Genomic DNA, 72,089 nt, shown 5'->3' with positions numbered 1-72,089 from the left:
TCGGCCCCAACAGATAACCTCTTTATCATCAGCTAGCCAACGGCCATTACCGCCCATTGCCATTTAGCGCTTACACGTTTATATACGTATGCTTGGACATATATTTTAAGTGGACGCTCTGGTGTGTATATGCAGTGTCAGTTGGTTTCATACACAACGCATGTGATGACTGTCATGGCCCTGCCATAATTGTTCCTCTGCTGCATTAACACAATTTCACAACACACTACATGCATCCAATCCACACCACAGAATTCCACATACTGCCACACAATTCAACAGCATACATCATACTTAAACGCAACAGCATACCACTACACGACATAAAATGCCATTCACATAATTGCACTCTGACACACAATCCCACTATACATAATTCCAATACGCTCAATGCCACATACTTACTATCAACATATTTTAATTACACACCATGCCACATAATTCCACTACACAAATCCACCACACAGAATTCCACAACTAACAATTCCAAACCAAATAATTCCACTCCACATCACATACATACACTCCATTTCAAAACAAAAGAGTAAAACACATTCTCATTTAAGCCCCTACACCTCTAACTCTCACAAATGCGAGACCAATTTGCATGGCAAATGCTTGTTTAATTTGCTTCCATTATTCCATGGAAAACTCAAGAGCACAAACTTGATAAACTTACCACAACTAATCCACAAGGAAATAAATTAAGCACATAATTACTAATCTACTAACTATTTAACTGTAGTCTTGGGTTCCCAATAGCCTGCTACTCTCCGCAAAGCACTGAAACATCTTGTCAGTGCCTCTAAATTCTCTATAAATACAATTAAGTCTACAAAACATTTTGTGCACAAAACCTGCAATGTCTCAATGCAGGGATGACATGTTCCACAGCTATTATGTTCTATGCTAGTTAATTTCAAACCATTTGTTCATGGTTGTTTAAGCACGCAGTTTGCCCAAGCGAGGTCTATAAGGTGCAACGTGAAAGCAATATAGGACTAGAATATCATATTCCTAGCATGTATTTGCCAGTACCCTTCCATAACTGTTTATTAAACTAAGAACCACAGAAACAAGGGCAATGTATTTTACTGGGCATTTTGGTAAGTAAAGTTCTTGTGGTATCCTTCCTTATATATTTCCCAGGTGCACTATCTTGCCTTCTCTGTTCTCTCTTGACATCATAGAATGTGATGTGCTGGAGGTTCTGGGTTGGTGTACCCAAAGCAGTTAGACCAGGGCTGAGCTATGTGTAACACCTGCTCCTGGTGCGGTCTCTGTCTTCTTTACTTGTACTACTACTTGTACCAGCTTGACAAATAAAGCCACCATGTAACCTATAAGCTTCTATGTGTCCCTGCATTTTCCTGACCAGCCTCCATGCATCGTTACAGTTCTATTATAGGAGGCACTTTAAATTTGTTGAGATCATAGGTGTTTTGCATTTGACTTTGTAGAAAATAAATAAAACAAAAATAAAAAGACATTGAGTTTCAATTCCTCAGATAAATTGTCTATGTGTAAGAAAGTCTTCACCAAGCCATGGTGGAGCAAACACAATGTTGTCATGTGGGATGTCGCCAATGTTTCCATTAATTGCGTCATCTACAAAGTCACAGTGAGGTCAGGAGTAGTGAAGTGTTGTTTTTGCATACCTTTCCATGATAAGTGTACTACTGTTTTTCGGTTTAGAATCGTAACCGTAATGTAACTTCCGCTGAAGACTTCCCACTTAATATGTATGGCTTTTAATTAACATACATTTGTGTATGCTTAGGACTCATACCCAAAGTACTCAACAAACACATCCTGCAACCATGGCAAAGAGGTGCCTGGCGCCGTGCTAGGCCTTAGGACACATCTCGTTTCTAAGCCCCTTTCCTGTTGTATCTGTTGGCCACAGCCGGTGGTTTAAAGGTCCGAAATACTCCAGTCCAAATTACCCACTAGGCAAGACTGGTCCCTTGCTCTGCGAACCTCCAAGACAGAGCATGTCCTTTGCACATGCCTGTGCCCTGTACCTCTGAACATAGCACCTCTCCAGTAACATCTATGCACTTTGTCCACAGGAAGGACCAGTGACCTTTCTACATGACTCCAATTGCTTCTCCTAAAACAAATTTAAATTCAGCTCAGAATAGCTAACAGTGGGCAACAACCGGTACATGAACCTCAGCTAAAGTCCACCCTGGAGTGTTAATCCGTCATTTTTCCAAATTTTTAAAAATGCAAAAAGTCACTAGACGAAAGCAGGGTGACAAAACTTAATTTAGTGACGACTAGGGATAATACTGAATCCTCGCAGCAAAGAACCTATTCTGATTCTTGAAGACAGTACTGATGTCAAACTCATTGAAGATGAGTTTCCTGAAGTTTTCTCTGGAAAATGAGGAAGATTTAAAGGTTTTACTCATTTGATTAAACTCAAACATGGTGTGTCGCCAGTCAAGCAAAAGCTTAGAAATGTTTCTATAAATGTAAAGGAAGAGTTGACAGATACTTTGACAGAAATGTTGGAAGGGGGTGTGATTGAGGAAGTGGAATTGTCAGAATGGGTTTCTCCGATTGTCTTAGCACGCAAACCCGACAAGTCAGTGAGGTTCTGCATTGACCTCAGAGCTTTGAATGCTAACATTCTTGTTGACTCCTTTGCCGAATATCAACGAAGTTGTAAGTATGCTTGGAGGTGCCACTATCTTCTAGACTCTCAAACCTTGGTCTGCGTATCACCAAATAGAACTTGCTGAGGAATCACTCCATATGACTGCTTTTATTACACCCCAGAGCCTGTTCCAGTTCAAAAGGATGCCCTTTGGACTGGCTTCCGCAGCCTCCGTCTTCCAAAGATCGATGTGTCATCTGTTCAAAGGCATGGAGTCATTTGTAAAATGCTTCCAAGATGACATTCTTATATAATTTCATGTGATAAAAAAGTACATACTGATCATCTTAGAAAGGTGTGTGGAGTCCTAAAAGAGAATGGTTTGACTCTTAAAAAGAATAAGTGTAAATTGTACCATGATTCTGTAGAATATTTAGGACACACCTTGTCTAAAGAGGGTGTTGTACTTAGAACATCTCTTATTGATCCCATCTTGAAGGCACCAGCTCCTGATAAACTCCTTTCCTTTTCAGGTCTCTGTGAGTACTATAGCAAATTCATTAAAAACGTTGCCTCTAAAATTGAGCCCTTAAAAGAACTCACTAGGAAAAATGTTGAATTTGTTTTGGGGGAAAAGCAACAAAAGGCTTTCGAAAGAATCAAAGCTGAGGTGGTAGCGGCGCCCACTTTAAAACCGTACTGTATGAATAAGATGTGCATACTCACTGTGGATGAGAGTCTATATGGCTTAGGAGGAATTTTATCTCAGTGTGCTGGTAAAGAAGAATGGAATGTAGCATTTGCCTCCCGTACTCTTAATCTCACAGAGTGGCGTTATGCTGTTATCGAAAGAGAATTGTTAGCCTGCGTGTGGGCAGTAGAACATTTTCGTTACTATATTTGGGGTGCATGTTTCGTTTTAGAACAGATCATATGCGGGCGTGGCTAGCAGACAACTGTGATGGCCGCGGCTTAGAGGGGCTCCTGTCTCCCCAGAGTCAATCCTGCCCTATCAGCCGCCATCCACCGGGGAAAATAATTGAGAATTGTGGCGATCCACACCCAGACCCCCTCTGGGACTCCTTCGAGGAGGAAACGGGGCGCGATTGGCGCAGCTCCGACCTCGGACCACCCACCTGCGGTGAAGATGGCGTCTCCCCTCCGGTGAAATCTACACCCGGGAGCTTTGCGTGAACCGAGTACTCGGCAGCGACAGTGTGGAGGTGCCGCGGCTCAACCGCGTTGGTACTTTTGGCAGCCGAGGGAGGAGAAGTGGTTCAAGGAGGCAGCCTGTGTGACCTCCGGCAGGCCCGAGTAACACGGGCCTACGCAAGGCCCTGGCCTCTGGGCCTAAGCGGGGATCGGTGTGGCAGCGGGCCCGGAGGTCTGAACCCGTCCGAGGTGGCTCCGATGAGTGTTTGTGGCCACCAGGCTTCCCTGCTGGCGCCGCGACGTGGAAGCGGTTGTGGGGGCCGAAGTGTATAAAGTATGCAGCGGTGGCCCCGAGCGGTTGATCAGACCCGGATGTCCCGGTGCGCGCCCCGGCCGTTGATGGGCCGACATTGAGATCTGCCTTGCGGGACATTTGGAGGGAGTGTTGAGCCCCCCCCCCCCATTCCCGGATCTGTGAGGACTCCCTCCCCTGGAGTCTGTGATTAAGGACGGTGGCAGCGTTGATGCGGCGCCTAGCTGGACATTAAGGGGATTGGACTTTGAGCAAGGTCCCGGCTTAGGGTATAATTGAAAAGCTACTCAGGGGCAGTGAAGAAAGCTCGGTATCTGGACGTACCGCCCTACCATTGCCCTTTAGGGTCACCAGAGAGAGTTGCAGGCTGGATGGTGCCTGTGTCTGTGGCTATCGGCTCAGACAGACTGCGAAGAGTGGGACACCTGCCGGACTACAGGGTCCCCGGAGTCACACGCATCAAGTTAGAGACCTTGATCAGAGGCCGGTTATAGGGGCGACAATCCTGAGGTGACACCAATTGCCAGGAGGCGATTGACGGCTGTGGCGCCGGGTGGCATCCGGCGCTCTTCACTCCGTGACCTGAGGATTACACCTGTGGAATACTTCAGAGGTCAGAGAGGTGCACGGTGCGACCCACAGGTGTTGGACGGCAGGTGCTGAAAAGAGGGCGGTTGGTGTATTTCCCTGGCTATCGGCGGGAACGGCATTTGATTGCAATACACCCCAACGGCACAGCAATCACGGCCTGGAAAGGAGTCCGGGGCTAGGGCGACAGGCTGCGACAGAAACGTGCGGATTTACTTCATTTCCTTGGGCCAGACACATGGGGTTACACCCATTCGGCGACCGAGGTGCCATTGGCAAGGTTTGTAGTGGCTGATATCAACTCCCTCTGCCCCACCTCCCTCACGGGGTACGACTGACGAAAGCCAACATGGCAATTGCAGGTAAGGGCCTCAGGAACAATCCCCAAAAGCAACTGCCACAATTTGCGTGGTCAAAAACTGGCGACAAGGGCGACTCTCTGAGATCTGACAAAGAATCTGACCTGGTGCCCCAGGTGCGACCCCCTGAACCTACTCTCCATGATGTAATGGCAGCCATAAGCAGAGTGCGCACGTCCATGGACTCAGTAATAGTAGGGGTCTCTCTCCTTCGGGACGACTTTCGCAACATGGATGAGAAAGTGAAAGAACTTAAAATAGTCACTAATGCCCTGCAGACAGACACCTCGGAGCTGCAAATGCAAATCCTTGAACTACTACGGAGACAAGACAGAATGTCGCAACAACTTGACGATTACGAAGGAAGAGCCCGCCACAACAATGTCCGCATTTTGGGGGGAAAAAACAGAGGGGCCGAATGCAGATCTATTCGTGGAGGACCTCATCACAAAACACCTCAAGCCCAAGACTCTGTCCTCCTACTGCTCGATCGAAAGAGCCCATAGAGTGCCGGGAGGTAGACCGAAACCTGGAGCACCCCCGAGACCCATTATTGCGTGATAGAGACATCATTTTACAGACGGCACTTTTGAGTCACCCTCTGAAGATAGAGAACTATGAGGTTGCCTTCTATCCTGATTTTACAGCTAAAGTTCAGGCACAAAGACGCAGCTTCCAAGCCGTGAAGAAGGAACTGAGGGACAGAGAGGTCAAATACGCAATGTTAATAAGGGTCGAATCGGATAGCAAATCCTGTTTTTTTGATTCCCCGGAGGCCGTGTGGGAGTGGATGGAGGGTTGGTCCACGGTAGGGAAGCAGAGGAGAGACTGGCGGAACAGACCAAGTCACCGCAGAGAGGTTCAAGAGGGGCAGACAATAATCCCCGGACGATAACTCTAGCTAACTGGAGGTGCAGGAATGATATGCACGAGACTTTGGCATGGACTGCCAACGTTGGGACACTCGAGAGAGCACAAGTAGCGGGGATGGGGGGTTTGGGGATGGGGATATTGCTTAATATTGTATGATTTGTTATTGAGAAGTTTCTCCCAAGTACAGCTACGCCCTATTTGACTGTCCGAATATGGTGTGGGGGAACTCCGACGTTTACAAAGTGGATGGCTATACTTTCAATCTTTATGATCTGACTCGCGGTGGAGGGGGGCTACTTTCCCCGTGCACTAGTACGGTTCTGGGGAGAGAGAAAAGCACTCTGCCATGTTTGGGGGTGGGTAGTTTTGAATCCACTGGCAGGGGGCCAGGGAGGGGGGAGGATGTGAGGATGGGGGGTTGGGGTTTCTATCAATGTTGCCGGGTTTATTGGTGATCAGACTGAATTGCTGCAATGTTTGACTGCATTAGTGAACGTAGAATTGCTTAGGGAAATGTTGGGTCTTTCATCTCCACACTGCGATATGGTTATATTGAATGTTGAACGACAGTTGCCATATATACAGATTTATGTACTCTCCTACGCAGACGGGATCCGCAGACAGGAACGCGAGGTGAAACACAGACATGGGGAAGAATAATAGGCGTACTCTTACAGTGATGTCCTGGAACGTAAATGGGTGGGAGATAAAATCAAGAAGGGCATAGTGCAACAATACCTAAAGAGACATTCGCCGGACAATGGCCCTGCTACAAGAAACTCACCTGGTGGGTCAGAAAGCCAAGGCCCTCACGAGATGGGGATATAAACTCTTGACACACTCAGACTACACAACGGGCTCTAGGGGCACGGCTGTCCTAGTGAAGAGATCCACGCCCCTAATTGTACACAAGACGTGGATGGACAGAATAGGTAGATTTGCGGGGTGGAGGCACAGTGGGGTGGGAAAAATGTTAATCTTGTATTGGTCTACCTTCCACCTGCTGCTTCCAAAACAGCGTTGGAAGACCTAGGCAATGATGTAGCTAGACTTCAGGACGGGGTGCTAATTATGGGTGGGGGGGCTACAACATGACGCTAGATGATATGAAATACGGACACCCACCTAGGCCCCGAGACAGAGCTAACAACCAGTTACCGGATTTCATACAAGCACTAGGTCTTGCTGATGTGGGTCAGGCGCTCCACCCCACTGACAAACAATATACCTTCTTCTCCAACGCCCACCGCAGCCTTTCCCGTATTGACTGCTTTCTTACACATCTGTCATCAGTGGGTTCCTTTGCACAATATAACGTCTTACCCAGAGGGATTTCAGATCACTCCCCGATCTGGACAGAATATACGCAATGGGAACGCCAGGCCCCCGCCACTCTAGTGATCCAACCATGGTTACTACGTAACGCAGACATTAGGGACGAACTCCGCACGCAAACAGGGAATTATTTCACTGAAAACGTGGATTCAGTGGATTCTGCACAAATAGTATGGGAAGCCTTTAAGGTGGTTGTCAAGGGGTTAGCCCTGTCGTTAAAGACGGGACACCTTATTAAGCAACGTGAGCTCTTGGCCAATGTGGAATCTGAACTCTTGGAAAGGGAGCGGGAACACTCGCAGAATCCTTCGCCCGACACTAGCCATCGGCTTCTCCTGAAACAAAAAGAGTTCAGGATAAAGACTAGGGAGCAAGCAGTGGCCAAGCAAAATGCGATACAACACAGACTATATGAACTCGGGGATAGGACTGGCAGGACGCTGGCGTGGCTGGAGAGGCGGGAACAGGGATCTAGATGGGTCCAGTCGCTGACGACTGTGGATGGGGACACAGTAACACACCCAAATGATATAGCGAACCTATTTGCCGATCACTTCGAAAAGGTATATTCCCCCTCGACAGACTATACAGCTGACGACTCTCGTCGACTACTTCAGGACAGCAACGCTCCCTGTCTCTCAGACCTGGAGAGGGACGGTATGGATGCTGACTTCTCTACGGAAGAGATTTGCAAGGCCTCGGGACAACTTAAATCGGGAAAAGCCATGGGGCCCAACGGTGTACCAGTGGAATTTTTAAACGCTACAGCCTCCTTGACCATACCGCATTTGAAAGCCATGTATGATGAGAGCTTGGAGGTGGGGCAGCTGCCTCTAGATCAGCACCTGGCCACGATTGTAGTCATCTATAAACAGGGTAAACCAAAGGACGCTTGCAGCTCTTACAGGCCAATCCCACTAATAAATGTCGAGACAAGCGAAGTTACCTCTTAAATAATTGTGATTTTTTGAGATATTTGTTACTCTGAAAATATTAGACTCCGACATTTCTATATGTACCTGAGACAAAGATATTAGCAAAAGTATTGGTCAACAGAGTAACATCCGTTATTACATCATTGGTTCACTCGGATCCATCCGGCTTTATGCCAGGGCGTAACACAGCTCTCAATTTGCGTCGGGTACATAATGTGATGGCGAGAAGGCCGTACATTGAAGAAGACGTAGCGATCCTCTCCCTTGATGCCTCCATGGCATTTGACTCCATAGAGTGGCCGTATCTGTTCGAGGTGCTACGGAGAGCAGGGCTAGGCCCCAAATATGTGGCATGGGTAAGACTCCTATACACGGGAGTGTTAGGGCAGGTGAAGGTTAATGGTTTCACTTCCCGACCGTTCAGACTCCATGGGGCACAAGGCAGGGATGCCCATTGTCCCCACTGATTTTTGCCCTTGTGTTGGAGCCACCTGCAGCCTGGATATGTAGAGACGTGATGGTGCGTGGCCTGCGCTTGGCGGATGAGGTGGAAGATCGTATATCGCTGTATGCAGACGATATCCTATTATATCTGTCATCCCCGTACAAATCTTTTAGAGTGGTCTTAGATATATTTACAAACTTTGGTAAATATTCGGGTTATGCCATCAACTGGCATAAATCAGTCCTGTTCATGCTGACAGGGGATGCACCTCACCTCCCACCACAATGTGCATTATCGGTGGCAACGGATGGTTTCCGCTACCTGGGGATCTTTGTTACTCCAGACCCAATCGGTTTCTTTGATTCAAATTTGGCCCCGCCTTTGGCCAGACTGCGTGAAGATGTGAAACACTGGAGGACTCTGCCTCTAACGTTGGTGAGAGAGCGTCATTGTTTAAAATGCTAGCACTTCCTCAATTTCTTTATGTCCTCCAGAATTGTCCCCACAAAGTCCCAGACTAAAGCGGTACAGAGTGATATTACCACATTGCTGTGGGATGGGAGAGCCCCGAGAATTGCTAGGCAGAAACTGACGAAAGGATGGTACAATGGGGGCATAGCCCTTCCTGACTCACAATGGTACTATTGGGTGTCACAGGTGGTTGCAGTTAACCATTGGCTGTACTTCCCTCCGGATGACCCGGCATATGCCCTGGATAGATACCAGACTGACCACTCGGGATATCTAGGTGCTCTCTAGACTTCAGATAAGAAGAACTCAGGGAAATTCTTTGGACCAATCAAACACACGTTGGACATCTGGTGAATAGTTACAGCTCAACTGGGCTGGGCTGGCACTCTCTTGCTAGCCACACCATTGTGGTTTACTCAGAAGCTGGGAAGATTGGGATACCACCCGGGATTTGATAAGTGGGACCTCATAGGGATATCCACAGTGGGAGATCTGGTGAAGAAAGGGGCTATTTTGACCTTCAGAGAGCTCCAGGAAAAATATCAGCTAGCCCAGGGAGAATCGTATAGATATCTACAAATCAGACACGCATTACACTCCGCCTTTCCATCCACCGCAGATATACCGGAGTCGTCGCCGCTGGAAGGCCAACTACTCGATGGACCCATAAGAAATAAGGCAATATCCCTAATTTACAAGAAAAAAAGCAATAACCTCCCAGATACTTTTCCGAAACTCAGGGATTGCTGGCAAGAGGATATAGGCCCCCTCGAGGACGAAGACTGGCAGAAGGCGCTAATGTCCCCACGTGAGGAGGCCATACCTCAGAGATTTTGTTTGATCCAACTTAAAATACTCCACTGGTCATATATCACTGAGCTAATATTGGCCAAAATAGGAACCAGGCCGGATGACAGGTGTGTAAAAGGCTGTAGTCAACCGGCCACATACTACCATTCTCTGTGGACATGCCCCAAGGTACGCCCACTATGGGAGGGAGCCACGACTCACATGTTTAAGGCCCTGTGTAAAGACATAACATTAACCCCACAACTCGGACTACTAAACATCTGGGAGGCCCTTGACTTAACGGAGTTCGAACAACAGTTCACAACACTGGAATACACACTGGTGAAGAGGGAAATAGTCAAGGGTTGGGGAGATCAGAACCCACCCGTGTCACTCTATGGGTCAGGGAAGTGGATAGATGCATGTTGGCAGAGACAGAGGTCTATAAGGCGAGGGGCTGCCCTAAGAAAAGGGACTGGAAATGGTCACACTGGAACAAATACAGGGGGGATCTGTGTATCTCACCCACGGTTGAAATGGAACTGCGTAGGCAGGAGAGGATGATAGGAGATGTATCCTAAGTAACCTTGAATGATGTTGAACAGGAAAATTTAATGGTAATGTGCAATATGTTGTTCAATCATGTAATGTACTTCTGATTTTCATTCAATAAACAAAGTAAAAAAAAAAAAGAACACATCATAAACTCCTAGAGTCTATTTTGTCTTCGGGGAGGGGGTGTCGGTGCTACTGCCCGCATAGCTAGATTAAAGTTTTGCGTACAAGAATACAGTTTTGTAGTAGAATATGTACCTGGGAGAATCAACATTACAGCTGATTGTCTGTCTAGACTCTCTTTGGTTCGAATGAAATGAGTGACGATAAGGAGCTGGTTGCCAATATTTGTGTAGTAATGTCTGGAAAATTTAGTACTATTTCGGAAACCATGTGGAGAAGTGCAATGGAGGGAGATGATGTACTTCTTAAAGTAATTGATTATACCAGCACAGGTTGGCCTCCCAAGACTGAAATTTCAGCGGATTTATTTCCCTTTTGGAAAATATCAAGTGAACTTGTTATTGAGGGAGATCTCCTGTTCAGGCAAAGGAAATGCATTCCGCCCTTGTCTCTTCGCGATCACATATTATCTGTGGCTCACGAAAGTTACCTTGGAATGTCTTCCATGAAGAGATTAATCAGGTCTGTGTTTTGGTGGCCTGGTTTAGACAGGTTTGTAGACAGAGTTGTGAGAGAATGCTCGGAATGTGTAAACAGTGAAAGAATGTTGAAATGTGATCCTGCTCTCCTTATTCCTGTGAAATGGCTTGAATTTCCGTGGCAAAAGGTTGGTTTTGACATTGCCGGCCTTTTTAATTTCCTACCTCAGGATTGTAGATTCGCCCTAGTGATGGTTGACTATCACCTTAAATGGCCTGAAATTAAGCTGGTACCACATGCTAACTCTGGCAATGGTATTATATTTTACAAAGAAGTTTTTGCCCGCGAAGGTTACCCAGAAGTTCTTATCACAGACATTGGTGTACAGATGAAATCTCGCGAAATGGCTGATTTCCTTAAGTTTTTCAATATTCGTCTTGTCACAACAGCCTTGTACGAAGCTCAGGGAAATGGCCAAGTGGAGATATATAATACGGTTTTGAAACAAGACATTCTGTGGGCACGCAATTTTGGGTCTGAGTGGAAGGACAAACTAAGAGAGAAGTTATGGTTGTACCGCATAACACCTCATTCCACCAACTAAGTTTCTCCGTCCCAATTGGTAAAAGGGACGAAGCTTGTCTCCAAATTGTGTCCCTGGTGTTTTAAGAAAAAGAATTTTGGAAATGTCAGTAATTCTGTGGTCAACAGAGAGAATGTGGCCCTTAGAGTGAAAGAAAAGCAAGAGAGATGTAAACATTATTATGATGTTTGGATGAAAGTGAAACAACCCCAATTTGTTGTTGGAGATTGGGTCAGGATACTTAGACCAGGTGTACCACTTAAAAGTGAAACGAAATTTGGAAGATCCATCAAAGTTGTTAAGATCAATCGCAGCAGCATTGTAACTCAAAATGGCAAAGTATGGAATATCAGGAGTGTAGCCAAATGTGTAAATGCTTCTTCTTAATTTTCTATAAGGGGGTAAATGTATTACATCGCTTGTTCATGCCTTGAATTATTTCCTTGTCCCTTTCCCTTTAAACCTCTTTTATATATTCAATTCAGAACCTGCCATGTAGTTGGCAATGATTCCACTGAGAACTGGAATCCTACCATTGTTGTTCCTGCCTCTGCCCACCACAGTACTGTGCCTTTGGATTAAACCTTCTTCATACCTTATCTTGAATTTGTCTTCATTTTTGGGGATTTTACAAGGGGTTCTAAAAAATAAAAGCAGGATGGGGATATGTGCATTATAACAAATTTTAAAAAGGCAGGAAGGGGAGTAAGAGGTTTGAATACATGTAGTACAGTGGGAGTAAAGCTGGAGGGGACTAAAGGGCTTCAAAAAGGGAGTAAAGGAGGAGTAGTGTGAAAGGTTTATTAAACAAGGAAGTTAAACAAAGGGTTTGTGAAAATGGCTTAAAGTTGGAGTGGTATAAAGTTTTTTTTAAAAGAATAAATCTGGAGGGGGAGTAAGAAATTTGGAAAAGGAATACAGCGCCATGAAACCTTACGGTGTATGTGCGCTTTACAAGATACTATTAACATAACATAACATAACATAAAAGTGTGAGTAAGGCGTTTGTAAAATATGGGAGTGAGGTAAGAAGAGGAGTAAGGAGTTTGATAAAGGGGAGTAAAGTGAGAAGATGACTAAGGGGTATATAAAAAGGGGGTACAAAAATGGGAGTAAGGTGGGAAGGGGAATAAGGGGTTTCAACAAATGTAGTAAAGTGGGAGTACGCGGGTTGTAAAAAACAAGAGTGAAGCTGGAAGGGAACAAAGAGCTAGAAAAAAGGGAGTTAAGAAGGAGTGGCGTAAGGGTTTTTTAAAAACAAGGAAGTAAAGAGGTAAAGGGAATAATGGGTTTGTAAAAAGGGAGTAAACTGGGAGGAGGACTAAGGTGTTTGCAAAAAATTAAGAGTAAAGTAGAAAATGAGCAAGGGGTTTGTAACAAAAGCTGAAGCAGAATCATTCTCACACTGAATTTGACATGTTTTAATATTTATGTGTCCTCACTGGCACCCTTAATTGAATCTTTTCATTTTGCTTTGACTTCCTATGCGATGACACCCAAATTGTGGTGACTATTCAACAGGGAAGTGATCCAGGAAACGGCGTGGAGACTGCAGGATTGTATGAACACCGTAGGTAGATGATTGGCGCATAACTGCTTGAAAATCCACTCCCGCAAAACGGAGGTTGTGTTGTTTGGCAACATCCCTAACTTCAGATTACTAGGGGAACAAGACAGGGGTGTCCCCTGTCCCCTTCACGTTTCAACATATATATCGAGCCACTTGCACAATCCTTTAGGGATGACCCAAAAATTTCCTCATTTGAATTCGGTGGATGGGAAAGGAAGGTAGGGCTTTACGCTGATGATATTGTAATTTTCACTAGCGATCCAGTAAACGCTTTTCCTATTGTGGTTGAAAAGGCTAAGGAATTCTGAAACTTATCGGGCTATGATATCAATGCCGAGAAGACCGAGCTAATGACATGGAACCTTGTTAATCCGGGCGTTGGGGTGGCATTCTCAATCCGCTACCTTGGACTTAAAATTACGCAAGACATTGACACCTTAGCAAAAGTTAACTTAGATCTGGTCTCCAGAGAATGTAGGGCCCTACTGAGATCTTGGGCGGGCCTTCAACTATCAATTTTTGAGAAAGTCAATATTGTAAAAATGTCCATTCTTCCGAAACTGACTTTTATTTTCAACACTATTCCCTTTGCTTTTGACTCCAAGCAACTTCTTAAATGCCAGCAAGAAATAAACTCTTTCATTTGGGGCAATAAAGCTACGAGATTGGCCTGGAAAAAATTAAGAAGGAGGAGGGGAAAAGGTGGATTGGCCCTCCCAGATTTGCAGTATTATTCTTGGGCATTCCAGCTTTCCCACTCAAGAATGCTCCTGAAAACACCAGATCTCTCTTCAAATGGGAGATTATTCAAGGCAATGCTGGTAGGGGCAAACCTCCCGCTAGATGGGTTCCTATTTAAGTTTGGAGACCGAAAATTCTTCAAAAAGGTGAGGTTGAAGACTTTAGTAACACAATTGAATTCATGGGTACAAATTAAACGTAGGGTGGGGCTGGCATACTATTCTAACTATGCTCAGATATGGGACTCTCCCGGGCTTCCACCGTGCCTGCAAGATTCTCTTGCAACTCCCCTAATTACAGCAGGGTTCCTAAGATGGGGCGAACTGATATCTGGAGGTACTTTGATAGAGTGGGAGGAGCTCAGGGAGAAAGTAGGGCCGACCCTGTCAAGATTTAAATATGTACAAATTAGGAGCTGGGCTAGAGAATTAATTAGGAAAGATCCTAACACCGGGAGACTTAGCCCCCTAGAACAACATTTAATCGAAAAACAGACAGGAGGCAAGGAGGTGGTCCTTTGGTATTGGTCCATAGTGGAAGAGATAGATGGGGATTTCAATCTCCCAATGGAGCTATGGGGTAGAGAAATAGTGGCATTAGATGAGGATTTGTGGATAAAATCTTTTTCCCTCTTGTATAAATTAGTTAAACCTGCCTGGCTTAGACGAAAGCATTTGTTTACCTTACACCGGGCATACCTTTCCCCTTTACGTTTATCTAAATACCAAGAGGGGAAATGCTGTAATAAATGCCAACTGTTAGCAGCCTCTGATATACACATGTTCTGGGAATGTCCCCATATATCCGCTTTCTGGAAAGAGATTAAAGCCACTTTAGACTTAATTATTAACATTAACATCCCTTTAACTTTACCACTTGTCATTTTCGGGTATGACCAGACTATTACAGGGGTAGCGCGGTCCTTTTTATTTTATGCTATCTTATTGGCAAGACGGCAGATATGTATGCACTGGGTGGATACCATCCCCCCCACTCACTCTGCGTGGCTAACCTCACTCTATGTAACATCCAAGGTAGACTTGACGAGATCTTGTAGAGCCCAGAACCTCACATTTTGGAAGCTTTTGACGGATTGGAAGTGAAGCCTCCTCCGCCTTCTTGGTTTTTTTTTTTTCCCCATAGATCCGATGATTAAGCCCACTTACTCCATGGCTCAGTTTTGTGGTCTGCCCCGATTCCGATATATACATACTGGCCTGTCAGGCAAGAAGTTGCTTGGAGAAACGTTAACAAGGTGCATGGAATTTCCTACCAACTCATAATAACTTCTGCCTAGCTGTGTTGCGGCTCAATTCCTAGGGCCTGCTCCCAATGGCAGTGAGGTGGTTGGGTTGTTCGCTTTGCATCTAAAGAACGTGTGTCGGGCAGATGAGGATTAAAAAAAAAAAAAAAACATCCCTAACTTCTGGATTGTTGGCCGGAGGTTTTAGGTCCGCTACCCACTCCTATTAGGAAGGTGAAGAATCTGGGAGTTTGGATAGATGATAAACTGAGTTTCAGGGACCAGGTGAACACAGTGGCTTCATCGACTTCGTACATCCCCAGATCGTGCAAAAAATGTATGTCACTACTACCCAAAGATGCGCAACAAACAGTTGTTATTGCATTAATAATGTCCAGATTAGACTATTGCAACAGTCTATATCTTAAGATCCAGGAAGGGTCAATGAATAAACTTCAGATTCTGCAGAATGCAGCGGCCAGACTCCTTACAGGTACACCAAAGTTCGAATCAATCTTAGCCAAAATCAAAAACTTCACTGGGTGCCAGTCAGGAAACGTACTCAGTTTAAGTCTCTATGTCTGATCTTTAATGCCCTTCATGGAACAGGACCAGAATTTCTAAAACAGTGATTCCGCTGTTATACACCAAAAAGAGCACTGCGATCATCAGATGCAAAATTTGTGATTGTCCCTTGGATAAAAAAAGCCAACTGGGGTGGCAGAAGCTTTATAGTTAATTCTGCCAGATCACGGAATGTTCTGCCATTTTACTTGAGAAGCATGACCAATCTTTTGGCCTTTAGGAATGCACTGAAGACATGGTTGTTCTCAAATTGATCTTGCTAATCTCCCATATCGCTTTAGTCCTCTGTAGGCCTTCACACCGCGCCAGGACACTTTCGGGTAAGAGTTAGCACTCTATAAATACCAATAACATTAACAAAGTGGGATGTGAGTATCACAAGGGAAAGGGAGGGTGGTGTTAAAAAACCGAACTGGAGTCTAAAGGGGAAATCCCCTACGTAAATGCCACAAAACGAAAATAATTTATAAAGACAAAACAACATTTTCTTCAAGCAAATTGAAACAGACTTTCATTAGGTGGATCATATTTTTGGGGCGAACACTCTTTCAAATGAAAATTCATCTTAACCTAACTCTAACTATAGAGCCACTATTGACAACTTTTTGCAAAGTACCAGGGACACAAATGATATGTAGGAAAAACGACTGTAGGATCCATTTGCAACCAGGGTACTGCCCAAAGCTAGAGTGCACTCACCTTTTACTAGCCCTATCGTTTATTTACCTCAAATTACGGAGTGGCTCTTTGGGATGGTAAAGGTCTCTGAGTAAGGATCTAATTCTTCTTAGAGTGCCTATCACCTTACTTCGCATGGTACTGAATACCTCAAAGCCAATACAGAGCATCTTGGGATTTGGATGGCACTGCTTGAGGCTTCTGATGTGCTCCTGTGGTACGTGATGGGGTCAGTCTATATCTTGTACATTGTGGGCACTGGAGAGCTGGTAAACTACCACTCTTACTAGTACTATTAAGCAGACAATGGAAGCAGTCCAGCTGCATCTTCGACCCTACACTTCGGGAGGCTTCACAGAAACTGAGTGACCACACAAAGCGGAGTTAACAAATGAAACACAGCAACACAATCGATTATTCATTCTATGAGCTACGATCTTGAATGAACAAGGGCCTTTCTGAAGGTTCTGTCCATATAGAAAACAGAAGTCAAGTTTCAGCTTATAAAAGCCTGATTTTGGTGTAAGATAATTTCATGCTGCAGCATCTGACCTGAGGACTAGTCAGGAAGTTACGTAATTGTACCGGTAAAAAAAAATGTAAAAACATACCTACCGCACAGATTCCCACTCTGCTGTCAAGCTGTCCTGTCTCGCCTTTCTGCTGCCAAGTTGTCTTGTCTCTTCTCTCCCACTAGTTGTGGGAGTCCATTTCCATGACCAAGGAGTGCAGTCTCTCCTCTCTGGCGGCAAGCTGTGCCGTCTCTCTGTTTTGCCACCAAATTGTGGTGTCTCTCCTCTGCCACCAAATTGTTTGCTCTGCTTTGTTGTCTTTCCTTTCTGCTACTAAGCTGTGCTGTCTCTCTTTTCTGCTGCCAGGCTTTTTTGTCTCTCTTCTCTGGCATCAAGTTGTGTTGTTTCTCTTCTCTACTGCCGTTGTGTTGTATCTCTTCTCTACTGCCAGGCTGTATTGTCTTTCCTCTCTGCCACCAAGCTGTCACCGAAGTGTTGATGTTTCTTCAGTCTGCAACCCAAACTGTCCTGTCTCACTTCTCCAATGTGGCTGAGGGTGGATTCTGACGTTACAGAACACTATGACTGAAAGTGACTGTAGGCTTTCGCTGGAGCTGGAACAAATACAAATGCAAATTAGGTTCTCCAGTAGAATTCATGCCATTAAAGTATTGTAACAAAAAATGTCAACCAACAATCACGTATACCAAATTACATCATGTGCATGCTAATGGAATTACGTAGTGACACATCTACAATGGGCAAATTAACTTTTCATTGACTATTTCCACAGAATCCCAATGTTGCAATCACATCCAAATAGCATAAGCAATGTTTCTTTATTTAAATGGGGTTTTTCATATACCTAATTATTTTTAGATAAAGTAGCATGAGAAGAAAGTGTGGACAATAACATTATACAACAAAAGACTAAATTGCTCTGATCAAGTCATTAAATATCTCAAAAACAAGCACAATATCTCCAAAGGAGCAAAATCAAGAAAAGGAGAAATAAGGGAGAGAAAGTATACATATAAGTGAATATAACATCACACAACAACCAGAGGACACAGAACATTCCACCCAACCCCTCTCGCTGAGCTGCAGTCCACCCACACACATGGAGTCAACCTCAGATAAGCTGGACTTAATCATACAGGAGGTCAGAGAATCTTGCACGCATAGAACAACAAATAGGCACACTGACTACAGGACTCACTCTCCTAAAAGCGGATCATACCAAACTGGCAGCTACGGTGCAGGCCAACAAATCAGCACTAGCAGAGATACAACCTCAGCATAAGGAGCACACAGCACAAATAACTAACCCTGGGTGAAGTTCGGGTAGTAGCGCTACGCGTAGCTACACGAAGTGCACTTCGCACTACGCGAGCTACGCGGACTGCGTAGCGCACTGTGCAAAATGCTGTTCGCACTGTGCAATCATTGCAAACCGCATCTTGCACAGTGCAAGCGGTCATTTTCTGGCACTCGAGTAGATTTCTACTCGAGTGGCAGCTCCTCAACGCGGACTGGTAGTTTCTCAACGCTAGCGGTCGCAAGCATACGCGACCACTCACAATGAGAAACCTGCCCTACCCGTGTTGAGAATCTTCCCGGGAGTTTTATTTTCCACGCTCGATCGCGAACGAGGAAAAAGTCTCGCCAGGATGTAATTTTGCTTGCTCGCGGTCGCCAACTTGACGTTGAGGACTGCAAGCAAGCAAAAAAAATGACTGTGCTACCTGCAATTCGCATAGTGCCAAGTAGTGCAAACTACGCGAGCGTAGTGTAGTACTTTGCTCAGGGTTACAAATAACGCAACTACAATGGCAAGTATCGGGTCTACAAGACAGAATCGAGGATGCTGAGGGAAGAACGAGAAGGAATAACGTCTGTATTATAGGTCTTCCGGAGCGATGTGAAGGCCCTAATGCCACCAGATTTATTGACCAGGGGCTCTGTAAACATGTTGCCCCAGAGGGCCTGTCAGACGTCTTCTGTGTAGAATGAGCTCACAGAATCCCCACCGGCAGACAGACTACTGGAGCCCCACCACGGCCCCTGATAGCCTGGATTTTTGTTTTCCATGATCGTGACGTCCTACTGCAAAAGCAAGGGAAAGATATCCGATACAATATGAGAACCAACGCATATCGCTATACCCAGACTATACAATCCTAGTCCAATGACGCAGGTCCTCATACCAGCCAATCAAGAGGAAGCTCAGAGCCCTGGACCTTAAATATGCACTTTTATTCCCTGCCCGTCTGAAGGTCCTCCAAGACCAAAAAACTAACTTGTTTAAAGTCCAGAGGAAGCAGAGGAATGGCTGGAGTTGATGTACCCCCTCCCCTCCCACAAACAACATCTGGTGCCTCATCACAAAGCATTCTGCAAAGCCCAAAGAGTACAGTGGGAAGAAGATCATGCTCCAACACAAAAATCCCTCACAAATCACAGGTGAGCAGCCCTACACTTGAAGAGGCCCAGAGGGGTAGAGAGGAGGCCCTGGCAGCAGCAAATACACTGCGAGATTGCGTTTTTAATGCCCCATCTGAATCATCAAAAGAAAACACCATACATTCGGACTCAGAGAACAGTATTGCTTTGTTTCCCGCAGTAGCGCCTCGAACTACGGCCGATTTCCTAGGTTAGTGGGGCACCTGATTGAGAGGCCTCGACCTACCAGATGGACATATGAAGCAACTAAAGTGGTAACCGCTGCATATGGCGCAAGTATCCTTACCCAGCTGCAGCGGTAATGTATTAATACAAATACATGGTCCGGACACTGTAGAGCCCATATATTGCCTAAACTAACATACAAGGCACAAGCGACACACCTCTTTTAGCGAAAGCAACATATAATTGTACAATTGTTAACACAGTTGTGCACATGGTTTGGACCAGCACAGTTAAGAGGCTGGACCTAGGATTCAAGGTTAAAAGGGAGTTATGGGAATCAGGCTCACATTGTATAACACGTTCCACACGAATATGTGATGTTTTTCCGCAAACAATTAATCCGCATACCATCACTCCGCAATTATTACACTGCAAATACAATCACCCCGCAAATGATCACAACGCAAACTTTTACAACGACTATGGCTTTACCACGCATGCCACTACAACGCAAAGGTATGCATGTTAAGGGTATACTCATTGTAAAAGTTTTAAAGGTAAGTGAGAGTACCCTACCCTACCCTACACCCTAATGTAGTACCCCTGCACAACCCACCCTCGACACACAGTCCTTTTCCTACATTTACACTACCCAGCACGACCCCCAACACTACCATAAACCACTTTTCTTCCCTACACAAACCCTATAACACTACCTTAATACACTACCCCTGCACGACCCTACACTACACAAACAGAACATCACTACCCTACACTACACAAACACTACAACACTACCCTAAACCCTAAAACACTACCCCCAGCATGACCCTACAATAAACAAACACTAAAACACTACCCTACACCCTAAAACACTACCCCCAGCATGACCCTACACTACACAAACACTACAACACTACCCTAAACCCTAAAACACTACCCCCAGCATGACCCTACACTACACAAACACTACAACACTACCCTAAACCCTAAAACACTACCCCCAGCATGACCCTACACTACAGAAACACTACAACACTACCCTAAACCCTAACACACTACCCCCAGCATGACCCTCCACTACACAAACACTACAACACTACCCTAAACCCTAAAACACTACCCCCGCATGACCCTACACTACACAAACACCACAACACTACCCTAAACCCTAAAACACTACCCCCAGCATGAACCTACACTACACAAACACTACAACACTACCCTAAACCCTAAAACACTACCCCCAGCATGACCCTAAACTACGCAAACACTACAACACTACCCTAAACCCTAAAACACTGTGGTAAATAAATAAATAATACCCTATTTTTGAATGTATAAATGAATAACAGATAGCTCAATAAATAAGAGTCAGGATTCGAGGTAGTAGGAGTTTCGCAGGTTTATTACAGCATAAAGGACAGGAACAGGACAACCTGCATAGGAATAGGATGGCAGGGCCCAGCAGCTGCTGGGGCTGGATCTGGGATTAGCGCGCTAGCATTTAATAACAATACACAAGCATATATAGTAAAACAGTTGCATTACAGTACATATGATAGGCGGAGCAGTGGGTGGAGCAAAGGGTGTGACGCGTAGCAGTCGCGAAAGATAAGGGTGAAAAGAGGTGTAACAGGGCGTATACATGGACATGTTATGCAAACGTAACAGAATATGTCATGAATGGGGCGGAAACCATGGAGGGGGCTACCTGAGGAGCCGGGACCTCTAACCTGATGGTGCGCGCAAACTAGCAATGACGTATCACTAGGAGAAGCTGGGGGCTATGAACTCTGTGCTAGGAGCAGAGACTGAAGTCTGGAGAGTCAGGGCGACATGTACCTAAGCAGTACCTAGTATCTGATGTTTAGAGAACATGTTGATATAAACTAGAAGTTAGGAGAGGAAAGGCTAACTTGATTCTAAGACTGGACCATGCATTATTCTACATGTAGTGCGTGATGAAGAATATTAAATGACCATTAATACAGTATTTCTCTAACGTGGAGACGTGAAGGCTAGACAATGACGGAAACTATTGATGCAGTTCAGTAACTTAGGAATGCAGAGAAGGAGGACTGAACTGATAACTGGAACTATAACATACTTTTGGCAGACTCAGAGGCTGAGCCAGGCTGAACCGGGCACTGTGAGGCAGGAAGTAAGTGAAGGGTCGAGGATACAGGTGGGGGCTGTATCGCTCCTCGGCGAGGTTTTCAGGAGACAGGAGCTGAATCTGGTGTCCAGGCCCTTTTGAGGCCTAGAAACGGGGACTTTACAATGAAATAACGTGCACACTGAGAAATGTGGCAACGTAGCTTTACATAGACCTGATATTCGTAGTATTCACGAGGACTAGAAACTGGCATATTAGAGGTGGACACAACTGTAATTGCGTCATTAATCGGACATGGGGAATGCATATGCATATTTAATCATGCACACATAACATATGATGGATGACACGTAGGGACACAGAACATGGCAAAATTTACTTTTCCACATTCCCTCCTTGTCACTACGTTTCCATCAGGAAACATCAATATTCATGATACCGTCTATCATTTCATACAGTATCATTTGCTCGTCTCGAATTATCCTGGAACGGGATTTAGAACGGGGCTTGGGACTAGGAATACAAGAGGTAGCACAAATGCCGCAAATCGCAGGGCCACATTGTATACAGAGACAGCAGCTGAATATGATCGCTACTGCAATACCTAGGAAGGACAATATTTTCCATCCCCATGCGGAAATTATATTCCAGAACCAACCGGACCATGTCCAGGTGCCTGGATCTTGGTGTAACAGATGGGCAATTTTATGGAGTCTGGTTATAGCTGAATAAACAGACGGCGCGTTATTTGGAATGAAAATGCAGCAACTAGATCCGATGACTCTACAGGCCCCGCCCCTATCGGCCAGTATGACGTCAAGGACGAGACGATTCTGTAAAACGACAAATCTCATAGCAGATTGCTCTTCAGTTAAATTACCTAGAGCAGAGGCAGTCTCATTTACTACAGCTTCAAGGGTTCTTGTTAACCTACGGATTAGCTTACTATTCTGGATAGGTCCTATAAAGAAAAAGAAACCTCTGTTGAAATCTGTATACTGTTCTAGAGCAGTTTCAGTATAATCGACAATTGGGGACTCCCTTCTATGTCTAATGTGTACTAGATGTGTGTTTCTATGATAGTCAGGTGGGGCTAGGAAAACAGGTGGCAGTAGGAAGGCAATGTAACAGGTTCCCTCCCAACCGAGGGGCAGACGAACATATGCAGTTTGACCACAAATAAAATAAGAATGACGTGAAGCTTTAAAAATAGATTTCCCACTGTCACTATACTTGACAATAGTAGTACAATCACTATGTCCTACATGTACGGAACCATAATTTCGGACACATAATTCGCCTTTGACTGGTAGTACTGAAATAGCAGGTAAGTCTGGAGTGGAATCAGACTGAACATTCAAGACCATGAAATTCGACGAATAATTACCTAAATTATACACTTCATTTTCTAGATCTAAACCTGTTCGGTGAGGGAGACCTTGCTTGTCTGGGAAACATGTACTGTTAAGAAAAGACATATCTGTTGAGGATGACGTTAACGTGGACCATGCTCCACACGAACCATTATGTGAGAATGGATAAGGAAAAAGTGGCAGAACTCCCTTCGGCATCTGGAAAGGGGGGAGTCGACCACACACCCAACAATTAGTGGCATTGCTGGTCTGGTGTGAGTAATGTAACATGCGGACAAAGGAATTATTTCGCATAGCGAGGCGGTAAGAGAGTTCATGAGGAGGCAGATCACTAAACGTGTGCTCTACTGTAGCATTAGCAGACATATTTACATGAAGAACTGGGAAATACAAGAAAAATGCATAACTGGTGCAGGAAATCATAATGCTGAGAAACAATATGAAACATAGAAAAACGATACATCGAATTGAGTTTTGACTAACTCTCTCACTATGGGGGTCTATTTTATACATGTCAGAAACAGTCTAACCGTTTCACCTAGGGGAGGACTTTGTAGCAATGTCTTTTGCGGGACAGTCCTTGAGAACAATATTTTGGCAATCCTTCAAATCCTGGGAAATGTTCTTTAAGACGGGTTTCAGTCCATTGAATTGTTTTACATGAGAAAGGTGCACCCAGCCTTTGCGACCTTCCAACTTCACGGCTGTACGGGTGGTGAGGAGGACCTGTCGGGGCTCTTTCCAGCGAGGCTCCAGCGGACTTGATCTGTCGAAATTCCTCACCAATACCATGGATCCTGGAACGATTTCATGCGGTGCCACCTCGGTATTGTCTGGAAATGCGGCGGCAACCTGTGAACGACATGAGTTGAGGGCAGACATCAAGGAAGCTAGGTAATCTGTCAGCATATTACTTGAAACATCGGTAATACTTCGGGGTCTAGGAGTACCCCACATATTTGGGGGGCGGCCGAATACGACCTCATACGGGGACAGACCTGATCTGGAATGTGCGACCATGCGCATATAAAATAGAGCGACTGGCAGAGCTACTAGCCAGTCCACACCTTTCTCTTTACACACTTTGGCGATTCGGATTTTCAGAGTCTGGTTATGTCTCTCTACAAGACCGGCTGCTTCAGGATGGCGTACACAATGAAACTTCCACTGGTACCCTAACAACAGGGAAACGTGCTTCATGAGTTCAGATGAGAATGGCTGGCCGTTGTCAGAATATACGACTCTAGGGAGTCCATAACGAGGGAAGAACTCACGAACCAACTGCTTGGCAGTGGTCGCGGCTGTGTAATCTGGGACTGGATATGCTTCTGTCCACCTGGACAAAGCGCATACAACTACAAGGACATACTTGAAACCTCGACAACGCTCCATCTGAATATAATCCATCTGGAGGACTTCAAAAGGGTGGTCAGGGGGCTGGAATCCACCTTGTTCCACCGGGACACTTTTACCTGGATTAAACTGACAACATATCATACAGGTACGGACTTTCTGCTTGGCTGCAGCTCGTAAATGCTTGTTGAACCAAATGTTCTGGATACTGTCTAACATAGCTTTTTCTCCTAAATGTGCTGGACTATGTGCGGTATTAATAATGACTTGAACCATAGAGTCGGGGAGAAACCATGTGGCTCTACCCTTCGTTAACCATCCTTGATCTGTCTGGACCCCTCCTTGTTCGGACCATTTCTTGATTTCATCGGGGGTAGCATGTAACTGGATATCTATGACATCCTGTGTAGGGTCCTTAACTGTCATGCATGTAATCGGATCTGGAGTGTGTGTCATGTTAACTGGAATGTCTAGAGTCTGTGCTGTGAGCTTGGCTGTGCGATCTGCTAGATCGTTACCTTGAGAAATGGTGTCAGTAACTTTCGTATGTGCTTTGCACTTCATGATAGCGATAGATGTCGGTAAATGTATGGCATCTAACAGAGCTTGAATAAGGAGACCATGCTGAATCTTGGTTCCATGAGAAGTCATGAAACCTCTCTCCTGCCAGAGCACTCCGAAGTCGTGTACAACTCCAAATGCGTAACGTGAATCTGTGTAAACATTAACTTTCAAGTTCTTGGCGTGTATGCAGGCTTGTGTCAGAGCAACTAGCTCTGCTGCTTGAGCGGACAGGGTATCAATACGGTGTGTTTCAATAACTTCAGTGTCAGTAGTCACTGCATACGCGGCGACTAGTTCTCCTGTACTTGTTCTCATACATGAACCATCCACATAAAGTGTCAGGTCGGGGTCTGGTAACGGAATATCTGTCAGATCTTGTCTTGGCTTTGTCGTAATGTTAACTACTTCCACACAGTCATGTGTGGCAGAATTCGAATTAACTGATGGTAACAGTGTAGCAGGATTTAAAACGTTGCAGCGTCTGATTTCTATGTGTGGCTGGAACAGTGTCAATTCATAACCTGTTAAACGTGCAATCGTCAAGTGCTGAGTTTGTGTTCGGTTTAAAAGAACTTCCACGGAATGTGGAACTTGTACTGTCAAGGAGTGTCCTAAGACTATGGAATCACTTTGTCTGATAGCTAGGGCTGTGGCTGCAACTGACGTGAGGCACGCAGGCAGAGCCTGGGCTACAGGATCTAATGTGCTTGAAAAATAAGCACAGGGCTTGTATTGTCCGGCTTGATCTTGTGTGAGAACAGATAATGCTGTACCTTCGCGTTCAGTAACGAAAAGTGTAAAAGGCTTACTGTAGTTCGGTGTCGCTAGAACTGGAGCTTGGCATAGAGCTTTCTTTAACTCATTGAAACTAAATGTATGTTCAGATGACCAAGGGAGGACAGTCGATACTGCTGCCTCCTGTGTCGTTAACTGTATCAGTGGCTTGGCTAGAAATGCATACTGAGGAATCCATTGTCTGCAGTAAGAAGTAAGGCCGATAAAAGCACGTACCTCCTTCTGGGTCTTGGGCTGAGGAAGACTCGCTATTAACTGGATACGGTCTGGTGTCAACTGCCTACCCCTCTTGGACAGTAAGTGTCCTAAGTAGACCACTTGCTGGACACAGAATTGAAGCTTAGAAGGGGACACCTTGTGCCCCATCTCGGCTAGGAAATACAAGACTGTAAGGGATGCTCGCTCGCAAGCACGTTCAGAACGGGCTGTGATCAGTAGATCATCGACATACTGGAGCAGGGCAGTGTCAGTTGGCATGTGAATGTTGTCTAGTTGTCTTTTAAGTGCTTGACTGTAAATACTAGGACTTTCTGTAAAGCCTTGAGGAGCTCGTGTGAACATATAGCTCCTTCCATTTAAACAAAATCCGAAAAGGAACTGGCTGTCTGGATGAATAGGAACACTGAAAAATGCGTTCTTGAGGTCTATGACAGTAAAGAACGTGGCTTCGGAATCAATGGCCGTTAATAGGGAAGAGATGTCTGGGACAACTGGGTACTGCGGAATAATACATTTATTAAGCTCTCGTAGGTCAATCACTAATCGATATACTGGGGGTGCATTTGGATCAGTACGTTTCATGACTGGAATGATCGGAGAATTACATACATTGGAGTCAGTTTCTACAACCACTCCTTGAGCCATGAGCTCGTCAATAATTTTGGATAAGGCTGCTACAGCCTCAGGTGGCAATCTGTACTGTCTGATCCGTGGTAACACTACACCTGGCTTGAGAGTCACACGATAGGGTGTGATTTGCATGTAACCTACATCAGTTGGACCTTGCGCCCATAAGTGCTGCGGGACATTAGACAGTCTTGAATCAAAATCTCGTAATACATAGTGACCCTTAAAGTCACGTAGGAACAATCGTATTCCCTCTGGGGAACAGCATATAACTGCACCTAACTCTTTCAATGTTTTAATGCCTAATAGATTTTCTGGACATGACTTAGTAAGTAACAGATCAGTAGTGCGGGACAATGGACCCACTTCTAGAGTAACTGGCTTTGAAATCTCATTTACGATAGGTTTTCCTGAAAATCCAAGGGAAACATTTCTTGAGCCTGAGAGCGGAGCCCCTGGAACTTCGGCGTGACTAATTGTGGTCCTACTTGCCCCTGTATCAATCAAAAACTTTCTGTCTTTCCCTAATACTTGACTGTGAACATAGGGACCTTCTTGATCTACAGGTATCTCGATGAGAGGCAAGCCTACCTCCCTCTCTAGGCTGTTTCATGAATACTGCTGGTACTCTGGATACTCAGACTGTGCATACTGGTACATCTGCGATGTGACATGCTGTGTTGCAGCAATAGGCTGCGGTGCTGTAACTGTCTGTGGTGCATTCTGTGGCTGAGGAATCTGTGAAACTTGTTCTTGTCTAGGCGGACGTGGTCTTTCTTTAGTCTTACCAGTAGCTATGTTGTGTTTCAGAACTGCACACTCATTTATAAAATGACCTGGCTGTTTACAATAATTGCAGTTCCCTTTAACGGGAGCTGCAGGATGACTGGCTTGATTCGGACCCCTCTTCTGACTGTCTTGAGGAACAGATTGTGCAACTAGTACTTTCATTTTCGTGTCTTTCATACGTTTTCTTTCGTGTTCTTGTTCTTCTCTGATTCTATTCTGGTGGTATTGAAGCATCTGCAACATCTGGGACGGGGTATTAGCTTGCCAGGTACTTTCGACTTTTAAAACTCGATTTTTCATTTGTGGGCTTGAATTCTCGACTAATTTAGTAACAAAAAGGTGAGGGTATGACTCACTACTTGTCTTGAGGCCACTGTTGATGCTAAAACATTTTTCAAATCTAGAATAAAAATCACTAATATCCTCATCTTGCTTCTGTTTACAGGCTGAGATTGCATCCCAGTCTTCTTTTCTAGTTGTCAATAATCTGGGTAAAACTTGTATTAATAATTCCGGTAATTCTTTACATTTATCTCCAAGACCGGTACCTGGTACTCGTGCCTTATCTTCAGCTTCTAGAACTGCCCAATCGATCTTTTTCTCCCCCACCTCCCATTCTTTTTCCTTGAGCTTTTCATACACCCCTGCGGGCAGCAGAACCTTTAACATTTTAATTATATCTGGATACGTGTATTCTCCCATACGGAGCATGTCTTTTAATTCTCTATGGAACCCTGCTGGATCTTTGTCATGACAGGGAATTAATTTCTTCATCTCGAGGAGTTCCATCTTTGTGATCGGAGTGTAAACAAACACTCGTTCTAGTTCGCCACCCGTTCCTCTGACTGGGTGGACTTCTCGTAACGGATTCTGTCTCTCCATGTAAAATGGTTTACCTTCTGGGGGTGAGACATGAACAAAATGCGGATTCAAAAACGTTCTATATTTGTGGCGCTGTTCTAGAATGACACTAATTAAGTCGGTACCTAGACCTTTCCATCTATACTGGAGTAACTCGTTCAGGACATCATGTAACGGACCTGGATCAGAGTGTTGACCCTCATACAAAGTAATGAGGTGCTGAATCATATACATACCCACCAGTCGTTGTTCGGCTGGGGGCATTTTCAGAAACATTTGTGCCACTATTTCGTCTGGAAAAGTGGTAGAATCAGTAATCCATCGGACTGCTGATCGGGCTAGTTCTTGTTCATGCATGGTACTTAACTCACTGTAACCGATTCGTGATTTCAGAATGTGATCGGTAGCTTGAAACACTTGTTCTAGTGAACCTTGTTCTGGTGCTGGATGATGACGAAATAGACTTGTGTTCTAGGCGTAAATGGCGATCTGGAAATCTAGATTTTCCTACATACGCTATTCTGGCGGGATTCTCGTCCTCTACCTCTTCAGTATCAGAGTTACTTTCTTTCTCGCTTACTTGTGCTGCTTTACGCTGTTCGTGTAATTTTATTATTTCTCTACGGATTTTCTTGTACATACTCTCCATAGCACCGAAGGTCTTGTGCTTACCCTCGGCTATATTATCACTCCACCTTGTCAGGGTTCTCATTTCAGCCGGATCTTTAGACGGGTAATCTTGTTCTCTTATTAGACAATTGATCAGAAACTTTAATATCATGAGCTGGATCTCGGCTTTCCTTTGAGACATGACCTCGCTAATGCTTTCTGGATCATCCCCTGTACGGATGAAACGATATATTCTGTCTAGATCTTCTTTCATATTCGGTAAGGTGACTAGATACTCGGCCACCTTTCTTACGCGGAATGAATATAAAACCATATTATCCTCGCCTGGGACTGGATCATAGCCGCATTCGGCAAGGGATTTTCTTATTTCTGCTACAGTCTGATGTCTGGGCGTACGCTGTGACGCTTGTGCATGTAATTCGGCTGTCGTTAAACGCTTGTGTGGCGGCGGGGTTTGAGGAGTACCTCCCCCTGCGGCCCCTAAACTAGAGTCGTCTACTGAGGCTCTTCGTCCTGGCAGAGTGGGAAATGGAAATGTAGGCTGGACTTGTATGGCGGGCTGGACCGGGGGTACCGTAACAGGTACTCCGGTGTCTGGAGGAGCGGGAAGTGCCTGATTTACAGGGACTGGCGGAGCGCGAACAGGATTTGCATATTCTGGGACTGTGTCGTCCAAATAGGATGAAATAAAAATATCAGCTGCGGTCTGTTTGTGACATAGTTTGGTCGGAACTAATGGTGGCGGGAAATTACTGGATGCCTCTGGGGTCGCTTTTGGCAAGCCCTCGGCAAGGAGAGGATACATACCCCTAATAAGGGCATGCCTCTGTCTGTCTGACTGTTCGGCTTTGACTTGTTCACCTATCTCGATTAGTTCTTTTTCTTGTGCTCGTTCTAAGGATTCTCTACTTAATTCTGACTTTCTGATTTCTTTTTCAGTTCTTTTATGAGCTTCTTTGCGCCATAACTCGATGGCATCTTTCTGTGACTGTCTGGCTTTCTTTTTCCATAATGCTTCTTCTACTCGCATGATGCATTCGGCATCCCATGTACCCGATACGGGCCATCTATACTTCTCTTCTAACTGTTTGGTATACTCTACCCATAAATCTAGATACAATATGGCGCTTATGCCATGCTTCTGATACATAAAATGACCTGGACTGTCCCTAGGCGGAACTGGAACTGCTGCTTCCAGCAGACCCTTTCTGGTTTTTAACTGACGTAATTTTGAAAAGAGCGGCATGACTGAACTATAATCTAGACACAATACAATACACAATAAACACGATACTTATTCCCCATTCATACCACGACATTAAAATACATGAAGAACATTTAAAAATAACAGTTCGGACAGAATACTACCTGGAATACAGAACACAGAATACATGAATTTTCTCAAGAACAGAACTGACTAGAGCAGGAACTAGATGCACTGCTGAAACAGTACGAAACTTACCGGTCTCATAAAGAGACACGTCAGGACCCGCATCCACCGAAGTGGACACTTCGTTTGTGGGTCTGTGTACCACCAACCCACGGACCAGAGTCAATTAGATTGACCCTGTCTAGATACCACCCCAGTAATGGTACTCACCGGGCAGCAAGAACGGAAGGCCTCGGACTGGACTGGACTGCTACGACGACGGACGACGAACTTCGGACTTCAGTTACGGGTGGACCTCCGGATACCTCGGACCTTGAACTCTCGGCTTGGGCTCTGGTCGGGACTCGCCGCGTTCCTCCACAGTCTCGTTTGGATGCTGGACCGCCTCCTCCGTCTCCTCCGTGGGCCTGAGGGATACTTGAAGCAGAAATATCTGCCGGTGCGCAGAAGAGTTCCGTCACGACTGCAGAGGGTCAGGGGGTCGGCGTGGCTTCACCGACGCGTGGGGAAAGGGCAAGTCCCTATTCGGGCGCCATTATGTGGTAAATAAATAAATAATACCCTATTTTTGAATGTATAAATGAATAACAGATAGCTCAATAAATAAGAGTCAGGATTCGAGGTAGTAGGAGTTTCGCAGGTTTATTACAGCATAAAGGACAGGAACAGGACAACCTGCATAGGAATAGGATGGCAGGGCCCAGCAGCTGCTGGGGCTGGATCTGGGATGAGCGCGCTAGCATTTAATAACAATACACAAGCATATATAGTAAAACAGTTGCATTACAGTACATATGATAGGCGGAGCAGTGGGTGGAGCAAAGGGTGTGACGCGTAGCAGTCGCGAAAGATAAGGGTGAAAAGAGGTGTAACAGGGCGTATACATGGACATGTTATGCAAACGTAACAGAATATGTCATGAATGGGGCGGAAACCATGGAGGGGGCTACCTGAGGAGCCGGGACCTCTAACCTGATGGTGCGCGCAAACTAGCAATGACGTATCACTAGGAGAAGCTGGGGGCTATGAACTCTGTGCTAGGAGCAGAGACTGAAGTCTGGAGAGTCAGGGCGACATGTACCTAAGCAGTACCTAGTATCTGATGTTTAGAGAACATGTTGATATAAACTAGAAGTTAGGAGAGGAAAGGCTAACTTGATTCTAAGACTGGACCATGCATTATTCTACATGTAGTGCGTGATGAAGAATATTAAATGACCATTAATACAGTATTTCTCTAACGTGGAGACGTGAAGGCTAGACAATGACGGAAACTATTGATGCAGTTCAGTAACTTAGGAATGCAGAGAAGGAGGACTGAACTGATAACTGGAACTATAACATACTTTTGGCAGACTCAGAGGCTGAGCCAGGCTGAACCGGGCACTGTGAGGCAGGAAGTAAGTGAAGGGTCGAGGATACAGGTGGGGGCTGTATCGCTCCTCGGCGAGGTTTTCAGGAGACAGGAGCTGAATCTGGTGTCCAGGCCCTTTTGAGGCCTAGAAACGGGGACTTTACAATGAAATAACGTGCACACTGAGAAACGTGGCAACGTAGCTTTACATAGACCTGATATTCGTAGTATTCACGAGGACTAGAAACTGGCATATTAGAGGTGGACACAACTGTAATTGCGTCATTAATCGGACATGGGGAATGCATATGCATATTTAATCATGCACACATAACATATGATGGATGACACGTAGGGACACAGAACATGGCAAAATTTACTTTTCCACAACACAACCCCCAGCATGACCCTACACTATACAAACACTATAACACTACCCTAAACCCTAAAACACTAGCCTCAGAATGACCCTACACTACACAAACACTACAACACTACCCTAAACCCTAAAGCACTACCCCTGCATGACCCTACACTACACAAACACTACAACACTACCCTAAACCCTATAACACTACCCCCAGCACGACCCTACACTACACAACCACCACAACACTACACTACACTTCAAAATCAATACCCCAGCACGACCCCCCCACCCCTAAAAAATTAACCCAACCCCCCTCTCTCTCGTCGTGGTTCCACTCTCCTCCTGGTTCCATCTTCATGAATTCAGTTTTTTTTTCACAATGCGAGTGCATTTACCATACATGCCTTTACAACGTAATTCGTTGTAAAGGCATGCGTGGTAAATGCATACGCGTTGTGAAAAAATGCGGAGTGATGGTATGCGAGGTCAAAGACCTCGCTGAGTAATGGTATGCGGACTTAAAGTCCGCGGAAAAAAAGATTCGGAATAAAAGTAGATTACCGTTCCACACTACTGATCTCGGCACCTATATTAGGCATACGATATAAACACAACACCAAAAACATATGTAGGGCACATATAAAATAGAAACCTGGAACGTGCAAGGGTTGGGCTAGGTGCATAAGCATCACAGGATACACGCACAACTAAATAGGTGGAAGGCACAGATGGTGCTTTTACAGGAACCCGGTCATACGGATCCTGAGGTGGGGAAGCTACGGAAAAAATGGAACTGACAAATATTTTCCACATCATAATCAGCCTTTGCCAGGTGGGCGACGATATAGATCAGGTATGGGGTCCCGTTTGACGTCGAACAGCGCACAGGCCCCCAGGGAAGACATATAATACTACATGGGTACACTAGATGGCGCACATATAGTAGTAGGCAGTTTATATGCCCCAAACTTTGAACAGGATAAATTATTCGCAAGTTTTAACACATATTAGCAGAATGGGATGAGTACCCATGGATCCTGGGCAGAAACTACAATGCAGTTATGGACACCCGAATGGATCACTCACAACCCCCACTCCAAGGCACAGGATCTATTAAACAATCAGAGGCATTGCACGGGTGGGCAGATGGCTGGGCATTGGGCGATGTATGGTGATTGAAGAATACTCATTGTTCTCCTATACCCATCAACTAAACATGCAAATTGACAGAATACTATGCTCTCTCGTCATCACCACGCAAGTGACACACGCCACTTATTTAGGGAAGACCATTTTCGGATCACAATCCATTAGAGATCATTTTTACATGGGGGAGAATCACCTCCCCGGCCCCTACCTGGAAACTCTGGCCCCAAATGCTGGAGGACGCTGTCTTTTGCAGTACTCTTTTACTCTGTCCACCGCCATTACCAATTATTTTGCAGAAAACACGAATACCGCCTCCTCGAACCTTGTGGAATGGGAGGCACTCAAAACGGTTAAAAGAGGCACGGCAATTAGCACCACAGTGGGAGCAAGACAGAAGATACACGATAGCCTTAAAGCAGTATAAAACAACATGAATGTACTAAAACTAGAAGCAGCAAGAGACCCAACAAAAGCAACACCACTGCAGGAGATTCACATACAGCACGCTGAATTGCTATAAAGTCTCAGAGTAACAGACCATACAACCAGATAACCAGATAAAACACACGGAGGTGGACAAATCGGGTGCGCTCCTTGCCAGGATACTGAGGGATGCACCACCACCCACCCCTATACATGAAATACCCACACTGGGCGGGGAAACTGTACTCACCCAAAAAGAAATCAACAAGGCCTTTTGCGCTTACTATGAAACCTTATACAGCGCACCCACGCACACGGCAATCACACCCATAGATGCCTTTTTAGATCATCTGACCTACCCCAACTTCACAAAGAGGCCCAAGACAAGCCCCATCACGAGAGCAGAAATCAAAGCGGCCATTAGAGAGCTACCGCCTAACAAGGCGTCAGTCCTTGATGGCCTACCAATAGAATTTTTCAACACATTCTCCGAGTCCTTAGTCCCCCAGCTGGAGCAGTTATACAAAACAGCGCTAGAAGTAGGCGATATACCCCACACTATCATGCAGGTGCTAGTGATTTCACTTCCTAAGCCGGGACGAGCTGCCAAGGACACCAGCCACTATCACTCCTAGCCACAGAATACAAGATACTGAGCAAGGCTACTCCCATACCTGACTACATTAATCCACACGGACCAATGCGGCTTTGTGCCAGCACACAGCACGTCACAGAACATTAGTAGACTGTACCATGTTATGGAAGCCACCCTCGTAGACCATACAAATGCAGAATGCATTACACTAGACCAATAGGACTATACGTTTCAGGCCATTGAGAAGTTTGGTATACCATCTGCATATATACAATGGATACAGCTTCTATACGCGATCCCCACAGCTAGAGTCCCTACCGGAAGTCACATATTACAAGCATGCCCAGTAGGCAGAGGCACACGGCAAGGATGCACCCTGTCGCCTCTGTTATTTGTGCTTGCCTTAGAGCCGTTAGCTATTAAACTAAGAAAGGAGCCAGGACAAAAGGGAATCCAACTAGGTAACACCATGCACGTGCTATCAGCATATGCAGATGACTTCATAATATATGCCCACGATTTGAGCAGCACTCTGGAGCTGATACTGAGTACTTTCTCACAATCTGAGTACATATCATGGCTTGCCATAAACGAGACAAAGTCACACACTTTTTTTTTCGTGAAGGTGACCGTCCAGATGCAATTCGATTTGGACAATATACCCTATCAGCAGGGCAGCACACGTTCAAGTACCTAGGTATCCAAATTTATAGATCCCAGCAAGACTTAAAAGGGCAACCTGACCAGAGCGATCAAGGCAATCCGCTCCCAGGTGACCTTCTGGATCTCACTGCCGCTGTCTGTGATGGCCCAGATAGCCATATCTAAGATGGTGGTTCTTCCACACCTCCTATATTTCTTTACCTATCTACCGGTACTGGTCCCTACCTCTTTTTTTAAACACTTGACACAATATTAGCGGACTTGATCTGGGGTACCGGTCAAAGAAGGGTGGGACTCAATAAACTACAGCTAGAGACAAGTGGGGGTGGGTTGGGGGCACCAGACTTCTGTGCATATTGAGATGCGAGTCATAACCTACAGGAAATAGGATACACTATACATAATATTAACTGAGGAACTTTACACACTCTACTTCTGCCTCGAAGCAAGATCCCTCAAGATGTACCAACGCCATTACGCATAGCACTTGCATATTGTAAAAAAGCAATACATTACACGAACCAATGCTTCCCATATGCAAATAACGTCCCCCTTATAGGACTCCCAGTGCTCAACAGGAAATCACGAAACACACTATCCTTACTTGGTCTGAGGAAGGGGTTGATACTGTAGGGGCACTCTTAAATAATAGCATCCTGATGGACCATGAGAACTTCACACGGGAGAACAGGGTCCTAGGTAATTTATTTATGACACATGCTGCTACACTCCAGTATGTAAAGAGACACTGGGCTCCTACTAGGGAAGAACCCCCAAAACGCAAATTAGTGCAGGCAATGTATTTAATGGGAGAAGGGCACCATCTCATAAAATGGCTATATAAAGGAGCCCGGGCACATGCTGAGATATCCCTTGATGACCTTTGTAACAAATGGTCCAGGGACATAGAGAAGGAATTTTCTGACAGGTAGTGGGCTGGTATCATAGAATATCCCAAGAAAGTGTCATGAAATGCAAAATTTTAATTTATACAATAAATGATTTTACATAGGGCCTATCTTACACCACGCCGCCTTCAGCATATGTTCCCGAACACACAGTACCACTGCCCTGATGTAAAGTAGAAGGAGCTGACATTGTCCACATGTTACAGTCATGTCAAAATCTTAGTGTATACTGGGCGAAAGTATGGCACAACATAGAAACAGTGACAAATCTTCAAATTGGTAAAACAGTGGAAAGGTGCATATTAGGGCTCCATCGACGCCCCAAGTTACAAAAGGTACAGCTCTGTTTCTTAGATCTAGCTTTACTTATAGCTTAACGATCCATAACATAGAGATGGAAATCGACTAAACCTGTAACAGTGCACAATTGGCACGGTGAAGTGGTGTGCTGGGGCGAAGCAGAGAGCGCAGCCACCAGGTCCGAAGAGACTCGAGGACTGCAAAAGAACCAGATCTCTATGGAATGGGATCTCATGTTATAGGCTTTCAAAGCCCCAGAACGTGATCCCTTACCCATAGCTCCTGAAACATAGAAGGTGTATACAGACTTAACACTGAATAGTCGATCCCAGCACAGGCACAGATGAGATGTGGAACCACATAGTAAACATAATAATACCACACATGTAGCATAAAGGTGAACGAGACACAATAACATAGTATTGCATAAACCAGATAGAGCCAGAATAGGGGGGACAGAGGGAGGGATGATTAAGTTGTTAATATAACACATATGGAAAATACCTTAAAATTAAAGGTTTGTCTTAAACCAAACTAAGAAATATGAATACATGGCTTAAACTATGCAAACCCAGTATAAATTGCCAGCTGCAAAGTATTGTAACCAACAAATGTATGATAATTTGCTTGTCAACAAAATGCTGTATAAAATGTATTCATGAATACAATGGTTCAAAAGCAAAATCAACAAAGTGTGTTTAAAAAACATAAGTGAATATAACGCATAGGAAAATGGGGTGGCTCATAGTAAAGTTCAGTAAAGGATGACAAATATCTTCAAAGTTCGCAATTACCCCTCTTACTTTGTAGTAGTCCTTCTCCAAAAATACTTGGGACCTCAAGTCTAAGATCCACATCTTTATATTAAAAATGTCAGATGCCCGTATACAAATTTATTTTAGACCATGAAAGTTGTTCCATTTTTCATAGACACCAAAGCCTATGACTGAGGTTCATTTAATTAGGTAAACAAGATCCATGATGTCCTTGAAAAAATATTGCCTCGTCTTTTAATGATATGCAGCTTACACATTTCCATCTGTAACCAATAGGTACTGTAACGCAGCTCCTGTTGAACCAGATGGTTGAATGTGAGTAAAGTTCTACCGCCAAAACTTTTTTAAGACACATGGTCAAAGACTGCTAAAGTGTCATTGAGACATCAAAAAGATGCAATATCCCTTAAAGCCCTCCATAGTGGGCTATATCGTCCATTAAAGCCAATATATGCAATAAGGGCTGAGGGCCTCTAGTAAGGGAGCAGGCCTTTACTGGCAGGCATGGCCGGTTTTGGAGAGCTATAAGGTTTTTTGAATATTAAGTCCATTTAGGGCAGAACTTTGTTTTACAGTTGACGCTATAATTGTTCAACAGCTAACAGCCGCATGCAGTGTCATGGCTCTTAACTGTTGAATGTTCACATCAAGAGCTGTGAAAGGAAGTTGAAGTCAGCCGCTGGTTCTCCCTAGGCCTGGCTAGACAGCTTTTTCTTGTACAGCTGAGCCTGGGAGCTCCAGTAGCTGAGCAGCATTCCTCCTTCCCCCTTTTGACGATCCAGTGACTCTGAGTTATGGTAGGAGGGAGGGAGAAGGCTGCTGTGTGCCCTGCAGCCCAGCCTCTGCCTTCTGCTTTCCCCTGCCGAATCCACATATATTTGAGAGGAAAGGGAAAGAGAAAGGCAGAGGTTGTGTAGTAGAACATTTAAATATTTAGAGAAGCAGGCCTAAACCAGTTATACAGACCGCTGATACTTCATCATCTTTAATGGAGCTCTCAACATTCCAATGTTGTAACCGTGAGCTGGAGATATTGAAATTTTTGTTGATGGAGAGAAAATTCGGAAGGAGTAGATTCAGCGGCCAACAAAGGTACCCAGATTACATTTGTGATAAGACATTCTATCTTGATTTTGTGACTCTTGAAAGCTTGTATTATAACATTAGAAAATGACACTTCAGCACACATATGATATTTAGCATAGCAAAAATTACCTCCTTAATCTAGGAATTTCAGGGCACGTTTTGGAGTTATACAGATAAAGGAGGTTGTATAAAAATTTCGAAAACCGTGCAACTGTGTGGTCTGACTAAAAAAAGACCTAGCTTTCTTTGTGCACTAGTTAACTAAGGACAACATAGTGAAATAAAAATGATTATACATTTTAAAAGCAGGAAATGAGCCTAAATTGCCGGATTTATACTCCTGTTTTTTTGGTATTTAACAACAGAATTTGAAGTTTAACGTTTGACTCCATAAAAAGACTTGAAGAATTTTATTAATTAAATGACGATGTAGGTTAACGTAAATCTCGACGGACGGAGTAATTACCATTGCCATGACGGAGTACTTTACTACCGCCATTACTAGGGTACTCCACCCACCGTTTTTAGAGATGTCCACTGCCCCTGTGACCATCACTTGCAAACCAACATTTTTCAATAAAGTTTTGAATAAGGTTTTGAATAAAGTGTTCACGGTTCTTTTGGTCATTTGTTTAACTGCCTAGGTAGTATTATGTATCACACGAGTGCTCGAAGTCACATCGACATTGACATTTGGATAAAAAATAAATGAAATCACCATATAAAGAACCGTGAACACTTTATTCAAAACCTTATTCAAAACTTTATTGAAAAATTGAATGAATAGAGCCTGTGTGAGTGCTTATGTGATTGTGAATCTTGGGACTCAAGAAACACGCATCAGAATCTGCACAATAAACTAATAAATGTGTTATTAACCTCACAAATTATAAAGAAAGCATTGAACACATACATGATACAGTCTCACTAATCTTTGGTGAATTCACTGCATTAAATACATTATAGCGTTCCAATTTACAATATGCACCTATAGAAGATTAATATCAGCAATCCAGATATTTTTGAAAAGGAAAAACGTTAATATGCATACAGATATACGTCAAAAACACAATAAATGCACCTTCTATACCTTTAGTGCACTATATCTCATTAGAACTATTGCATCACACAAGTACATAAGGCCAAAGGTAAGTATATAAATGGCCTAGCCAAACATAAAAGGATGGAGCTAAATTTATGCTACTCCAATCCCCCCTGTGATGGAGATCAAGCCATCAGAGGTTTCAATCAGATCATTATCAGATGAGACCAATCAAAACCTAGTGGTCTTTAGCATTTTTCATCTGGACTCCTCTAGACACTTCATATCATCATAATACCTGCTGTGACCTTCTTCTAACTCCATATCTGATCTCTTTCTCTTCACATCCCTATCTAGCTGGTGCATGCAAAGATCAGATATAAGAATATCGCACAAAGGGCAATCATTTATTTATTTATTTATTATTTATTTAGAGGTTTTATATAGCGCTGGCTGGACATGGAGGTATCAGAGCACTTTACAAGGGTATGAAGGAGGTCACATTGCGGAACAATAAATCAACAGCATAAGTAAAAAACAAATTAACATGTTAAAAAACTAGAAACTGCTTTAGTCAACAAACATTGCAGAAAACCAATAGAGAGAGCTAGGGCAATATAAAAACAGCGATATCAAGATGTGGGAGATCATGTTTAGAGTGGTGGTGTGAAAAGGGGAAAGGCAAGCGGACAGCTCGGGGTGGGAGGTTAGACGAGCAAACAGACAGGAGGGAGGCATGGGGGAAAACTTAGGTGGGAAGGGACGGGAGAGTAAGAGAATTGAGAGAGTTAGAGGAGGAGGGAGCAGGGTAGGAGGGAAATCAGCCCTAGTTGATTATGGCGGCAAGAGAATGGGGGCAGGGGAGGAGAGAGAATGTTAAAAATGAAAGGTGGGGGCCAGAGAGATTAGAAGGGGAGAAGGGCAGGTTTACGGCGCAGATTAGACACCCCAACGTTTATAGAGGAGGTGTAATTTGAGTTCTTTTTTTGAAGCTGGGGCAGGAGGGGTTACAATGTAGGTCTTTTGGGAGGGCATTCCATATGATTGGGGCGTTGCCGGAAAAGGAGCTAGACTGAATGGATTTCATTTTTAGTAAGGGAGGGACTAGGAGGAGAGCACTAGAGCTTCTTAGGGGTCTTGTGTTGTCCGCTTTGCAGATGCTGTTGGTGAGGTATGTCGGAATAGTTTGGTGGAGGACTTTATGTGTGATGCAAGCGGTTTTGTAGGCAGACCTGCCTTCGATGGGGAGCCAATTAAGGGTTTTGAGGGCAGGGGAGATGTGGTCGAAGCGTTTGCAGTCGGTGATGAGCCTTGCTGCAAGGTTGAGAACTGATTTAAGAGGAGCAAGGTGGATTTTAGGGATTCCGGTGAGGATGGTGTTGCCGTAATCAATGTGCGATAGGACAAGAGATTGGACAACTCGTTTAAAATCTTCAGTTGGGATGAAGGGTTTAATCTTCTTTAGATGACGGAGGGTAAAGAGGGCTCCTTTAGCAGAGTTTTTGATGTGAACATTGAGGGTTAGGTTAGTATTGAGGAAGATACCCAGGGATTTTACTGAGTTGGCAAGGGATAGGGGCAGTTGAGGGCATTGAGGTCAGCTATCCAGGATTGAATGGGGAGTTCGTTCTTTTTAGGGGAGAAGAGAATGAGTTCAGTTTTTTTGGAGTTAAGTTTGAGATGATTTAATTGGAACCAGGATATAATCTTGGTGAGTGTGTTATTGAGGTGTAAAATATCGTCGTGGGTTTTGATCCTATGGTAGATTTGAGTATCATCGGCATAGAGGTGGTAGTTGATCCCAGCTTGTTTAAGAATGAGTGTGAGGGGTTCCATAAAAAGGTTAAAGAGAGAGGGAGAGAGAATAGATCCTTGGGGAACTCTAAGGGAGACCGGAGTCGGGTTAGATAGGCAGTTGTGTTTAATTTGCTGTGATCGGTGTTGGAGGTAGTAGATAAACCATTTATGTGTTGTGCCATTAAGGCCGAAACGATCTCTGAGAACATTAAGTAAAGCTGCATGGTTGACCGTATCGAATGCAGTGGAGAGATTAAGGAGGATTAGTAGGCAGGTCTTGCCCTTGTCAAGGGAGTGGTGTATGTCTTCAACATTGCTGAGCATAGGTGCTGCATCCTTTCCTAAAGCCAGATGGCAGGGGGTCCAGTAAGCTGAATTTATCAATGTGTTTATTTAATTGGGGTAGGACGCATTTTTCAAGGGCTTTGGTAAGCAGGGGATGTTAGAGATGGGGCAGAGATTGTTAAGGTCATTGGGGTCAGCCGTAGTTTTTTTTCAGAATGGGGGTAATTTGTCCAAGTTGAAGGGAGGTGGGGACACAACCCAAAGCCAAGGAGGAATTAATGATAGAGTTCCAGGATGGGGTAATGATGTGTTTTAGGTCTTGGACTAGGTTAGTGGGGAGGGGGTCTTTGGTGTGGGAGGAAGGTTTAAGTTTAGAAATGATGTTAAAGACATCGTGTTCAGTTGCAGGGTGGAAATTATGCTAGGAGGCATTATTTTTTAGTGGCGAATTAGTGTGATTGGTTTCCAGAGGAGTGGAAATTGGTAAGTGCGAGGAGAGATAATGGGGGTATTATAGAGGAAGTGTGTAAGGAAAGGTGAGGTTGGGGAGAAGGAGTAAGCTGGGAAGAGGTGTGAGTAGTGTGATCCGGGGTTGTGGGGAATGTGGAGAGAGTTATACAGGGGATGTCTGGAGTGATTTGGTCGGTGGAAGGGATCAGAGTTGAGAGGAAGGATTGTTCAGTCTTCGTGATTTTATCTGAGAAGAAGTGAGCAATTTCTTCACATCTGGAGGTCAAAGCCAATGGTATAGGTGGTGCGAAAAAAGTTTGGTTATGAACAATGTTGAATAGTTCTCTGGGTCTGTTCTTTGCTCGATCGGAAGAAGGATGATTTTTTGTTAAAAATGTGTTTCTTGTAGGATGATCTGGCTTGTCTGAGTGAAGCCAGATGTGCGGGAGAGGGATGCTGTCTCCAGGTTCTTTCAATCAATCAAAGTGTACGTCTTTCTTTGTTAAGGTCTGAGGTAAACCATGATTTGAACAGGATAGTTCTTTGATTTTTTCGTTTCATCGGGCCAGTTGGTCAAGGGTATCTGTGACTGCTTTATTAAAGGGCTCAGTAAGCTCATTTGCGTTTTGTGAGGGAGGGATGAGGAGAAGTTGAGCATAGAGTTTGGACTCGAGTACTGTAGGGGGATGAGGTTTAGATTTCTGGTCAGTTTCCTAAGTTTTATGATTTTGGTGGGGAGGGGAGGTGCTATGGCAGCTATGGTGAACAGGACGAGATGATGGCCAGACCAGTCGATGGGTACAATATTGGATAAGAAGGCCAGGTCCTTATTAGTAATGATAGCATTAAGGATGGCTCCTTTGGAGTGAGTCGGGATTGACATAGTTGTATGAGGCTGTTGATCTCGAGAAGATTGGTGAGGAGGGTGATAGTGGGGTCGTCGGTATCATTCCAATTGAGGTTAAGATCTCCAAGGAAGATATTTTTAGAGTTAGATATTGAGGATTGTGTTAGAAGGTTGGATAGCTCATCAACGAAGGGAAGAGGGTCTCCAGGAGGGTGGTAGATATTATGTAGGCGAAGAGGGTGGGAGCCTCGAACTTTAAGTTCAGCTTCGAGATATTTGAATGTGGAGCGTTCGGAGTTATTAACAAGAGAGATCTGAATTTTGTCTTTGAAGATGATGGCTAAACCACCACCTATTCTGTCAATTCTATATTTTTTAAGAATAGAATATCCTGGAGGGGAGAGTAAGTCATGGATGCTCATAGAATGGTCGTTAAACCAGGTTTCCGTTAGGAATGCAATGTCAATGTATTCACTAAGGAAAGTTTCAGAAATCGTGAAGCCAAACCTTGGAGCAATTCCCTCAACAACAACTTTGCTGCTGTGAAACTATCATTTCTTCTTGTTGGATATGCTTCGACCCATCGTGAAAAGATGCACACAACAACCAACACATAACTCTGCTCATTGCACACAGGCATCTCAATAAAGTCCATTTGCATCCTGTTGAAGATCCCACCTGACCTCTCTGTGTGGCTCAATGTATTTTCCCTACATTGTTTGGTTGCCACACAACACATCTGTCACATAACGCTTCCACCATCAACCTGAACCTAGGATTAAACCATGTTTTGCAAAACAATCTGACCATAACATCCCTCCCTACATGAGTCAGACGTGGTAATTTCTAGTCATTGGTAGCAGAAAACTATTTGGCAACACATGTCTGCCATCTCCTGAAACCCATATTTCATCTTCATCTATTTTAACACAACCTGCATTTACCAAATGCTGCTGTTTGGCTTCTGACATCTCTTCCTGACGCTGGAATCTGGGGACCAAGGTTCGATCCCCGGCTCCGGCGGCAGGTCAGCCCAGCACCATGTGACTCTGGGCAATAGCTCGCTTAATCTTCCCGACGGCCCCCAGCGCCTAGAGACCCTTACGGGTGATTGTGCGCTTTACAAATGTGGACTTTACTTTACTTTACTTCCTGTAATCTCTTAACTTCCTCCAACGTATCAGTTGCTAGGAGCAAAAGGTTGTAATTGGTCTCGTCTGTTCCTTCATTTGTATACCCATTAAACGTACAAGCATTGTAAGCACAGTACCATACGACTTTGTCAGCATATCTGTTGCCGACTGTCACATAATCATCTCCTTTGCAATGTGCAGACCATTTCACAATTGCAACTCCCACAGGCAATTGCAAAGCCTTTACCAGTTTTCTCACCTGTTCACCGTTACTGATAGGGGAATCCTGTTGACATCATAAATACCTTATGGGACCGTATCAGTCCACAGTCGTGCACCACACCATAGCCATTCTGACTATCTGTAAATATAGTCAACTGTAACGAGCTGAAACATAGCATACTTGAGTAAGCGCAATCAATTCAGCCACTTGTGCGGAAACTACTCCTTGTAGCCAAGCAGCTTGCACTACTCCTGAAACTGTACAGACTGCATAAGCAGCTCTCAAATTTCCTTTGTGATCTCGTAAACATGAGCCATCCACCATCAATACATAATCATATTCAGGTAGTGGTTCATCTTGTATATCTGGTCTCGACTCGGTGCATAGTTCAGTTACATTGAGACAGTCATGCTCTACCTCACCATCGTCATTATCATTCTCAGGAAGAGGTAGCAAAGTGGTTGGATTCAAAACAGAACATCTCTTTGGAAACACATTCTCTGCTGCCAATATGATTTGCTCATACTAGGTCTGGGGCTATTCGTGAGGTGCTGAGTTCTTGTTTTAGTTAACAAAATTTCAACAGAAAGAGGAACATACACAGTCAAGGAATTACCTATTACTATACTTTCGCACCTGTTGATGCTGACACCTGTCGTTGCCACCGCTTTAAGGCAGCCAGCCAGCGCTACATCCACTGGATCTAACGTGGCTGAGAAATAAGCAACTGGTCTTTGAGCTCCCCCATATTCTGTGATAACACTGAAAGAGCGCAGCCCTCTCTTTCACTGCAGAAAAGCGAAAATGGTTTGTTATAATCTGCCATTCCTAGTGCCATAGGTGTGGCAGAGGCTTTCTTTCAACTCTAAGAAGGCAACCAGACAGTCATTGTCCCAAGGCACTGGATCCAACACATCCTTGAATTTCAGCCTTTGTAAAGGGAAAAGTTGGGTATCCAATTACGACAGTTGTCTACCATTTACAAATACATCCTGAGTTCTTTCTGTGTTGCTGGCGGATTCATTTGCATGATCATTGAAATTCTCTATTGTGACACCCTTCTCAATATGATGACCAGGTTATAAGACTTCTCTCAAACAATACTGCAACTTATTCAGGGACACCTTATGTCCATTCTCAGCCAAGTTATTTAGCAGTGCAATAGTGTCAGTATTTGACACTACCTGCAGGCCGTCAGTATACTGGACCAGGACCTACTTACAGGGCATAGCGAAGGACTCCAGATTCTTTTTAAGGATCTGGTTAAAGATAGGGCTCTCTGTATACCCTTTTGGTACTAGGCACCATGCAAAAAATAACTGACTGTCCTCATGCAAAGGTATGGAGAAGAATGCCTGGCACAAATAAAAAAGAGTAAACAACTTAGCCTCACATAAAATTTGATTCGGTACCATGGAACAACAGGGAATCATAATGTAAATAATTTTTTTGAAGGTCCTGAACTATGCGGTACTTACTGTTAGGCTTCTCCAGACCCATAATGGGTGAGTTACATGGACTCCCCATGATCTCCTTCAGTCTACCTTGTTGAATCATTGTCTTGATCAATGCAGTTATCCCAGCAATCATTTCAGGGGTTTTACTTTACAGTGCAAAACGTTTTGCACTGGGAATTAACCCTAAAGTAATGTGATATAGTGCTCTGTACTGCTTTGCACTACTTTGCATTAAGTGGAGCATCCATTTGATGATACTTAGGCGTTCTCTAGCAACCACCCATGTTTAATGATGCAAAGTTCTTTCCACTAACATCTTTAGACAGTGATGTGCCAAAGAATTTCACCTCTTGAGCACTTACCTGGGAAGAAGCTAAATGCAATTGAAGTAAGTTAACCATTATTGAATCGCCTACTAACTTTATACCATACTTTATATGTGTTCCTTAGATATAATGGGCCAAATTTAGCAGCACTTTGCTCTGGTGCAAATTCACCAAACGTGATGCAAACTGACACAAAGCGTTGATTTGAGATTTACTTTCCAGTGCAAAACATGTCTGGCACTCTCCTACTCCCTCCCTTTCATGCTGTCCTACAACTTTGGTTGCGGTGCACTGTCGCATGAACATTTTTAATTAGCCCATTGTTTCCAGTCTATCCTCTCCTGTAATTACTTTAAGAGATAAGTATAGATGGAGTTAAGAAGAGTAATAATATTTAAAAATTCATACAGGCAAACCCAATGTGAAGAGCATTCTAAGGCTCAGATATCCAATAAGGCTGTTTGCACTCTTACATTGCACTGAGAACGGTCTATGGTTTCCGTCAGCACTTGATGTGTATGTACTTGTTCCATTTACCATTTTAGTGCAGGTGTTAGCACTAATCTTCAGCACTGTCATACATTTAGTGGAGCTGTGCCAGAAGTGAACCCGTGCTGAGGGATGGCAGGAAAACAGTTATAAGGCAGTGTTTTGAAAATAAACGACGGTGGGGTGCAGTACTCCAAAATACTTGGAAATGCTGCAAAAAAAGTATTGTGCACAGCAAATATGGTCGTTTACTTTGAAAAAACTCCATCCACCCAACATTTGTACTCAAAAGGAGTGAAAAAAATCACCACGAAAAACAGGAAACCCTAGGCATGTAGTATCAGCTCATCAACTGTAGTGTTTTCAAGCGTGCGGACGGGATAATTTTAGCTCCATAACATTGGAAGGTTGTGAGTCTGCCCAGAATGCCGAAGCCCCCCTTTCACATTCCCTGCATTCCTTCAGTATTACTGGCCCTGGAAAGCAATGTACATACATAAAAAGAATGGACGTCTATGTGATCAAATATGTGGGAGTCAAAAGTAAAACAAAGGAGATTTATATGACTGGTGTAGAATAAAATGAATAATTCAGACTGACAGCTGATAATGTTCTTTTTATAGACAGTTCGAAGCAATATATCATGTCAACAGCAGCGCCATTACGAAAGACAATTTATTGTATTATGCAATGGTCGTTTTATGTCAATGGCAGCTATCTCTGCTTTACCATGGACTAGCGTAAAATCGATTTAACATCCGAATATTAGATGAAGGCCGTTTTATACTGGTGCAGAAATGTTCTGCGCCGCGATCCCTCAATCAAGGACATTCATTCACCAAAGTAACTGTGGGAGCAGATGTTACATTTAAACTCACAGGGGCAGGCACCTTTTTCGCCCTTTGCTCCTCACAAAGTTTAATAGGCTCTTGAAGAACTAGGTGAAGGGCAAGAAGTGGGAAATAAAGAAGGTAAAACAGTCTCTAAAACTCCTGTTTGCCTTGTTGTCCGACGACTTCCTTCATGGTCTCCTCTAAGATGAGGAGTAACCAGGATAGTGCCAGAGAAAGCAAAGTGCAAGTTGGAGTGAAACCAGAAGCGGCCACAGTACAGCTGACAGTAAAATACCACTTTATTGAATAGCTGCTGCAAGAAGGCACTTCCATCTCCCAACCAAGGGCCCACATTCTAGAGTCTCAGTCCATTCTCCAAATGCCCCTCTATAGTCTCTACACTTCACCCTTGCCGCACATTCTATCAGCCACCTCAAGTACCTACTGTATATCCCCCAGGACACTACTTGGGGTAGCAGTTGCGCCCCGTTTACCACGAAGGGTGTCTTGTTTTACCCACAATCTGTTCAGTATGCTAGAGACCACTTTTACGGGAGAGCCTACATGCTGACGCCCCCTCAACCAGAAGGGCTATGGGTGACAGAACACCAAGTCGAGAGGGGCCATTTCTGAGTGTACCCTAACACTGCAGAGAAATGATATTATTCAACAACCCCTCCCCCCACTCAACTCAGCAACAGGACTCAAGGACCACATTTTTAGAGCAACCGAAAGTGGTCTCAAAAACTGTACTCCTCTGTATGATCTGTAGTGATCAGGACATTTTGAAAACAGACAGCAGAGGTGAGGGACATTCATTGCCATGGACTCTGAGATCTCTCGATGCAAATTAATTTAAAAATGAGTCAGCTCATAGAAGCTATGCCCATCTGACATCACAGATATGATACAAAGCTCCCTTTGAAATGCCAGCACTTTTTTAGAGCAAAATGAAGTACAACAATAACGTTCACCAAAATGGGGTCGCACACTGCTAATACACCAGCGGGATCGCCCCTAAGGACCATGGTAACTGTAGTACTGTTCTCTGCGATGCATCTTCTTTCGAATTCTCGCGTATCTTCAAATCTTCGCCATCCCTGTACACGTGTTTCGGGGTATTTACCCCTCATCAGCAGGGATTAGGCCATCTTCTTATCTTCTGGGGTTGCTGCGTGCTGCCAAATATTACCAGGTATAGTACCCCACCCCCATTTGTAACTTTAAAGCTCCCTTGAGCAGCGGGCTGACGAGCCTGGGATCCCGCACCTACGCGCCTGAGTGGTACTATACCTGGCAGATATTGGCAGCCATCGGCAACCCCAGTACACGGCCTATCCCTGCTGATGAGGGGTAATACCCCGAAACACGTGTCCAGGGATGGCGAAGACAGCGAAGATAGCAGAAGATCGAAAGATGATGCATCGCAAACACTTTACTACATTGACCAGAGTCCTTAGGGGCGACACCGCCGGTGTGTGAGTAGTGTGCGACCCCACCCCCATTTGTAACTTTAAAGCTCCCTTGAGCAGCGGGCTGACGAGCCTGGGATCCCACACCTACGCGCCTGAGTGGTACTATACCTGGCAGATATTGGCAGCCATCGGCAACCCCAGTACACGGCCTATCCCTGCTGATGAGGGGTAATACCCCGAAACACGTGTCCAGGGATGGCGAAGACAGCGAAGATAGCAGAAGATCGAAAGATGATGCATCGCAAACACTTTACTACATTGACCAGAGTCCTTAGGGGCGACACCGCCGGTGTGTGAGTAGTGTGCGACCCCACCCCCATTTGTAACTTTAAAGCTCCCTTGAGCAGCGGGCTGACGAGCCTGGGATCCCGCACCTACGCGCCTGAGTGGTACTATACCTGGCAGATATTGGCAGCCATCGGCAACCCCAGTACACGGCCTATCCCTGCTGATGAGGGGTAATACCCCGAAACACGTGTCCAGGGATGGCGAAGACAGCGAAGATAGCAGAAGATCGAAAGATGATGCATCGCAAACACTTTACTACATTGACCAGAGTCCTTAGGGGCGACACCGCCGGTGTGTGAGTAGTGTGCGACCCCACCCCCATTTGTAACTTTAAAGCTCCCTTGAGCAGCGGGCTGACGAGCCTGGGATCCCGCACCTACGCGCCTGAGTGGTACTATACCTGGCAGATATTGGCAGCCATCGGCAACCCCAGTACACGGCCTATCCCTGCTGATGAGGGGTAATACCCCGAAACACGTGTCCAGGGATGGCGAAGACAGCGAAGATAGCAGAAGATCGAAAGATGATGCATCGCAAACACTTTACTACATTGACCAGAGTCCTTAGGGGCGACACCGCCGGTGTGTGAGTAGTGTGCGACCCCACCCCCATTTGTAACTTTAAAGCTCCCTTGAGCAGCGGGCTGACGAGCCTGGGATCCCACACCTACGCGCGTGAGTGGTACTATACCTGGCAGATATTGGCAGCCATCGGCAACCCCAGTACACGGCCTATCCCTGCTGATGAGGGGTAATACCCCGAAACACGTGTCCAGGGATGGCGAAGACAGCGAAGATAGCAGAAGATCGAAAGATGATGCATCGCAAACACTTTACTACATTGACCAGAGTCCTTAGGGGCGACACCGCCGGTGTGTGAGTAGTGTGCGACCCCACCCCCATTGGTAACTTTAAAGCTCCCTTGAGCAGCGGGCTGACGAGCCTGGGATCCCGCACCTACGCGCCTGAGTGGTACTATACCTGGCAGATATTGGCAGCCATCGGCAACCCCAGTACACGGCCTATCCCTGCTGATGAGGGGTAATACCCCGAAACACGTGTCCAGGGATGGCGAAGACAGCGAAGATAGCAGAAGATCGAAAGATGATGCATCGCAAACACTTTACTACATTGACCAGAGTCCTTAGGGGCGACACCGCCGGTGTGTGAGTAGTGTGCGACCCCACCCCCATTTGTAACTTTAAAGCTCCCTTGAGCAGCGGGCTGACGAGCCTGGGATCCCGCACCTACGCGGCTGAGTGGTACTATACCTGGCAGATATTGGCAGCCATCGGCAACCCCAGTACACGGCCTATCCCTGCTGATGAGGGGTAATACCCCGAAACACGTGTCCAGGGATGGCGAAGACAGCGAAGATAGCAGAAGATCGAAAGATGATGCATCGCAAACACTTTACTACATTGACCAGAGTCCTTAGGGGCGACACCGCCGGTGTGTGAGTAGTGTGCGACCCCACCCCCATTTGTAACTTTAAAGCTCCCTTGAGCAGCGGGCTGACGAGCCTGGGATCCCGCACCTACGCGCCTGAGTGGTACTATACCTGGCAGATATTGGCAGCCATCGGCAACCCCAGTACACGGCCTATCCCTGCTGATGAGGGGTAATACCCCGAAACACGTGTCCAGGGATGGCGAAGACAGCGAAGATAGCAGAAGATCGAAAGATGATGCATCGCAAACACTTTACTACATTGACCAGAGTCCTTAGGGGCGACACCGCCGGTGTGTGAGTAGTGTGCGACCCCACCCCCATTTGTAACTTTAAAGCTCCCTTGAGCAGCGGGCTGACGAGCCTGGGATCCCGCACCTACGCGCCTGAGTGGTACTATACCTGGCAGATATTGGCAGCCATCGGCAACCCCAGTACACGGCCTATCCCTGCTGATGAGGGGTAATACCCCGAAACACGTGTCCAGGGATGGCGAAGACAGCGAAGATAGCAGAAGATCGAAAGATGATGCATCGCAAACACTTTACTACATTGACCAGAGTCCTTAGGGGCGACACCGCCGGTGTGTGAGTAGTGTGCGACCCCACCCCCATTGGTAACTTTAAAGCTCCCTTGAGCAGCGGGCTGACGAGCCTGGGATCCCGCACCTACGCGCCTGAGTGGTACTATACCTGGCAGATATTGGCAGCCATCGGCAACCCCAGTACACGGCCTATCCCTGCTGATGAGGGGTAATACCCCGAAACACGTGTCCAGGGATGGCGAAGACAGCGAAGATAGCAGAAGATCGAAAGATGATGCATCGCAAACACTTTACTACATTGACCAGAGTCCTTAGGGGCGACACCGCCGGTGTGTGAGTAGTGTGCGACCCCACCCCCATTGGTAACTTTAAAGCTCCCTTGAGCAGCGGGCTGACGAGCCTGGGATCCCGCACCTACGCGCCTGAGTGGTACTATACCTGGCAGATATTGGCAGCCATCGGCAACCCCAGTACACGGCCTATCCCTGCTGATGAGGGGTAATACCCCGAAACACGTGTCCAGGGATGGCGAAGACAGCGAAGATAGCAGAAGATCGAAAGATGATGCATCGCAAACACTTTACTACATTGACCAGAGTCCTTAGGGGCGACACCGCCGGTGTGTGAGTAGTGTGCGACCCCACCCCCATTTGTAACTTTAAAGCTCCCTTGAGCAGCGGGCTGACGAGCCTGGGATCCCGCACCTACGCGGCTGAGTGGTACTATACCTGGCAGATATTGGCAGCCATCGGCAACCCCAGTACACGGCCTATCCCTGCTGATGAGGGGTAATACCCCGAAACACGTGTCCAGGGATGGCGAAGACAGCGAAGATAGCAGAAGATCGAAAGATGATGCATCGCAAACACTTTACTACATTGACCAGAGTCCTTAGGGGCGACACCGCCGGTGTGTGAGTAGTGTGCGACCCCACCCCCATTTGTAACTTTAAAGCTCCCTTGAGCAGCGGGCTGACGAGCCTGGGATCCCGCACCTACGCGCCTGAGTGGTACTATACCTGGCAGATATTGGCAGCCATCGGCAACCCCAGTACACGGCCTATCCCTGCTGATGAGGGGTAATACCCCGAAACACGTGTCCAGGGATGGCGAAGACAGCGAAGATAGCAGAAGATCGAAAGATGATGCATCGCAAACACTTTACTACATTGACCAGAGTCCTTAGGGGCGACACCGCCGGTGTGTGAGTAGTGTGCGACCCCACCCCCATTTGTAACTTTAAAGCTCCCTTGAGCAGCGGGCTGACGAGCCTGGGATCCCGCACCTACGCGCCTGAGTGGTACTATACCTGGCAGATATTGGCAGCCATCGGCAACCCCAGTACACGGCCTATCCCTGCTGATGAGGGGTAATACCCCGAAACACGTGTCCAGGGATGGCGAAGACAGCGAAGATAGCAGAAGATCGAAAGATGATGCATCGCAAACACTTTACTACATTGACCAGAGTCCTTAGGGGCGACACCGCCGGTGTGTGAGTAGTGTGCGACCCCACCCCCATTGGTAACTTTAAAGCTCCCTTGAGCAGCGGGCTGACGAGCCTGGGATCCCGCACCTACGCGCCTGAGTGGTACTATACCTGGCAGATATTGGCAGCCATCGGCAACCCCAGTACACGGCCTATCCCTGCTGATGAGGGGTAATACCCCGAAACACGTGTCCAGGGATGGCGAAGACAGCGAAGATAGCAGAAGATCGAAAGATGATGCATCGCAAACACTTTACTACATTGACCAGAGTCCTTAGGGGCGACACCGCCGGTGTGTGAGTAGTGTGCGACCCCACCCCCATTTGTAACTTTAAAGCTCCCTTGAGCAGCGGGCTGACGAGCCTGGGATCCCGCACCTACGCGGCTGAGTGGTACTATACCTGGCAGATATTGGCAGCCATCGGCAACCCCAGTACACGGCCTATCCCTGCTGATGAGGGGTAATACCCCGAAACACGTGTCCAGGGATGGCGAAGACAGCGAAGATAGCAGAAGATCGAAAGATGATGCATCGCAAACACTTTACTACATTGACCAGAGTCCTTAGGGGCGACACCGCCGGTGTGTGAGTAGTGTGCGACCCCACCCCCATTTGTAACTTTAAAGCTCCCTTGAGCAGCGGGCTGACGAGCCTGGGATCCCGCACCTACGCGCCTGAGTGGTACTATACCTGGCAGATATTGGCAGCCATCGGCAACCCCAGTACACGGCCTATCCCTGCTGATGAGGGGTAATACCCCGAAACACGTGTCCAGGGATGGCGAAGACAGCGAAGATAGCAGAAGATCGAAAGATGATGCATCGCAAACACTTTACTACATTGACCAGAGTCCTTAGGGGCGACACCGCCGGTGTGTGAGTAGTGTGCGACCCCACCCCCATTTGTAACTTTAAAGCTCCCTTGAGCAGCGGGCTGACGAGCCTGGGATCCCGCACCTACGCGCCTGAGTGGTACTATACCTGGCAGATATTGGCAGCCATCGGCAACCCCAGTACACGGCCTATCCCTGCTGATGAGGGGTAATACCCCGAAACACGTGTCCAGGGATGGCGAAGACAGCGAAGATAGCAGAAGATCGAAAGATGATGCATCGCAAACACTTTACTACATTGACCAGAGTCCTTAGGGGCGACACCGCCGGTGTGTGAGTAGTGTGCGACCCCACCCCCATTTGTAACTTTAAAGCTCCCTTGAGCAGCGGGCTGACGAGCCTGGGATCCCGCACCTACGCGCCTGAGTGGTACTATACCTGGCAGATATTGGCAGCCATCGGCAACCCCAGTACACGGCCTATCCCTGCTGATGAGGAGTAATACCCCGAAACACGTGTCCAGGGATGGCGAAGACAGCGAAGATAGCAGAAGATCGAAAGATGATGCATCGCAAACACTTTACTACATTGACCAGAGTCCTTAGGGGCGACACCGCCGGTGTGTGAGTAGTGTGCGACCCCACCCCCATTTGTAACTTTAAAGCTCCCTTGAGCAGCGGGCTGACGAGCCTGGGATCCCGCACCTACGCGCCTGAGTGGTACTATACCTGGCAGATATTGGCAGCCATCGGCAACCCCAGTACACGGCCTATCCCTGCTGATGAGGGGTAATACCCCGAAACACGTGTCCAGGGATGGCGAAGACAGCGAAGATAGCAGAAGATCGAAAGATGATGCATCGCAAACACTTTACTACATTGACCAGAGTCCTTAGGGGCGACACCGCCGGTGTGTGAGTAGTGTGCGACCCCACCCCCATTTGTAACTTTAAAGCTCCCTTGAGCAGCGGGCTGACGAGCCTGGGATCCCGCACCTACGCGCCTGAGTGGTACTATACCTGGCAGATATTGGCAGCCATCGGCAACCCCAGTACACGGCCTATCCCTGCTGATGAGGGGTAATACCCCGAAACACGTGTCCAGGGATGGCGAAGACAGCGAAGATAGCAGAAGATCGAAAGATGATGCATCGCAAACACTTTACTACATTGACCAGAGTCCTTAGGGGCGACACCGCCGGTGTGTGAGTAGTGTGCGACCCCACCCCCATTTGTAACTTTAAAGCTCCCTTGAGCAGCGGGCTGACGAGCCTGGGATCCCGCACCTACGCGCCTGAGTGGTACTATACCTGGCAGATATTGGCAGCCATCGGCAACCCCAGTACACGGCCTATCCCTGCTGATGAGGGGTAATACCCCGAAACACGTGTCCAGGGATGGCGAAGACAGCGAAGATAGCAGAAGATCGAAAGATGATGCATCGCAAACACTTTACTACATTGACCAGAGTCCTTAGGGGCGACACCGCCGGTGTGTGAGTAGTGTGCGACCCCACCCCCATTTGTAACTTTAAAGCTCCCTTGAGCAGCGGGCTGACGAGCCTGGGATCCCGCACCTACGCGCCTGAGTGGTACTATACCTGGCAGATATTGGCAGCCATCGGCAACCCCAGTACACGGCCTATCCCTGCTGATGAGGGGTAATACCCCGAAACACGTGTCCAGGGATGGCGAAGACAGCGAAGATAGCAGAAGATCGAAAGATGATGCATCGCAAACACTTTACTACATTGACCAGAGTCCTTAGGGGCGACACCGCCGGTGTGTGAGTAGTGTGCGACCCCACCCCCATTTGTAACTTTAAAGCTCCCTTGAGCAGCGGGCTGACGAGCCTGGGATCCCGCACCTACGCGCCTGAGTGGTACTATACCTGGCAGATATTGGCAGCCATCGGCAACCCCAGTACACGGCCTATCCCTGCTGATGAGGGGTAATACCCCGAAACACGTGTCCAGGGATGGCGAAGACAGCGAAGATAGCAGAAGATCGAAAGATGATGCATCGCAAACACTTTACTACATTGACCAGAGTCCTTAGGGGCGACACCGCCGGTGTGTGAGTAGTGTGCGACCCCACCCCCATTTACAACAATAACGTTTTTGCCCAAGCTAAATTTGACATTAGATTTATTAGTAGCAGCATGCCACATAGGTAATCAATTAGAGTAAGGGGGTTGAAAAGTTAAAAACTGTTCTTTTCATACTTGTTTTTACTTTTTTGTCTCTTAAGTATAATACTAACAGATTTATTTTCAATAATGTTATGTTATGTTATGTTTGTTATGTTACTATGTTTTTGTATAGCGCAAATCACCACTGGTCTCTAAGCGCTTTCACAGAAAAAGTACACAACATGCTGCAGCCGGAGGGCCATCCGCCATCAAACAGACAACTAGAGTATTGGTGTTATCTTTTTAAACAGGTGGGTCTAATATATTCCAAATAAGTCAATGAACACTAAAAAACAGAAAGGTGCCACTAGAGAACACCCTAAAGACTACACCTTTTTGAGGCAATATAATGTCAACCGTTCATTGCGCAATGTTACAAAATAATAAACCCAAAATTCTATGAGCAATATTTATTTATTAATTTTTTCATACAAAAAGGGAGGCAACAAGGACAAAGGGCGCTCATCTATAAGTAAGGCTAAATTGTAATCACAAAATTATCCAACAGACTGCTGCAAGACTGGAAGGAAGGTTACCAAACTTCCTTAAGTAATCTTGGAGACTCCAAGATAGAAACTAAATATAGATTCCTGTCGAGCAATCAAAATTCTATTGCTGTTTATCTCAGCAACAGCAAAACAAATATAAAAATCAGTGGATCAAGAGTATGAAAAATTGTAAACACTTTCTCAACTCGTAAAGTGTTAAAGCACCAGGATCAATGTCCATACAGGGGCTTTCATGCACCAAATTCAAAGTACATCAATCCAAAGTCAAATAGAAAATGTCAATCCAAAGTTCTGTTCTGTCTCACGAGTTCTTTATTCACTCGAAGAATTCCAAAGTTCCACGTTAATAAATTTCAAAGCAAAATTTCAAGATTTCACAACTTCCAATGTGCATCAGCACCAGCCAACACGTGTTTCGTTGGGCAATTATCAATGCCAACCAACTTCATCAGGGCTGCAAGCCAAAATAATACAGTATGATAATCAAGTATATGCTCCAGATTATAAGTTCAATTTAAGAGAAGTTAAGTCAGGTTACAAAAATTCACCACCTAGGTGAGAGCATAAACACAGCACCCTCTTAATAGTGACACATCTAATGTACATTAAGTGGATCCCAGTGAAAAAACATAACACACAGAAAAAACATTCTGTCCTTATGCCAAATTCATTCCACCTAATTTAATTACCTTCATCCATTAATTTTTGTCCTTAAATCTCAGTTTCGAGCTCTAATCTGGCTCTGCAAGCAACAATTCCTGGAATGACATAGGGAGGCTCTAAACAATGTCACCACAATCATCAAGAACCATATTACTTAGGTCCATCTACATCTGTTAAGCCATGCACGACCATTAGAAATTAGAATGGTGAAACTAATCTCAATATCTCACGTGAATATATTCACAACTTAAAAAACGATAAATATCAAAGTATACCTCTCTCCGTTCTCACTCGCGTTAATATCAGATGCCACAAATTATCTCACGTTAGTCAGTCTGTCAGAATAAATCAGAACATGCCTCTGTTATTTATCTTGCTGTATGTAAGAGACAATAGCGGTAATATTAATTCGCCATACTCTCTCTTACCTAGTCTTGCACCCGTTAGACATCCCGCACTCTCGTTCCGAGATGAGTCCGGTATACAGGGTCTATCAAAGAAGAGCCATTAATTATGAATCTCCTGTCAGTAAATATACTTAGTATAGATAGCAGTACAGAGGATAACTCTTACCTATATCCCTCTGTCGTGATATATTTAGCAATGACTCCTCGTGTGTCAACAACCGGTGTGTGTAGTAACCGCCATCTTTCTAAAGTAGTACCAGGTAAGGTACTACCGGGCCAACTTAAATTGTCAAATGGCAGCCGCCATCTTTAAGCATGTTCGTTAAACACGTTAGTCTATTTTAATATAATTTATTTGCCCCATTGTATTTAGGCATAAAAATATATCAATATAACAAGCATTACGACATTATTGCTCCATATGTCGAATATCCCATTTGTTCAATGTCTATTATATTCGATCGCGGTAGCCAGTTTCTTACCGCCATCTTGTGACGGGTAGTATTTGCGAGAGGGAAGTATACGGTCGCTAGGCCACTGTTCTCCATCTACAAAATTCATATCAAACTACTTATTCAAAAGAATTGTTATTTGTGTGAATAAACTAAATAGTTATTTAATCCATATGCCGAATTTATCACAACGGTGTAACATGGATCACGTAGGTCAGATTTCCGCCGCCATCTTGGAATGGTTGGGATTATCACTAATCTATAGAACGAGATACCTATCACTAACTACTGTAATTCAATTAAGAAAGGGGTCACGATTCTATATATTTTGGAAGTATCATCAAATTCAGTTAATAGGTCATGAATTCTGCAAAGTGTAAAAATAACTTGTTTGATTATGTGGTGACAGAGTGTTGAGCGTCCCGCGTCATTCCTATGTTAAAACCTGATAGAATTCAAACATTATCAATCTTAAGGGGTCATGGCATAAACATTTGAAGTACCCGGGTTTCATTAGGTAATAAAATTTTCAGTTGTAACACTGTATTAATACCATACGTAAACAGACAAGAGCCAAATCAAGTACTATTACACAATAAACTTGATTAATCTCCTAGGAAATATTGCAGTTCTGTATCGATATTAAGTCCTTCTTCTACAGCCCGAAGGACCATAATCCAGCGTGCCTCTCTCCGTCTTAATTTCAGTGTTCTATCTCCTCCACTTTTATCAAGTACCACCTGTTCAATACCATGGAATGAGAATTTATGATTCTCCTTATCATTGCTGTTTTGTATAAAATGTGACGCTATCGGATATCTCGTATCTCCATTCTTGAGTGCCCGATAGTGCTCCACCATCCTATCTTTTAGCCTCCTTACAGTACTCCCTACGTAAATTTTTCCGCAGGCACAGGCAATGACATAGATAACAAAATTAGAATCACAGTTAATGAAGGTATCAATGTGATAAGTACCTGTGTCGTTATATTCGAATGTCAAAACTTTCCTCCGTGCCCACCAACATGAACTACAGTTGCCACAGTAATGGAAGCCTTTGGGACGAGCACGTAACCATTCACTGTATCCTGGGTGAACACTGGGTTTAGGGTAACTCGGGCTGACAATATTAGCAATGGTCATTCCTTTTCTAAAGGTAATACTTGGATTATCTTTAAGGTAAGGTTTAAGATCTTTATCAGCATAGAGCATATGCCAGTATTTTTTCATGATACCAAAAATCTTATTACTCCCCGCACCAAAATTAGTTATCATTCTGATAGTCTGGTTATCAGTAACCGTATCCCTCTTAATTTTAGGTTTAAGAGTCACTGATCGTTCAAGTTTATGTACCCTCTTCACAGCCTGATTAATGACCCTATTCGAGTAACCTCTGTTCTTAAACCTCATCTTCATATCCCTAATATTTTTGTCAAAATCAGTATCACTAGAGCAGTTTCGTCTAGCTCTAATCATTTCCCCATATGGGATTGAATTGATCTGGCTCTTAGGGTGGCAGCTGTCCGCTCGTAAAAGAGAGTTGCAACTAGTCTCTTTACGAAACATACGACTGTTAAGTTTCTTACCCTCCACAAATAATTCAATATCAAGGAAGGTTAGCTTCACCTTATCATAATGTGTGGTGAATGACATATTAAGGTCATTTGTATTTAAAAATTCCAGGAACATCTTCAATTCATCAATAGTGCCTCTCCAAAATAATAAACAGTCGTCTATGAACCTTCCCCAGTAGTATATATGGTCTATCCATTGACTGCCCCTAGGGCCCCAAATCCACTCCGCCTCCAACCTCCCCATGAAGAGGTTCGCGAAGGACGGAGCAAATTTAGAACCCATCGCAGTCCCAGTCTTTTGCTTGTACCAGGAGGATTCAAAGAGAAAGTAGTTGTTTACCAAAACCATTCTGGTCATCTCTAATAACATAGAGGTGTGATCTAAATATTCGGCTGGTCTTTTGTTCAGGAAACTCTCAATTGCTAGGATGCCCTGTTCGTGGTCAATATTTGAGTATAAAGATACCACATCCAGAGTTACTAGAATCATATCATCATCCCACACTACATCACTCATAATGTTCAGGACATGTTTCGTGTCTTCTATGTGTGACGGTAAATTATAAACAAAAGGTCTTAAATATGAATCAACAAATTGAGATAATCTCTCCGTGGGCCCCCCAATACCCGAAATTATCGGTCTGCCCGGTGGTTTCTGTCTGTCCTTATGTATTTTGGGTAAACAATACATACAAGGGGCCCTAGGGGATTGTATCTTAAGATACTGAAATTCATCGTTATCCAAAAGACCTTTATCATACCACTCTTTCAGTTTTGTATTAATTGTACCTTTAATCCTTTCCAATGGGTTAACAGCTACCTTCTCATAATATTTATCATTTCCAAGTTGGGACAAAACTTCATTGTTGTAGTCAATACGATTCATAACAACAATGTTGCCACCCTTATCAGCACTGCGTATTATTAATTCAGGGTGATCAGTAAGTTGACGTAGTGCCTCCCTTTCATCTGTTTTCAAATTGTCACGTTGAAATTTCTTATTTTGTTGTCCTTCTCTTTTAATTAAATTATCTATATCCAGAGTAACTGCTTTGTAAAAGGCATCGATAACATTACCGGAAGACAGTTGTGGCGTCCATTTTGATTTATCTTTAAACCCACTAGGAGATGTTAGACCAGGATTAATCTCAAGATCTCTAAAAAGAGAGTTCATAGTTACAGGGTCATCTTCTGATTCAGTCAAGGACAATAATAGTTTCGTGTCACACAGGTCTTGAATAGTAATCTCAGTCAATAATGGTTTATTTGGTGTTTTTGTCCTTACGTTATCTTTCAAAGAAAAAAACTTTTTTAGTTTCAGTAAACGTACAAACTTATACACATCAATTTTAGTTGAATACCAATCAACATTCTTGGTAGGACAATACCCCAAACCTTTCTTTAATACATTACTCATACTGTCAGACAATTCAACAGATGAAAGGTTAATCACTTCAATTTCTTTGGAACTGGTATCTATTTCCTCCATGACCTCAGTCTCTCCCTCATCCCCGGGACCGCTTCTCCTGCGTTTGCCACGGCTCCCTCTCCTTGTCTTCCTGTTTGTGCATTGCCAAATCTCCCTCCTGTATCTCGAATTCCTCTTTTGAACCTCTGAACCTCTACTAAAAAATTGTTAGTATTTGTGGTATCCCCACCCTGGGCCACAGGAGCTCCTACGCTACCTCCATCAGTGGATATACTGCTAGACGAAGTGTTAACAGCTGAGCTTAAGGGAGTCAAGTTTCTTTTGTTATTATAATTTTTTTGGAAAAGATAATCAAATTTACGCGCAAAGGTAAACACCCTACCTGATGTATAATCTAATTCGTCCCTTTTTAGTTTACGCGCTTTTCTCCTTTTGATGTCTGCTTGCAAGTTAGTCAAAATCTCATCCAACATATTGTAGTTCTTGATAGTTGCCTCGGGTAAATTTAGTTGTTTAATTTCCTCTTCACATGTTTTAATCTCAATCAGAAGTTTCTCGATTTTGCGTTCTGCATTATCTATAAGTATCCTTATTAAATTACTAGAACTGGAGGTGAGCTCCTGTTCCCATTTATCCAATAGATCAGGTTCCAAGTCTTCCTAAGTAGGAAAGATGGTAGATCTGAGACCTCTAGGGATGCGGTTAAGGGAAATATATTGTTTTAGTGTGACCGCGTCCCACCACTTATTAAGTTCTGCTCTTTTAAGTTTCTCTAGTTTTACGAATTTGGCTCTTAGACCTTCCTGTTTTCCTGTAGACGTAGAGGCTACTGCTGCATTTACAGTTGAGCCTGTATTTAAGTTATTGAAAAGATCTTGAGCTTCTTGTTCACGATTCATCATTGTTCGTATTTACAGCCTCTAGCGGCAGCCCAACCCAAGAAATGCTAACAAAAAGGGAGGCAACAAGGACAAAGGGCGCTCAGCTATAAGTAAGGCTTGTTCATTAAGTTAACCATTAGCCTCTGTTTTCTTCTTTTAATATGTAAAAAACCTATTATTTCCATCCAGTGTGTACGTAGGACACCTCTATCTCCGGAGTACCAATTACATTTTCTTCTATTCATTGCATTTACTGTATTCACTTTCTAAAGAAAATCATGAAAAAATTAATTATAGATTCCTGTCGAGCAATCAAAATTCTATTGCTGTTTATCTCAGCAACAGCAAAACAAATATAAAAATCAGTGGATCAAGAGTATGAAAAATTGTAAACACTTTCTCAACTCGTAAAGTGTTAAAGCACCAGGATCAATGTCCATACAGGGGCTTTCATGCACCAAATTCAAAGTACATCAATCCAAAGTCAAATAGAAAATGTCAATCCAAAGTTCTGTTCTGTCTCACGAGTTCTTTATTCACTCGAAGAATTCCAAAGTTCCACGTTAATAAATTTCAAAGCAAAATTTCAAGATTTCACAACTTCCAATGTGCATCAGCACCAGCCAACACGTGTTTCGTTGGGCAATTATCAATGCCAACCAACTTCATCAGGGCTGCAAGCCAAAATAATACAGTATGATAATCAAGTATATGCTCCAGATTATAAGTTCAATTTAAGAGAAGTTAAGTCAGGTTACAAAAATTCACCACCTAGGTGAGAGCATAAACACAGCACCCTCTTAATAGTGACACATCTAATGTACATTAAGTGGATCCCAGTGAAAAAACATAACACACAGAAAAAACATTCTGTCCTTATGCCAAATTCATTCCACCTAATTTAATTACCTTCATCCATTAATTTTTGTCCTTAAATCTCAGTTTCGAGCTCTAATCTGGCTCTGCAAGCAACAATTCCTGGAATGACATAGGGAGGCTCTAAACAATGTCACCACAATCATCAAGAACCATATTACTTAGGTCCATCTACATCTGTTAAGCCATGCACGACCATTAGAAATTAGAATGGTGAAACTAATCTCAATATCTCACGTGAATATATTCACAACTTAAAAAACGATAAATATCAAAGTATACCTCTCTCCGTTCTCACTCGCGTTAATATCAGATGCCACAAATTATCTCACGTTAGTCAGTCTGTCAGAATAAATCAGAACATGCCTCTGTTATTTATCTTGCTGTATGTAAGAGACAATAGCGGTAATATTAATTCGCCATACTCTCTCTTACCTAGTCTTGCACCCGTTAGACATCCCGCACTCTCGTTCCGAGATGAGTCCGGTATACAGGGTCTATCAAAGAAGAGCCATTAATTATGAATCTCCTGTCAGTAAATATACTTAGTATAGATAGCAGTACAGAGGATAACTCTTACCTATATCCCTCTGTCGTGATATATTTAGCAATGACTCCTCGTGTGTCAACAACCGGCGTGTGTAGTAACCGCCATCTTTCTAAAGTAGTACCAGGTAAGGTACTACCGGGCCAACTTAAATTGTCAAATGGCAGCCGCCATCTTTAAGCATGTTCGTTAAACACGTTAGTCTATTTTAATATAATTTATTTGCCCCATTGTATTTAGGCATAAAAATATATCAATATATATGGAGCATATACTTGATTATCATACTGTATTATTTTGGCTTGCAGCCCTGATGAAGTTGGTTGGCATTGATAATTGCCCAACGAAACACGTGTTGGCTGGTGCTGATGCACATTGGAAGTTGTGAAATCTTGAAATTTTGCTTTGAAATTTATTAACGTGGAACTTTGGAATTCTTCGAGTGAATAAAGAACTCGTGAGACAGAACAGAACTTTGGATTGACATTTTCTATTTGACTTTGGATTGATGTACTTTGAATTTGGTGCATGAAAGCCCCTGTATGGACATTGATCCTGGTGCTTTAACACTTTACGAGTTGAGAAAGTGTTTACAATTTTTCATACTCTTGATCCACTGATTTTTATATTTGTTTTGCTGTTGCTGAGATAAACAGCAATAGAATTTTGATTGCTCGACAGGAATCTATATTTAGTTTCTATCTTGGAGTCTCCAAGATTACTTAAGGAAGTTTGGTAACCTTCCTTCCAGTCTTGCAGCAGTCTGTTGGATAATTTTGTGATTACAATTTAGCCTTACTTATAGCTGAGCGCCCTTTGTCCTTGTTGCCTCCCTTTTTGTTAGCATTTCTTGGGTTGGGCTGCCGCTAGAGGCTGTAAATACGAACAATGATGAATCGTGAACAAGAAGCTCAAGATCTTTTCAATAACTTAAATACAGGCTCAACTGTAAATGCAGCAGTAGCCTCTACGTCTACAGGAAAACAGGAAGGTCTAAGAGCCAAATTCGTAAAACTAGAGAAACTTAAAAGAGCAGAACTTAATAAGTGGTGGGACGCGGTCACACTAAAACAATATATTTCCCTTAACCGCATCCCTAGAGGTCTCAGATCTACCATCATTCCTACTTATGAAGACTTGGAACCTGATCTATTGGATAAATGGGAACAGGAGCTCACCTCCAGTTCTAGTAATTTAATAAGGATACTTATAGATAATGCAGAACGCAAAATCGAGAAACTTCTGATTGAGATTAAAACATGTGAAGAGGAAATTAAACAACTAAATTTACCCGAGGCAACTATCAAGAACTACAATATGTTGGATGAGATTTTGACTAACTTGCAAGCAGACATCAAAAGGAGAAAAGCGCGTAAACTAAAAAGGGACGAATTAGATTATACATCAGGTAGGGTGTTTACCTTTGCGCGTAAATTTGATTATCTTTTCCAAAAAAATTATAATAACAAAAGAAACTTGACTCCCTTAAGCTCAGCTGTTAACACTTCGTCTAGCAATATATCCACTGATGGAGGTAGCGTAGGAGCTCCTGTGGCCCAGGGTGGGGATACCACAAATACTAACAATTTTTTAGTAGAGGTTCAGAGGTTCAAAAGAGGAATTCGAGATACAGGAGGGAGATTTGGCAATGCACAAACAGGAAGACAAGGAGAGGGAGCCGTGGCAAACGCAGGAGAAGCGGTCCCGGGGATGAGGGAGAGACTGAGGTCATGGAGGAAATAGATACCAGTTCCAAAGAAATTGAAGTGATTAACCTTTCATCTGTTGAATTGTCTGACAGTATGAGTAATGTATTAAAGAAAGGTTTGGGGTATTGTCCTACCAAGAATGTTGATTGGTATTCAACTAAAATTGATGTGTATAAGTTTGTACGTTTACTGAAACTAAAAAAGTTTTTTTCTTTGAAAGATAACGTAAGGACAAAAACACCAAATAAACCATTATTGACTGAGATTACTATTCAAGACCTGTGTGACACGAAACTATTATTGTCCTTGACTGAATCAGAAGATGACCCTGTAACTATGAACTCTCTTTTTAGAGATCTTGAGATTAATCCTGGTCTAACATCTCCTCGTGGGTTTAAAGATAAATCAAAATGGACGCCACAACTGTCTTCCGGTAATGCTATCGATGCCTTTTACAAAGCAGTTACTCTGGATATAGATAATTTAATTAAAAGAGAAGGACAACAAAATAAGAAATTTCAACGTGACAATTTGAAAACAGATGAAAGGGAGGCACTACGTCAACTTACTGATCACCCTGAATTAATAATACGCAGTGCTGATAAGGGTGGCAACATTGTTGTTATGAATCGTATTGACTACAACAATGAAGTTTTGTCCCAACTTGGAAATGATAAATATTATGAGAAGGTAGCTGTTAACCCATTGGAAAGGATTAAAGGTACAATTAATACAAAACTGAAAGAGTGGTATGATAAAGGTCTTTTGGATAACGATGAATTTCAGTATCTTAAGATACAATCCCCTAGGGCCCCTTGTATGTATTGTTTACCCAAAATACATAAGGACAGACAGAAACCACCGGGCAGACCGATAATTTCGGGTATTGGGGGGCCCACGGAGAGATTATCTCAATTTGTTGATTCATATTTAAGACCTTTTGTTTATAATTTACCGTCACACATAGAAGACACGAAACATGTCCTGAACATTTTGAGTGATGTAGTGTGGGATGATGATATGATTCTAGTAACTCTGGATGTGGTATCTTTATACTCAAATATTGACCACGAACAGGGCATCCTAGCAATTGAGAGTTTCCTGAACAAAAGACCAGCCGAATATTTAGATCACACCTCTATGTTATTAGAGATGACCAGAATGGTTTTGGTAAACAACTACTTTCTCTTTGAATCCTCCTGGTACAAGCAAAAGACTGGGACTGCGATGGGTTCTAAATTTGCTCCGTCCTTCGCGAACCTCTTCATGGGGAGGTTGGAGGCGGAGTGGATTTGGGGCCCTAGGGGCAGTCAATGGATAGACCATATATACTACTGGGGAAGGTTCATAGACGACTGTTTATTATTTTGGAGAGGCACTATTGATGAATTGAAGATGTTCCTGGAATTTTTAAATACAAATGACCTTAATATGTCATTCACCACACATTATGATAAGGTGAAGCTAACCTTCCTTGATATTGAATTATTTGTGGAGGGTAAGAAACTTAACAGTCGTATGTTTCGTAAAGAGACTAGTTGCAACTCTCTTTTACGAGCGGACAGCTGCCACCCTAAGAGCCAGATCAATTCAATCCCATATGGGGAAATGATTAGAGCTAGACGAAACTGCTCTAGTGATACTGATTTTGACAAAAATATTAGGGATATGAAGATGAGGTTTAAGAACAGAGGTTACTCGAATAGGGTCATTAATCAGGCTGTGAAGAGGGTACATAAACTTGAACGATCAGTGACTCTTAAACCTAAAATTAAGAGGGATACAGTTACTGATAACCAGACTATCAGAATGATAACTAATTTTGGTGCGGGGAGTAATAAGATTTTTGGTATCATGAAAAAATACTGGCATATGCTCTATGCTGATAAAGATCTTAAACCTTACCTTAAAGATAATCCAAGTATTACCTTTAGAAAAGGAATGACGATTGCTAATATTGTCAGCCCGAGTTACCCTAAACCCAGTGTTCACCCAGGATACAGTGAATGGTTACGTGCTCGTCCCAAAGGCTTCCATTACTGTGGCAACTGTAGTTCATGTTGGTGGGCACGGAGGAAAGTTTTGACATTCGAATATAACGACACAGGTACTTATCACATTGATACCTTCATTAACTGTGATTCTAATTTTGTTATCTATGTCATTGCCTGTGCCTGCGGAAAAATTTACGTAGAGAGTACTGTAAGGAGGCTAAAAGATAGGATGGTGGAGCACTATCGGGCACTCAAGAATGGAGATACGAGATATCCGATAGCGTCACATTTTATACAAAACAGCAATGATAAGGAGAATCATAAATTCTCATTCCATGGTATTGAACAGGTGGTACTTGATAAACGTGGAGGAGATAGAACACTGAAATTAAGACGGAGAGAGGCACGCTGGATTATGGTCCTTCGGGCTGTAGAAGAAGGACTTAATATCGATACAGAACTGCAATATTTCCTAGGAGATTAATCAAGTTTATTGTGTAATAGTACTTGATTTGGCTCTTGTCTGTTTACGTATGGTATTAATACAGTGTTACAACTGAAAATTTTATTACCTAATGAAACCCGGGTACTTCAAATGTTTATGCCATGACCCCTTAAGATTGATAATGTTTGAATTCTATCAGGTTTTAACATAGGAATGACGCGGGACGCTCAACACTCTGTCACCACATAATCAAACAAGTTATTTTTACACTTTGCAGAATTCATGACCTATTAACTGAATTTGATGATACTTCCAAAATATATAGAATCGTGACCCCTTTCTTAATTGAATTACAGTAGTTAGTGATGGTATCTCGTTCTATAGATTAGTGATAATCCCAACCATTCCAAGATGGCGGCGGAAATCTGACCTACGTGATCCATGTTACACCGTTGTGATAAATTCGGCATATGGATTAAATAACTATTTAGTTTATTCACACAAATAACAATTCTTTTGAATAAGTAGTTTGATATGAATTTTGTAGATGGAGAACAGTGGCCTAGCGACCGTATACTTCCCTCTCGCAAATACTACCCGTCACAAGATGGCGGTAAGAAACTGGCTACCGCGATCGAATATAATAGACATTGAACAAATGGGATATTCGACATATGGAGCAATAATGTCGTAATGCTTGTTATATTGATATATTTTTATGCCTAAATACAATGGGGCAAATAAATTATATTAAAATAGACTAACGTGTTTAACGAACATGCTTAAAGATGGCGGCTGCCATTTGACAATTTAAGTTGGCCCGGTAGTACCTTACCTGGTACTACTTTAGAAAGATGGCGGTTACTACACACGCCGGTTGTTGACACACGAGGAGTCATTGCTAAATATATCACGACAGAGGGATATAGGTAAGAGTTATCCTCTGTACTGCTATCTATACTAAGTATATTTACTGACAGGAGATTCATAATTAATGGCTCTTCTTTGATAGACCCTGTATACCGGACTCATCTCGGAACGAGAGTGCGGGATGTCTAACGGGTGCAAGACTAGGTAAGAGAGAGTATGGCGAATTAATATTACCGCTATTGTCTCTTACATACAGCAAGATAAATAACAGAGGCATGTTCTGATTTATTCTGACAGACTGACTAACGTGAGATAATTTGTGGCATCTGATATTAACGCGAGTGAGAACGGAGAGAGGTATACTTTGATATTTATCGTTTTTTAAGTTGTGAATATATTCACGTGAGATATTGAGATTAGTTTCACCATTCTAATTTCTAATGGTCGTGCATGGCTTAACAGATGTAGATGGACCTAAGTAATATGGTTCTTGATGATTGTGGTGACATTGTTTAGAGCCTCCCTATGTCATTCCAGGAATTGTTGCTTGCAGAGCCAGATTAGAGCTCGAAACTGAGATTTAAGGACAAAAATTAATGGATGAAGGTAATTAAATTAGGTGGAATGAATTTGGCATAAGGACAGAATGTTTTTTCTGTGTGTTATGTTTTTTCACTGGGATCCACTTAATGTACATTAGATGTGTCACTATTAAGAGGGTGCTGTGTTTATGCTCTCACCTAGGTGGTGAATTTTTGTAACCTGACTTAACTTCTCTTAAATTGAACTTATAATCTGGAGCATATACTTGATTATCATACTGTATTATTTTGGCTTGCAGCCCTGATGAAGTTGGTTGGCATTGATAATTGCCCAACGAAACACGTGTTGGCTGGTGCTGATGCACATTGGAAGTTGTGAAATCTTGAAATTTTGCTTTGAAATTTATTAACGTGGAACTTTGGAATTCTTCGAGTGAATAAAGAACTCGTGAGACAGAACAGAACTTTGGATTGACATTTTCTATTTGACTTTGGATTGATGTACTTTGAATTTGGTGCATGAAAGCCCCTGTATGGACATTGATCCTGGTGCTTTAACACTTTACGAGTTGAGAAAGTGTTTACAATTTTTCATACTCTTGATCCACTGATTTTTATATTTGTTTTGCTGTTGCTGAGATAAACAGCAATAGAATTTTGATTGCTCGACAGGAATCTATATTTAGTTTCTATCTTGGAGTCTCCAAGATTACTTAAGGAAGTTTGGTAACCTTCCTTCCAGTCTTGCAGCAGTCTGTTGGATAATTTTGTGATTACAATTTAGCCTTACTTATAGCTGAGCGCCCTTTGTCCTTGTTGCCTCCCTTTTTGTTAGCATTTCTTGGGTTGGGCTGCCGCTAGAGGCTGTAAATACGAACAATGATGAATCGTGAACAAGAAGCTCAAGATCTTTTCAATAACTTAAATACAGGCTCAACTGTAAATGCAGCAGTAGCCTCTACGTCTACAGGAAAACAGGAAGGTCTAAGAGCCAAATTCGTAAAACTAGAGAAACTTAAAAGAGCAGAACTTAATAAGTGGTGGGACGCGGTCACACTAAAACAATATATTTCCCTTAACCGCATCCCTAGAGGTCTCAGATCTACCATCATTCCTACTTATGAAGACTTGGAACCTGATCTATTGGATAAATGGGAACAGGAGCTCACCTCCAGTTCTAGTAATTTAATAAGGATACTTATAGATAATGCAGAACGCAAAATCGAGAAACTTCTGATTGAGATTAAAACATGTGAAGAGGAAATTAAACAACTAAATTTACCCGAGGCAACTATCAAGAACTACAATATGTTGGATGAGATTTTGACTAACTTGCAAGCAGACATCAAAAGGAGAAAAGCGCGTAAACTAAAAAGGGACGAATTAGATTATACATCAGGTAGGGTGTTTACCTTTGCGCGTAAATTTGATTATCTTTTCCAAAAAAATTATAATAACAAAAGAAACTTGACTCCCTTAAGCTCAGCTGTTAACACTTCGTCTAGCAATATATCCACTGATGGAGGTAGCGTAGGAGCTCCTGTGGCCCAGGGTGGGGATACCACAAATACTAACAATTTTTTAGTAGAGGTTCAGAGGTTCAAAAGAGGAATTCGAGATACAGGAGGGAGATTTGGCAATGCACAAACAGGAAGACAAGGAGAGGGAGCCGTGGCAAACGCAGGAGAAGCGGTCCCGGGGATGAGGGAGAGACTGAGGTCATGGAGGAAATAGATACCAGTTCCAAAGAAATTGAAGTGATTAACCTTTCATCTGTTGAATTGTCTGACAGTATGAGTAATGTATTAAAGAAAGGTTTGGGGTATTGTCCTACCAAGAATGTTGATTGGTATTCAACTAAAATTGATGTGTATAAGTTTGTACGTTTACTGAAACTAAAAAAGTTTTTTTCTTTGAAAGATAACGTAAGGACAAAAACACCAAATAAACCATTATTGACTGAGATTACTATTCAAGACCTGTGTGACACGAAACTATTATTGTCCTTGACTGAATCAGAAGATGACCCTGTAACTATGAACTCTCTTTTTAGAGATCTTGAGATTAATCCTGGTCTAACATCTCCTCGTGGGTTTAAAGATAAATCAAAATGGACGCCACAACTGTCTTCCGGTAATGCTATCGATGCCTTTTACAAAGCAGTTACTCTGGATATAGATAATTTAATTAAAAGAGAAGGACAACAAAATAAGAAATTTCAACGTGACAATTTGAAAACAGATGAAAGGGAGGCACTACGTCAACTTACTGATCACCCTGAATTAATAATACGCAGTGCTGATAAGGGTGGCAACATTGTTGTTATGAATCGTATTGACTACAACAATGAAGTTTTGTCCCAACTTGGAAATGATAAATATTATGAGAAGGTAGCTGTTAACCCATTGGAAAGGATTAAAGGTACAATTAATACAAAACTGAAAGAGTGGTATGATAAAGGTCTTTTGGATAACGATGAATTTCAGTATCTTAAGATACAATCCCCTAGGGCCCCTTGTATGTATTGTTTACCCAAAATACATAAGGACAGACAGAAACCACCGGGCAGACCGATAATTTCGGGTATTGGGGGGCCCACGGAGAGATTATCTCAATTTGTTGATTCATATTTAAGACCTTTTGTTTATAATTTACCGTCACACATAGAAGACACGAAACATGTCCTGAACATTTTGAGTGATGTAGTGTGGGATGATGATATGATTCTAGTAACTCTGGATGTGGTATCTTTATACTCAAATATTGACCACGAACAGGGCATCCTAGCAATTGAGAGTTTCCTGAACAAAAGACCAGCCGAATATTTAGATCACACCTCTATGTTATTAGAGATGACCAGAATGGTTTTGGTAAACAACTACTTTCTCTTTGAATCCTCCTGGTACAAGCAAAAGACTGGGACTGCGATGGGTTCTAAATTTGCTCCGTCCTTCGCGAACCTCTTCATGGGGAGGTTGGAGGCGGAGTGGATTTGGGGCCCTAGGGGCAGTCAATGGATAGACCATATATACTACTGGGGAAGGTTCATAGACGACTGTTTATTATTTTGGAGAGGCACTATTGATGAATTGAAGATGTTCCTGGAATTTTTAAATACAAATGACCTTAATATGTCATTCACCACACATTATGATAAGGTGAAGCTAACCTTCCTTGATATTGAATTATTTGTGGAGGGTAAGAAACTTAACAGTCGTATGTTTCGTAAAGAGACTAGTTGCAACTCTCTTTTACGAGCGGACAGCTGCCACCCTAAGAGCCAGATCAATTCAATCCCATATGGGGAAATGATTAGAGCTAGACGAAACTGCTCTAGTGATACTGATTTTGACAAAAATATTAGGGATATGAAGATGAGGTTTAAGAACAGAGGTTACTCGAATAGGGTCATTAATCAGGCTGTGAAGAGGGTACATAAACTTGAACGATCAGTGACTCTTAAACCTAAAATTAAGAGGGATACAGTTACTGATAACCAGACTATCAGAATGATAACTAATTTTGGTGCGGGGAGTAATAAGATTTTTGGTATCATGAAAAAATACTGGCATATGCTCTATGCTGATAAAGATCTTAAACCTTACCTTAAAGATAATCCAAGTATTACCTTTAGAAAAGGAATGACGATTGCTAATATTGTCAGCCCGAGTTACCCTAAACCCAGTGTTCACCCAGGATACAGTGAATGGTTACGTGCTCGTCCCAAAGGCTTCCATTACTGTGGCAACTGTAGTTCATGTTGGTGGGCACGGAGGAAAGTTTTGACATTCGAATATAACGACACAGGTACTTATCACATTGATACCTTCATTAACTGTGATTCTAATTTTGTTATCTATGTCATTGCCTGTGCCTGCGGAAAAATTTACGTAGAGAGTACTGTAAGGAGGCTAAAAGATAGGATGGTGGAGCACTATCGGGCACTCAAGAATGGAGATACGAGATATCCGATAGCGTCACATTTTATACAAAACAGCAATGATAAGGAGAATCATAAATTCTCATTCCATGGTATTGAACAGGTGGTACTTGATAAACGTGGAGGAGATAGAACACTGAAATTAAGACGGAGAGAGGCACGCTGGATTATGGTCCTTCGGGCTGTAGAAGAAGGACTTA

Source organism: Lissotriton helveticus, chromosome 8, assembly GCF_964261635.1.
Source record: "Lissotriton helveticus chromosome 8, aLisHel1.1, whole genome shotgun sequence".
NCBI classification, from domain to species: Eukaryota; Metazoa; Chordata; class Amphibia; order Caudata; family Salamandridae; genus Lissotriton; species Lissotriton helveticus.
This window is presented reverse-complemented; position numbering follows the sequence as displayed.